This window comes from Peromyscus eremicus, chromosome 1 (genome assembly GCF_949786415.1).
Source record: "Peromyscus eremicus chromosome 1, PerEre_H2_v1, whole genome shotgun sequence".
NCBI classification, from domain to species: domain Eukaryota; kingdom Metazoa; phylum Chordata; class Mammalia; order Rodentia; family Cricetidae; genus Peromyscus; species Peromyscus eremicus.
The window spans coordinates 52,467,415-52,529,355 of record NC_081416.1 but is presented as its reverse complement, the minus strand read 5'-3'; the positions used below and the strand labels follow the sequence as shown (position 1 = coordinate 52,529,355).

The window sequence follows — 61,941 nt, the reverse complement described above, 5'->3', positions numbered from 1 at the left end:
ACAGTATAGTTAGGCTTGTCAGAGTGATGCCCGGACCCTAGTACCAATACTGTCTTAGTGACTGCTCTATTGCTATAAAGATAAACTATGACCAAAGCAACTCATAAAAATAATCATTTAAATTAGGGCTTCCTTGTAGTTGCAGAAGTTTAGTCCATTATTGACATGGTAAGATGCACAGTTGTAACTAGCATGGCAGCAGGCAAGCATGTTCCTGGAGAAAAAGCTAGCTAAGAATTACATCCTAAGCAAGGTGTCTGATCATAACTAATGGGATTCAGAAAGCCAGCTAATACACCAGGGATAGACTCCTTGCTCAACCTTGATGCAGGGGGAGGTGCTTGGTCCTGTCTCAGCTGAATGTACCAGGCTTTGCCTCCCCTACATGGGAGAACTTATCCTTTTGGAGGAGGGGATAAGGTATGGGTTGCATTGGGTTTAGGTGGGGCTGGGGTGAGCAGGAGGAAGGATGAGAGGGGGATCTGTGACTGGTATGTAAAATGAATTAAAAATTTTTAATAAAGAATTAAAAATAGGAAGAATTACATCCTATTCATAGGCTGAGAGAGAAAATGGCCTGACATAGGCTTTTGACACCTTAATTCTCACCTCTAGTGACACACTTTCTCCAACAAGACCAGCTACACCTCCTAATCCTTTCAAAGAGTTTCACTCCATGGTGACTAACATTCAAATATATGAGCTTATGGGGTCATTCTTATTCAAACCGTACACCACTGCAGGTACTCTCCAGTGCTTGAAATTTTCATGAGACTTGGAGAAAAAAAGCTAATACTGACCTGGACACCTCACCTTCATGGTTAGCTTTTATTACCACAAAGTGCTAGAAAGGCTGCTGAGAGATAAAAGATGAAGTGTTACCAGGCTATGCAAACTAAAATAACTGACCCAGCAAGATTTGCTCACTTATGGCTTTAATGTTTGGGGAGATAACCTATACCTGTCTGCTTAGGTTAAGGCTCACTCAACAAGAGGGGACCCATTGCTAGTACTGTTAATAGGACCATGAACCTGTGGCTAAAGAGGTCATAGATCATGGGGGGGAATACTGTCATTTTGAAAAACTGATACAGTATCTAACTACCTTGTAAAACTTATTCTTATACCCATAGATTGGCCCATCTCTTGACCCTCTTCAAAGGAAAAAAAGAAGATGCTTCCTTGTGCAATGGACTTAGCTTAAGATAGAGAAGCACAAATGAGCAAAGTGCTGAGAAAAAGTGACTCTGAAGAACTCATCCCCAAATGGGTCATTTATGTCCCAATCCCTTCCCACGAGACCCAGAGTTCAGAGAGGACAACTGTGAAACTGTGTCTTCTGGACATGACTGATAAACTTTCAATGCCTGTGGAGGCCTACACAAGACTTGCAGAAGACCAGTCTAGTCAATGTTACATCATAGACAGTGAGGGAACTCACAAGATCCCCTCCTAGTTGAGAAGCTTCAGGAAGTGATTGGAGTGGTATCCATTCCCATACTATAGTAGACAGCTTGACACACATGCACACATGTACATGTTGGCAACACTAATTTCACTGAGTAGGTTCTAAATACATCTACAAAGAAGTTCTGAAAACTCATTGCACTCTCATATTGGGATTAACCCAATGCAGTCTATTTAATGATCAAAGGAATTTTTTGGTGTGTGTGGGTTAACTTGTAAGACAGAATAAGGGAATTCCTTGCAGGATCTTGGATGGGTGTGGCATGGTCCAAAGTGGTTCTCTGGTGAGCTCTGACTTGTCCATACCAGCATCCTAAACCATGAGGTAGTAAAGCAAAGAGAGAGCCTTGTATGTGCATCCTAGGTCTGAAGGGTCCCGGTGGCCCCACTCCAGGGGCATGTACCTCAAGGTAATAGGCAGGTGTAACAGCTACCTGCTAACTTACTAGGGGCGGTGCTTCAGTGCATGGTTCAAATAACTACCTGCTACATCTCCCCCTTTTTTCTAAATAAGAAAGTTCTAACCTAACACAAAACTATATACTATAGGAACGATTCTTAACTATTGTCCAGGAGAAATAATGGATAATGACCTAAGCTAAATGGAACTACAACCAACAAGATCAATATCAAACAAGAGACACATACTAAAATCCAGAGATGTCCAGAACACAGGTAAATGGTATGTTAGAGAGATTATTCCAAAGCTGTCCTATCCTGAAAAATCTGAATCTAGTACTTAGTGTGTTCTAGCTAAGATATGAGAAGATTGCAACTGTAATTGTTAATCTTCAACCCCATCAAGGACCTGAGAAGGAACATAATAATACCTGAGAAAATGGGAAAATGCAAGCAAGCAACTTTCCGAAATCTTTTGAGAATAGACAGAGAAAGCTGGCAGCCTTGTTAGTCACCTAGAGTTTCTCAGCACTGTTGGGGCATCCAATTTGGCTATAGGCCTAGAATATCTGACAGACCATTTTCAGAAGCAGGAATTTTGAAAGACTATCTTGTCTTGTCTTGGCAGAGTTCAGTAGTCACTTTTCCTTGCGTCTTGCTCTTCCAGAAAGGACAGCATCTGTACTGTCAGCAGTTGAGGTAAGGGCAGTTCTTTGCCCAGCAAGCCATTATGTGCCAGGAAGAAGACAAACTTCCAAATGGAGTGTCTTAAAAGGCCAGCATTCTCTCGGGATCAGATCAATGCTGCCAGGAGCAATTGTGTCTCACATCAACAGAATTCTAACTTATTTAAATGCCATATTCTCTAGGTCTAGGAAGTGTTTGAAGATTACCTATCCATGTGACCTATGTGTCTGTAAATCTGAACAACCTAATTAACATAACTGTAGAGATGACAAACATAGATGACTATAAATCTGTAAGTCTTATCTACCTAAATAACCTAAAGACTAAGGCTTCATATAAAAATGGTAAACAGTCTGTAAAAAATGCACAGTAAAAGGATCATGACCTCAAAATTGTGACAATACACAAATTACCTTAAACAGAGCTAATGTATAGTGCAATATGCAATATGACAACAATCTTAAATATGTATCAATATATAAAATACCCTAAACAGAGGTTGAACACACATAGAGTATGACAAATGCGATTTTATATTTATATCAATATAAAAATATTTCAAATAGAAGTAAAAATATATGTACATTACAACAAATATATTTCTGTATTATATCAATATAAAAATTATCTTAAATACAAATATAAAAACAATTTACATTTGTATCAATATATAAGAATCCATAACAATGTAAATTATCTAAGGCTGATATTTTACTAAATTAGTTTACTAGTATATACAACAATTTGCCTTAATATCCTCTATCTATCCTATCTATCCATTCCCCTTTTTCTTTTCTTAAGAATACTGAGCTGAAGTGGGTAAGTGCTGGGTCCCTTTTTGTCTAAATAAATAGCCATGTCTGACTTGACCTTCAGTTCAATGCACTGAGGTTGAGCCACCTGGGCTTTTTCCTCAGGCTAACATGGGAGAAAGTTAGGACTGAAGTACTCAGCCGGCTGATCCGAGCTGGAAGAGAGAAAGCTGTGGGGCAGCAGGGAGCAGAGGGGAGCAGACTCTGCCAGCAGGGGAGGTATTTTAAAGTGTGGAAAGTGTGCCACAGTAGCCACAGAGGCTGGGGACAGAGGCCACCAGGCCGTTGGAGTTTGCTCCACATTGACTCCCACATATTTAGATTAACCCACAGAGTCTATTTAATGATCAAAGAAATTTATTTGGGGGTTAACTCACAGGACAGAATAAGGGAATTTCTCACAGGATCCTGGAAGTGGCCCCATGTGGTTTTCTGGTGAGCTCTGCCCTTGTCCACACCAGCATCCAAAACCACCTGGTATCAAAGTGAAGAGGGAGCCATGTATGTACATCCTAGGACTTGAGGGTCCCTGGTTGCCATGCCCCAGGGACATGTACCTGCAGGTCACAGGCAGGTGTAACAGCTACCTGCTATGTTACTAGGGGCTGTGCTTCAAGGCATGGCTCAAACAATCACTCACTACACTCTTGCTTGTTGCAGTTGAGACCTTGGGTCTCTTCTTGGACTAAGGACCTTTCTAACATTGATTTGAAAGAAATTTCATTCTGAGCTGAAAAAATAAACAGTTTTTGGATAATATCACCTTCTTGAGCTTAAAAACTACTTTTCCCATAATGCATTTCCCTTATACCAGCATGCTAGTATGAGCTACCTTTCAGACTCCATTTCCCATATTCCCTTTCAGGTCTGGGAGTCAACTTCCGGTTTCCTTTACTGGGTTTTCATGGTTTCGCTTTTACAAAGGGAGATTTGATCCAAGTGTTTTGAGTTTTCAGCTATGGAAGAAGAGGAGATTTCTCTTCTCCCTGAACTGGCCTTAATAGATATTTCTCTTTCATTCAATCATTTGCCTCAGCCAGACAGTGAAGAAATTAAAGCATTTAAAACAGTATTTTCCCACAGCTCCTTCAGAGAGACTCTCTCTCCCAGACAGACATCTCTCTCTGCTTTTTATTTAGGGAGGTGTTTGTTCCCCCTAAGCTCAAATTAGGACAGGTGCACTTCCCTAATCAGGGCTTCGCCTGGTCCAGTCCCCCAGCAGGCTGCATTCATTTGTCCCTGCACTCTCAGACAGAGCTTATTTCCAGAGGCAACAACCCCATAGGGCTTCACACCCTCTCCTCACCAGGAGTCAGAAAGCTTTCCCAGAAAGTTGTTTTCTCTGATAGAAAATAGCTTTACTCCTGGACAGTTCTCTGTTCTGCCCTGGCTGGGCTCCTTCCCCAGACTCAGCAGTGCAGCTGCAGACATAGCTTGGCTTTATTGCTTTCCCAAACAGCTTCTCCCCTCAGGGAAGAATCTGTCTCAGCTCCATGCTTGAGGAAGCTGTTGACAACTGCAGGAACCCTAGTGTCCCCCAAATGCACTCAAACTCTGAGGTGCAGGCTAGTGGCTTCTCAGTGACTGGTTAGAAGTGAGGATATAATGGTAACAAAAAGTGTTTGCTTCACTTTAGAGGAACTTTGTGCTAAGTGATTATGAGCAAATGCCCACCCAGAAACAAATCCTGATGCCTCAGATGCAGCTGAAAGGCTTAGGTTTTATTGCCTCCTTCTGAGCCAGTAGTCTCCAGCCCTACTTGTCTCTCTGTGGCCCTTCATCCACACTCTCCCAAGTGTTTCCTCGGGTCTCTCACCACTGCCTTTTATTTGCTTGGAGAGAGAGAGCTTAGAAGGGGAATTTTGGGAACTCAAGCCCTGCCTCCCTCATTGTAGGGAGGATTTTTAAAGCTTAGAGAGGTTGTGCTCTGTTCTAAGAGGTTTGTTGTTTTCCCTTAGAGCTAATCACAGTTGATTTTCCTATTGAGGTTCAGGTGAATCTAATTTTTGTACTTACAGAAAGAGAAACTCAGAGAGAAAGTTCTGAAAGGCTTTTTTGGTTTTTTAGAGAGAAATTAAGGTTTTTAGAGAGCTTTTAGTTTGAGAGAGAAAGATTCAGACTTTTTAGTATTTTTAGAGAGATTTTACTAAGTTTTCTCAAGCATTGCTGATGGAACAGAGGATTTTTGTTTCTGTCCACATCTGCCACAGGGGAAATCTCTTTCCTCTGGTGTTAGAACTTAGCATTTTACCTATCCCAAAGCCAAAAGCTTACATATGAATCCTTATTCTGCCCAATAAGCTCAAAGAAGATGGATGTTTTTCCCAGTTTGCATTCATAGCCCCCACAGTTACAATATTGAAGACTTAGTTTTTCTGTCTAGTTGCCTAACTTAAGTTTTCTTTATGCTATTTTTCTAAATTTTTCCTACTTCCTACTTTTATCACTACTGCATACCTTCCTAATTTTTTATAGATAGAAATTGAGAGACAGACAGACACATAGAAATAGAGCACCATGGAACATCCTTCCAGTCTGTTTTTTCTTTTCTCTCCAGGATAAAAGCTACTTCCTATTTAACATTTTTTTTCCACTATAACACTGGACTAATCCCACTTCAACTGCCTGGTTCGCTTATACTTTGGCCAAGCACTCTGAATATTATAAAAATATATTAATTTTTTCTGTTTGTCTTTGTCTGTGTTCATGGCGCCATCTGTGGAGGGGCTACACACCACCACCACATTTCCCCAGAATGCTCTTGAGTAGAAGAAGCAGGAAATATTAGTTAGAAGGATAGAGAGGGGAGAAACAGGTAAAAAATACAGGATAGCATCGAGGGTAACTGGATCCTAATCCATCAGGCCTCAACTGTCTCTGCCCTAGGGTACTTATAGAAATGCCAAGGGGTGGAGCAAAGGACCTCCCCCCAGAACAGCTAAGTGCAGACCATCTCAGGCACCGGCACTCAGGCCCCTGGTCCAATCATCCTCTCCATGCAGACCTGGTGGATAAAGCTACTAGGAAACCTGAAAATGGACTCCCACAGAATCCTATGTCAGTCTGAGTAATATTAAATACACTAGTATTGTTTCTTCTTCTTTTTAACCTTTTTTATTGTTTACTTTTAGCTGAACATTTTTTTAAAGATTTAATTTGTTAATTATACAGTGTTCTGTGTGTATGCCTGCACACCATAAGAGGGCATCAGATCTCATTATAGATGGTTGTAAGTCACCATGTGTTTGCTGGGTTTGAACTTAGGACCTCTGGAAGAGCAGCCAGTCCTCTTAACCTCTGAGTCATTTCTCCAACCCCTGCCAAGTGTCGTTTTATTCTTCAAAATTATACAGCTTAAACAGAAATCATAGCCTGATATACACAACAATATGTATGCCAAAAGGTATAGAACACACTACCAAAGGACTGTGGAAGGGAATCCCACAGCTACTCTTACTAGGGAGGCATTTCAGTGGTACCTGAGGAAGTTACAGATAGAAAAGAGCTGGTTTCCACAGCCAGTGACCCTACAGCTATGCCAGGTGGGTCTCCCCATCAGGGAGTCATACAGCTGTTGGGTGACTTGTCAAACACTGGTTGTCACCTGATGTACACTTCCATGGCCCTCAGCTCCAGGAAGTGAATGAGTGTGAAGAGAAAGTCAGTTTTCTTTGGGGTGGTAACACAAGTGTGTTTCCCATACTACAGTGGATAGTCTGACACACATGTACATGTGGACGACACTGATTCCACTCAGTAGGGTCTGAATACATCTACAAAAGAAGATCTGAAAACTCATTGCACTTTTGCTTGTTTGGAAAAGAGACCTTGAGTCTCTTCCAGGTCTAAGGACCTTTATTCACAGCTAGTTTTTTGCTTGTTTGTTTGTTTTGTTTTGTTTTGGGTTTTGTTGTTGTTGTTTATTCTAGACAGGCTTTCTCTGTGTACCTTTGTGCCTTTCCTGGAACTCACTCTGTAGCCCAGTCTAGCCTCGAACTCACAGTGGTCAGCCTGCCTCTGCCTCCCTAGTACTGATATTGAAGCATGTGCCACCGCTGCCCAGCTCACAGCTAGTTTTTAAGGATTCTGCCCATAAATGTTTAACCCAACTGTGACCTCTAGATCTCTTTAGATGTTCTTTAAAAAAAAAAATCCTTTGACGATTCAGAATGCTCACAGCCACAAATGTTAGCAAAGGAACTGCAAAACTGGACCCTCAACCATAGTACCAAATTTCCTTCCCCTTCCTCAGAATGTGGGTACCAGCCCCAGGACAAAAGCAAAAGAATCTAGCAGGAAATTAAAGGTGCCTGTCTCAGTGGAGAGGGATCCAAACATTACTGCCAGTGCAAAGAGACCAAATAGCAAAGTGGGAAAGATTTTTCTGGATTGAAAAAACCCACAAAGAATCTCTGATCTTAACAGAGTTGGAGATGGATAAAGAAGTGTGTCATTCACCTGCACTTGAACTTCTGCCTTAGCACATGTGAGAATACTCTGAGAATGCTAGAATAGGGATAAAATTGGAGAGTTGATTCAGGCCTAAAACTTATACACTCCTTCAATGCTGATAATGCTATGCACCAGGAGTGAAACTATTTGACATTAAACTGCAGAATAATAAAAAAAAAAGAATAAAAATTAGACCTGAAATCAGAGATGGATGAGGGCAGGCACTCAAGAAGACTTGGACAGGGAAGTAAGAGGTGGATTATATATATATGTATATATATATATATATATATATATATATATATATATATATATATGAAAAAGTGTAATATTAAAAGACAAACTAATGGAAAAATCTCCCATTACACATTTTTTAAGTTACCTCTAAATTTCAAATTTTAGCTATGTATCTTTTAGGGCAAATTTTGATAAATTCAAACTACTCTCTTTGTGCAAACCATATATGCACAAATTTCACTTACTATGTATTATAAGATGAAATATGCCCCCATCAATGGCATTTCTATGTTAAAATCTTGCTCCTGTTACTGACAAAATGAGACTTTATTTGTAAGTAGAGGTTTATGCCTATAATTTGGTCAAAATGAGATCATTACTGTAGAATGTAATCCATTAGAATGGCATCATGTGAGATAATTTAGAAGGAGATGCATCACAAAAAAGGACTCTGTGAGGACAAAGGTAAAGGACACCATGGACAATCAAGGAAGGAGGCCTGGAAAGGAATGCTTTCAGTAAGAGTGAAGCAAGGCTACGTGATGATTCCCGATTTTTACCCCACAAAACTATGAGAAAGCAGATTTCTGTCATTTAACCTAAGAGAAACAGAGACAGAAAAACAATTTTCTCCATGGTTTATGGAGAAAATAACTTAACTCCTTTTTGCATAGTTTTTGTCCATATTTTTTAACACAGTGTATGGGAAAAATAAAAATGCCTATGACCTAGCTTAAAACATATTTTAATTTTATCAAAAGATTATTAATAATCCTTAAAGTCTGTTTTCTTTTGTGGTGCTGAAAAGAAAATGTACAAGATGATAAATGGAACACACACACACACACACACACACACACACACACACATATATGACATTGGCAACTCTTATAAAAAGAAAGCATTTAATTGGGGCTTGCTTACAGTTTCATAGGTTTAATCAATTATGCTGATGGTGGGAAGCATGGTGGCACCTAGTGAGACATAGTATCTGAAAGTAATACATTCATATCCATAGGCAGCAGGTAGAGCAAAAAGCCTCTGCACCTGGCTAGGGATTTTGAAACATCAAAGCCTGCCCCCAGAGAAATATTTCCTTCAATAAGGCCATACCTACTCCAACAAGGATACATGTCTTAATCTTGTCAAGTAGTGCTACTCCCTATGATAATATTGGGACCATTTTCATTCAAACTATCATGAGTGTGTGTGTGTGTGTGTGTGTGTGTGTGTGTGTGTGTGTGTGTGTTTCATACAAATGAAATCTATATATTTTAAAATGTTTAACTTTTTTTTTTTTTTTTTTTTTTTGGTTTTTGAGACAGGGTTTCCCTGTGTAGCTTTGCGCCTTTCCTGGAACCACTTGGTAGCCCAGGCTGGCCTTGAACTCACGGAGATCCACCTGGCTCTGCCTCCCGAGTGCTGGGATTAAAGGCGTGCGCCACCACTATAAAAGGCGCCGCCCGGCTATGTTTAACATTTTTAAAGGACTCAGCCCAGGCCTCTTTCATCCATTGCATTGTACTCAAGTAGTGCATCGTGGTGGACAGGTTGGGGTATAGCTAAGTTGCTAACTTCTCAATGGTCATTAATTAAGAAAAAAGAAATGTGATTTCTAGTAATTTCTTAAAGACTACAGCATCAGGCATCTAACACCCTGGAAATCAGAGAAGACACTAACTACACTTTGTGGAATAAAAATCAAAACAAAAATCTAGTGAAACTGGAAAGTTGTAAGGAATAAGAAGGTCTGGCAGAAGGGGTAGGAAGTAAGAGAGGACACAGAGGTAGAATAACTAGAATACATTATGTCAAAAAATGAAATCTATTACTAGAAGTTTAAATGGGTTCAAGTAGAGGATGAAATATATGCATTTGAAAGTCAAAAACTTAAAGAATTATTTAATTTAGTACATTTCAAATCCACTTGAAATTTGAACTCTTGAGACTACAACTTATTTGAAAAACTCTACTGTGAATGAAATTAAAACTGGATGCTAATATATCACTATTGACCAGCATAGGCTGTCTTTGTAGGAGATGGCGCATAACTGCACTGGCTAATTTTATGTCAACTTGACCCAGTCTAGGGTCATCAGAGAATGGGGAGCCTCAATAGAGAAAAATGCCTCTATAAGATCTGGCTGTAAGCAAGCCTATTAAACATTTTCTTGTTTTTTTCACTCATTTTACATACCAACCACAAATTCTCCTCTCATCCCTCCTGCTAAAACATTTCCTTAATTAGTGTTTGGTGTGGGAGGGACCATCCCTAAGCTGGTGCTCCTGGTATCTATAAGAAAGCAGTCTAGGCAAGCCATGGTTGAGCAGACCGGTGAGCAGTACATCTCCATGGCCTCTGCATCAGATCCTAACTGCAGGTTCCTGCTCTGCTTGAATTCTTGCTCTTGCCACTTTTGAGGAGGAACTGTTACATGGAACTGTGAATGAAATGAAAGACTTCCTCCTCAAGTTACTTTTGGTCATGCTGTTTCATCACAGCAGTAGTAAGCCTAACTAGGACAATAACCTTCTACTGAATAGTAAATATGACCTCCAACAACAACATACATTTATTTCTTCCAGAAAATGTCATTAACCAAAGAGTACATGAGCAAAAGCACCCTTTTCAATCCTATTTTACATTATAAGGAGGAGATTAAATGATCACCCAGAGAAAATGTACTACTTCTTGTGGTAATATTTTATCTGTGTACCCCAATAAAGCTTATCTGAGGATCAAAGGAAAAAGCCAGCCACTACAGTAAATGTAGAATTCAGGATATGGTAGCACATGCCTTTAATCCTACCATTCAGGAGGCAGAGACCCATCTGGATCTCTGTGAGTTCAAGGCCACACTGGGAATAGAGGCAGGCATGGTGGCACATACCTTTAAACCCAGCACTAACCATAGAGGTCTGGAGGTCTGTACAAACAGACAGGGAGTGATGTAGCTGGGTGGAGAGAGGCAGTGAGATGGCAGAACAGAAAGGCATATAAGTTTGGTTAAACAGGAAGTAGGTCTCTTTGGAGCCTAAAGAATCAGCAAGATGAGGTTGCCTGTGGCTTGTCCTATTCTTCTGATCTCTCAGTTTTAACCCCAATATATGGCTCTGAGTTTTTTTTCTTAATTAATAAGACCATTTAGCAATTTGTCATACAGTTTCTAAATACTTATTCTACCTAACTCCTCTTTGCATAATTTTTCAAGCTAAATGCCATGTTTTAATAAATTCTATGTTACCCTTGAACCTGTAGGCCATCAGAAACTCTCAAGGCCGAGTGAAGATGCTTCCTGATATATTCAATACTTGAAGAGTAACTTTCAAGATAGGTCACTCATCACTTGGCAGCCAGCAACCATTCCTGGTGGTATGTTACAATAAACCATAACTGTTCATCTCATGGTAGCCTCTCTGGGGTGTAGGTGGGTGGGTGTGATCCCAAACAGCAAGTGGGACTAACAGGTAATAAGCATAACTTTTCTTTTCTTTCTTTTTTTTTCAGGATTTCTTTTTTTTAATTTTATACTTTAATTTAATTTTACATATCAGCCACGGATTCCCTTGTTCTCCCCCTTCCTTCCCCCCAGCCCACCCCACATTCCCATCTCCTCCAGGGCAAAGACTCCCCTGGGGATTGAGTTCAACCTGGTAGATTCAGTCCAGGCAGGTGCAGTCCCCTCCTCCCAGGCTGAGCCAAGTGTCCCTGTATAAGACCCAGGTTCCAAACAGCCAGCTCATGCACTCAGGACAGGTCCCAGTCCCAGTGCCTGGATGCCTCCCAAACAGTTCAAGCTAATCAACTGTCTCACTTATCCAGAGGACCTGATCCAGTTGGGGGCTCCTCAGTTATTGGTTCATAGTTCATGTGTTTCTATTTGTTTGGCTATTTGTCCCTGTGCTTTTTCCAATCTTGGTCTCAACAATTCTCGCTCATACAAACCCTCCTCTTTCTCACCAAATGGACTCCTTGAGCGCCACCTGGGAAGTGGCCGTGGATCTCTGCATCTGGTTCCCTCAGTCATTGGTTGAGGTTTCTAGCATGACAATTAGGGTGTTTGGCCATCCTATCACCAGAATAGGTCAGTTCGGGCTTTCTCTCAACCATTGCCAGTAGTCTATTGTGGAGGTATCTTTGTGGATTTTGTGGACCTCTCTAGCACTTTGCTTCTTCCTAATCTCATGTGGTCTTCATTTATCATGCTCTCTACTTCCTTGCTCTAGCCAGAACCTGGAAACAACCTAGATGCCCTTCAACAGAAGAATAGATAAATAAAATGTAGTACAGATACACAATGGTATACTACTCAGCAGAGAAAAACAATGATATCATGAGATATGCAGGCAAATGGATGGAACTAGAAAAAATCATCCTGAGTGAGGTAACCCAGACTCAGAAAGACAAACATGGTATGTATTCACTCATAGGAGGATACTAGATGTAAAACAAAGATGACTAGACTGCTACTCACAACTCCAGGGAGGCTAGCTAGTAAAGAGGACCCCAAGAAAGACACAGGGATCGCCCAATGACAGAGAAATGGATGAGATCTACATGAACAACCTGGATGTGAGTGGGGGTAATGAAGGGCAAGGTTCAAGGGAAAGCGAGCTTAGGGGAGTGGGAGATCCCAGCTGGATCAAGCATAGCTTTTCTATGACCTAGTATTCTGGCTAGTTTTGTGTCAACTTGGCACAATCTAATTCATCTGAGAGGAAGGAACCTCGATTGAAAAAAATTACTCCATAATATCAGTGTGCAGGCAGGGAAGTCTGTAGGACATTTCCATAACTAGTGATTGATGGGGGAGGGCCCTGCCCACTGTGACTGAGGATACCCCTGGGCTGGTGGTCCTGGGTTCCATAAGAAAGCAGGCTGAGCAAGCTACAAGGAGCAAGCCAGCAAGCAGCACTCATCCACAGCCTGATGCATTGGCTTCTGCCTCCAGGTGTCCATCCAGTTGTCAGATCTTGCTTTGGGTTTCCTCAGTGGACTGTCATTCATGTAAGCCAAATAAACCTTTTACCCCCAAAGTTGCTCTGGTCATGGTGTTTCATCACAGCAATGATAACTTTATCTGACACATCTACTGTCAGAGACCAACATGTCATCACTGGCTTATTCCACTCACCAAAATTTAGACATTCTGTCTTCATCCAAATACATGGACATGAGTCTGTGTCTTGGTACAAAGAATGATAACTTGTGGACATATTTTCTACCCAGCACAAAATCAATCCCCTCTTGCCAATATCTAAGTTATAAATTTCTGCTACATGTGAATTCCACTTATCTTCCTCAAAATAACCAAATTTTTACACTATTATACCAGCAGGTGAAAGCACACAATGTAGCCATGTGTATCTGATCAAGGTACTAGTCACATAGTCACCAGGGTTTGGTATGCTTTCATCCTAGGTACCCTACAGCTTATATTTTGAATACTTTGCCCCCAGTTGGTTGCTCAATACTCAAAGGTTGGGCCAAAACTGTCAAAAACAGATAAAAAAAGCAGGCCTTTGTAGGGCATAGTCCATCTCTTTGCTCCATTCTGTGTTTTCTGAAATGACAGATTTTTTTTATCAGTTTCTTCAAGGCTCCTCTCACTCATGTTAAACTTCATCAACCTACTCCTGAATGACCAGTTAAAAAGCTACTGTCACATTTATAAGAGTTTAATATAATGGCATCTGACTGCAGGGACCAAAGTCTATATTACTCATTCACTGGCACCAAAGAAACCACTTGAAACCTAGTCAACTTTAAACAACAATCTCTCATCGCAAAGAGTTTCTGGACCTTTGGCTTGTGTTCTTGCATGTGGTAGGACTCAAAATGTCAGCAGTAAATAGAGAGGTGAAAAGACTTGACCAGGGATATAATTTATCTTCAAGATAATGAAGTGCTGGCAGAGGACTTGGTTTATCATGGGAATCTGCAGAAAGTTACATTTACTCTATGGCATACTCACTTTGAGTGACCTCAGACAGAAATGCCAAAACAGCAGCCATATTGTCCGTTTGTTACTTGAGGTCTAAATCATAAGTCATCGCTTCTAGGGGATGGGAGTTGTTAGTTAAAGTGTGCCTATATGAATGGCAAATAGAAAAGATAGGAAAATCATTCTCTAATTCTTAAAGACATGATTATCAGAGAACTTAGGGGAACTTTTTCACTGAACAAAAATTACATCACAATTAAACTTTCTTCTCTTAATAATACTGAGGCACATTTGTGTTTCTAAATGTTGGTTCTATATACACCTCCTATCAAATCTCTGCACACAAGATCCACCTTAAACCCTCTTTACCATTTGTGGGAGCACAGTCAAAGAATGGATTCATGTGAGATTCTGGGTGCTTATGAGAAAACTCCAAGAAACCAAGACAAGATTCTTGTGATCTCAGTTTCTTCAAAAATACAGAATTGTCCTTGGAATGTGTTGTTGTATCCTTCCCAGGAGTAGTGAATAGGAGCAAGTTATCTCAGATTATTGAATGCAACTGGCTATTGTCACTTGTTTCTGTGCCTCTAAGGAAAAAATGTGGTGTTGCCCAGTACAGCTTGTCTGCCATGTGTGGCTCACTGACGCGTGTGGCTTGCCCTTGTGACCATACTCTTTACTCATTTCAATGGTCTTAACCCTCAGAGTATAAACTGAATACTATATTTAGTACTCTGAATAAAGTTGGCTGTTGCATGAGACTTTAGTCTGCCTCATTTATCAATGAAATTCCCTCAGGTCTCACTGCCTCCAGAGTGGTAAACATCACAAATGTTTCCTGGAGTGGGCTGGTAAACATCTGGAATCACAAATGTTACCTGCAGTGGGCTAGGAGATAAGAGTGGAGACGCTCACAGAAGGAGGTGAGTGAGAATGGTGGGGAGGAAACCAGGGAAGCTTTGCCTTGTATCGACCTTGTGCACCATTTCTTTAAGTAAGGAGGAGCACAGGGATTAAAACCACAACTATCAGATTGCTTGCAAGTTGTTTATGATTATTACCCCTGGTTTTCAGAAAAAAGGAACTATGGAACTTGGAATGAAAAGTACTGGAGAGAGACTGAAAGAGTGTTGAAAAGTTAATCATAAGTAAGAGACGGCTAATTTCTTGACTGAATATAAACTTGATCTAATCTTAAAACTGGGAAAAGAGCCGAGCAGTAGTGGCACATGTCTTTAATCCCAACACTCAGGAGGCAGAGCAAAGCAGATCTCTGTGAGTTTGAGGCCAGCCTGGTCTACAGGGTGAGATCCAGGACAGGCACCAAAACTACACAGAGAAACCCTGTCTCAAAAAATAAAATAAAATAAACAAACCTGATAAAGGAGGCAAAAAGAAGATTTTTCCCAGTCAGGCAAAATCAAAAGTATAAATAGTGCATTAGTGACATGCTGCTGGTAACAGCTCCCTCAGTCCTTTATTAGAGCCTCCTTCACATAAGTAACCTCCCTGCCCGGAAATGACCCTGAAGCATGGGCTGAGAATTTGATAATCAGTCTAAACTCAAATTCTCTCCACTTTGATGAGGACTAAGGAGAGCCTGTAAAAACCCTAGCTTTTCAACCTAGGAAAGCTAGAGCAGGGTAGGGAAAAGAGATTCATTTCCTAATTCCTCCCAAGATTCATGAGCCATGCTTGGTTTTCCAGTATAATTTCAGAAAATTCTTAATGCTTAATACCCAATTATGCACTAACCAATCTATTGAAAATTCTGGTGGGAAAGATGGCGTTGGACAGTCCCTGAGTATTATCTCGAGAGGCAAGGGAGGAACTACAGCTAATGAATCCAGAATAAGAAGTATTTGTGGATCCTGTGGATCCTTCACAGCCTTTAAACTTACTTATTGTCCCTACTAAATTGTCACCTACAGGAATTATATATAGCACAAGAGGATAAACCTTAGGAATGGATTTATTTATGCAATAAGGGTCATAAGATACTGTTTAACTTGTTCTTCTTTCGCAATTAGTATAACAGGGGAGGACCCAGTGTCAACAATTACATGGAATCGATCCTTGCTGTATTATTTTACCCTTAACCAACAATCAGTTTTTAAATGTGATGCAAAACTCTATGGATTTTCAAATTCATTTGAAGAAAGATTTCTATAGAAGGATAGGAAGTCATTATCCAGCTGGCAAGCTACGGGATTTTCTCTCACAAACTGAATTTATGATTACAAAGATTGTCCGACTATCTCCCATGCCACAGGAAGATACTTATTTTATTGATGATTCTTCTAAGTGTTTAGGAGGGATACATGATCCAAATATTCATCAATCTACTAAATATATTTACCTCATCCCAAAAGGTAGAACTGACAGCTTTGATTCATCTATAACAGTTAATTCATAAACCATTAAATATCATTTCAGATTCTGCTTGTGTTGTAGGATTATTTCCAGGGATAGACTATATTAGTGCACACTCAAACCTCCCTGTGTTTGCAGTAGGAAATTAGTAAGTTGATACATTAACTTTCCCTATTTTTACTTTTCCTGAGGGAGAAGTGTGCACCTGTCTTTGTAGAAGTAACCACTGAAACAATATGGATTCGACCTTGGCTTCCTTGGTCCCCGGTATTCAAGGACAACAGTGGATGGCAAGGACATAGTGGAAGTCACTAAAAAGGTGGAAAACCTCAGCCAATGGCGCCAGAAGCCACAGGACCAATCAGCACCAACTAAGCTAACTTCTGGGCCCTGATTCAGGGTTTTGAGTCAGTCTACCCCATTATCTACCACCGTTTATGAGTGCTAGTAGTATGAGAGAAGCTGGTCCTGAAGAGCCAGAGTTACAGGATCACCGTGATTCTGGCAACAGCAGAATATCTGAGATGAATCTTGGTGGTGATCCAATGTTGATGGTGTGTCAGAAACTAGAAAGCTTGAACCAGACCAATGACTCATTAAATGACACAGTTTGCCGAGGAAAGAAATCATGAAGGGAGAGTTCCACTGTGTCTCAGTTAGGAAGAAATCAAGAACAATATTGCAGCCTTTTTGGAGAAAACAAGATTGTAGATGAAAATGAAACTGAAGCTGCCAGAATGGTCCCTGTGGAGAAGGAGAAAAGCACTTTTTGGAAATGCATTGCTAAGGTGACTGTAGAAGAGTCAAAGGGGTTGGCTTTACAGTTTCCAAGGCCACTACCAGGAATGAATATTCAATGGAGAGGTAGGAAAAATAGAGGAACGGAGCAGTGAGTGAGCAGTGGAGAGAGGCAGAACTAGAGACACAATGTCATTGACTGGTGTGAGAGAAGTCTATGGTGGACAAGGTAGCATCTCCTTGTCGACTAGATCCTACAGGGTGGTATGCAGCACCCTGTAGCTAGCAAGCCAACTGAGCACTCAAACACACTGCCCAGATACATGATCACCCTGGTTCTGAGCAGCAACAGCATTTCCAAGATGAAGAACAGTTCATTTTCAGGATTGGACCTCCTCTAAAGACCTCTATTGTCTGTCATGTCCCTGGAGACCACTTTGGTATCCATGACCCACTGCCTCAGGCTGTGTTGAAGCCCAAGATTCATATGGATATCATGTTGATGTTCCTGGCCTGAGTTACTATCAAGGTCCATACAGATGTCCTCTGTCTGTCTGCTGCCTGAGGCTATGATGATGTTGGCTATATATCCACTAGGGGGCATGCTAATGTGAGTTGCCTGTGCAGTCCCCTGAGGCCACCTTGACATCTGTGGTCATGTTGCCATGAGGGCTATTACTTGGTCATGATCCTGCTGCAGCCAGGGGCTGCCCTAAGCCCTGTGGCTGGTATTGCCACTGAGAGGCATGTAGATGTCTGTGGTATGTACTGCCACCTAAACCCACGTTGATATTTGTGTCCTGTGTTACCACCATGGGTCATGCAGATGTCTGTGAAATTCCTTCCACCTGAAGCCATGTTGATTCCCTGGGCTATGCTGCTGCTGGGGCCATTTGTTTCTGATTGACTGCACTGCCACCTGAGGCCATGTTGATGTCCTTGTCCTCCATGGCTAACAGAGGCTATGATGGTGTCCATGGCATGTGTAGCAGCATAGGGATGTGTTGGTGTCTATGGTCTGTACTACCACCAGAGACCATGCTGAGGTTCATGACACCTACTGCTGCTGGAGACCATGTAGATGTCCATGGTCTGCACTATCTCCAGAAACTGTGTAAGTCCATGATCTCCTGCTGACTCTATAGAACAAGAAAGCTACTTTTGTCAGGATATTGATGACTTCAAACTCACAGTGAGGAAGAGGGACATAGAAGGCTTCTGTGACAACTCCTATCCATATCCTACCACACCCCCTGAAAAGAAGGAACAGTTTAGATAGAAAGTCACCAAACAGAACTCTTAAAATTGTGATAAGGATGCTGACTGCAGCTGTCCACAACTGATGGCTTCTGGTGAAGGTACAGGTCGGGAAGGACTCAGTTTTATCTAAGGGCCTACATCCAGGTGTTTGAACATGGACAGTGAGAATATGTGTAATACAATGGGTCTTGTTTTTGTTTGTTTGTTTGCTTGCTTTTTTTTTCTTTTTACTCTTTTTTGTTGTAAATATATTGTGGGAATAAAGAATGCAGAATCATATTACAAGACTTTATTCACATTAGTTCATAAGTTCCTCAGACTTTAAAAGCACTATTTGGCCAGTTCCTGTGTTTATAACAGGATTCAACATGGACCTACATTTAATGTCTGGGCCAATAAAGTCAGAACTCTTAAACTAATGGGGGAAAGCCAAAGGAATAATGATGGACTAATGACCACATCTGGTCAAGATAGCATAGCAAAGATAAGATTGCATTTCTGATCAATATGACAGGATATCCCACATTTAACTGGACTACAATACTCCAAGACAAGAGTTTATGTCTTTATTCAATTCATTAGAATCTTTCATGAAAAAAGGAAGGAATGGACTATTAAGTACACAGTAAACTCGGGTTTACTAAATCTCCCAATAGTTTTTTGTTTTTGTTTCTGTTTTTGTGTTTTTTTATTTTATAATTTTTTATTTAAAAAGAAAATTTCTTTCCTTTTACACACTAACCCCTGTTCATGCTCCCTCCTCTTCTCCTGCTTGCCCACACAATCCCCCATCCTACTCCCATCCCCTCCTCATAGAGGGGAAGGCATCCCTAGGGTCCCTGTAGTCAATACAGGCTGGCATACCTAGTTCTGGCCAGACCAAATCCTTCCCTCCTGCATCAGGGCTGAGTAAGGCATTACACCATAAGGAATAGGCCCTAAAAAGCCACTTTGTGTACCCAGGATAAGTCCTGTTCTCATTGCCAGGGGACCCACAAACACATTAAGCCAAGCAACTTTCACCCACATTCAGAGGGCCTAGTTCAGTCCCATGCAGGCTCGCCAGCACTCAGTCCAGAGCACATGAGCTCCCATTAGCTTGGGTCAGCTATTTCTGTGGTTTTCCCCATTAGCAGCGTTATTCATAATAAGCAGAACCTGGAAACAACCTAGATGCCCTTCAACAGAAGAATGGATAAAGATAATGTGGTACATATACACAATGGAGTATTACACAGCAGTAAAAAACAATGTCATCATGAAATATGTAGGCAAATGGATGGAACTAGAAAAAATCATCCTGAGTGAGGTAACCCAGACCCAGAAAGACAAACACGATACGTACTCACTCATCAGTGAATATTAGATGCAAGAAAAGGATAACCAGACTACAATCCGCAACCTCAGAGCAGCTAGGTAAAGAGGAGGACACTAAGAGGGACACATGGATTGCCCCAGGAAGGGGAAAGGGTTAAGATCTCCTGAGTAAACTGGGAGGGGGTAAGAGAGGGAAAGGGATAGGAGGGAATGTGAGGTGGGAAAGTGGAGGATAGACGGGGAGGGAGAGCATTGAAAGAGATATCTTGACAGAGTGTTTCATTTTGGGGATGGAGAGAAATCTGCAACTAGGGAAAGCCCCAGGAACTCACAAGACTGTCCCCAGCTAAGACTCATCGCAATGGTGGAGAGGGTGTTTGAACTAGCCTTCCCGGCACTCAGATTAGTGTCTCCTATTTGTCATCATAGAACCTACATCCAGTGACTGATGGATGCAGAGGCAGAGACCCACAGCCAAGCACTTGGTCAAGATCCTGGAGTTGAATTAAAGAGAAGAAGGAAGGGTATTAAGAGCAAATGGGGTCAGAATCAAGATGGGAAAAACACAGAAACAGCTGTTTTTTGTGATTTCAGACAAAGTCACCAGTGTGCAGGCCTGGCTAACCTAGAACTTGTTGTATAAACATGGCTGGTCTTGAACTCCTAGATATTTACCTGCATCTACCTGCCAAGTACTAGGATTGATTGAAGATATTGCATCACTGTGCCCAGAATTTCCCAAGGATTATTTTTAATTTAAATATACTGTTTAGAATTGATACAGGAGTATTGAATGTACAAAATTTCTAACCCCCCTTCTCACAAACAATTCCTCCCATGTCTCCAACTTCCTCTCAAATGCGTGATCTCTCCTTTATTTATTGTTGTTGCACACACACACATGCACATATGTGAAACCTATTGAGTCCATTTAGTGTTACTCATAGTCCATTCATTTAGGACTGAACCCTTGGGATTACAGAATCTATTGGGGCTCACAAACCTGAGCACTACTAACTGATTAAGCAGCAAAGAAAGGAAATAAGTCACATGCTCCTGATACTAAATATTTATTTTCAGTAAGTGGAACCAACACAAGACAAACTGGAGGGGTTCGCAGTGGGGGCAGGGTTTGCTTTTCTATAATATATTTATTTATTTTACATCCCGACTTCAGCCTCCTCTCCTCCCCTCCTCCCACTCCCTCCCCCTCTGCTCAATCCATCTCTCTTCCATATTCACTCAGAAAGGGGCAGGTCTCCCATGGGCATTAGCAAAGCATGGCATATCAAGCTGAGGGAGAGGGTTTGTCTCATTTTCTTTTGTTTTGGCTTTGTGTTTTGTTGATGTTGTTCTTGTTGTTTTGGTTCTATTGCATTTTTCTTTGTTTTGATTACCAAATGGTTTTTTGAAAGATTTTTATTTTATGTGTACATTTTGTCTGCATCATTACTGTGTACAACTTGTACATCTGGTTCCCATGAAGGACAGAAAACAGCATCAGGCTCCCCTGGAACAGCTGTTAGACAGATGTAAGCCACCATGTAGGTTCAGGGAATCAAATCAGGGCCTTGGAAGAGCAACCAGTGATCTTAACAACTTTAGCATCTCTCCAGCCCCCATTAGGGATTTTTTACACTTTTGATTTTTGTATGCTTGGTTTGTTTTATTTTTGAGAGAGAAAAATCATGAAGTTGTGTGGGTTAGAAGGGGAGCAGGATCTTGAAGGTTTTAAGGGGATGAGGAAAAAGCATAATCAAAATATATTAGGTGAAAAAAAAATAAAAAGAAAGCAGGCTTATAGAAGATATCAGTAGGGTTAAGTTCACAGTTAAAAGGGGATAAAGAATCCCCAATAAGTGACATCAAGAGAAAAGAATATTAAGTCAATGTATATACTGTGTGTTAAAGCTCATGTATGCGTCAATGCAAAAGCACAACACTAATGAAAGCAGACAAAGAAACACACTGGACCCAAATACGAATGACCAGAGCTCAGGACTACAGAGTGTGCTTATGCCAAATCCCATGTTCCTATCTGGTAACAGTTTCCTGCAGTTTATATTTATGAATCAGGACATTTTACATCAGATAAGCAGGTCACAGAAAAGGGGGAAAGTCTCATCTATGGGCCTTGGGTGCTATGAGATGACACTTATAGCCTTTTGGTTGTTAGAAAATGAGGATTAGTTTGTAGATTCCCAGAATTTGTCTAATAGTCATAATGTCATTTGCTTAAAAATAGTGAGGACAATAAATAGTTATTAGGAGGGTGAGAGATGGCCCAGAGTAATTCAGTTCTGCACCTGCAACATTCCACCCTCTCCACACCATTGAAGTTCTAATCATGGAATACCCTTTATAGTAACAGCTTCTTTCCAGGAAATTTCATTCACATGTGTATATATGTATGCCTAGGTAGGTAAGTGTGTATATTATACACATAGAGATTAATTTAAAATAGCAGCATATACATCATTGAGTGCCTCCCTAGTATTCAGAGAACTGTAAGATCTCCAACATTTATCTTTCGCTTGCTGCATTTCTGGTATTAGAACACAAGTGATCCTCACATTTACTATCTGAATCATCAAACTTCTATGTGAGCTTTGCACTGGAGCACTTTAAGGCCCTGTCTTTGTCCAGCCTCTCACAACTATGAATATGTATACAATGGGAATGAATTGATCTAAATCATGTCAGACAGCAAAGGTGGAGAATTGTACCATAATTCTTTTGCATTAACTTCCAGATTCTTTTCATTAACCGTGTTAAACAGATTCAAGATGAAGCAAATTACTCCCAAGGAACAGAAAATGAAAAATGCTTCATTAGAGTTCCTGGAAATTTGTATGATCTACCAATGGCTTCATGCCATGGAACAGATTAACTCTGGTTTATTTTCAAGGAGTTACAGGTCATTTTCCAGAGTTCACCATGGGGGTTGGTGCTCAAAGTTTCTAATAAAGTAAATGTTTAACAGACTGGATTACAGGAAAAAAAATATTAGAATTTTTCGGTTACTTGGTAGAAAACAGGTCCCTCTCTGATTCCAACAACACAACAAATCACAGTTCTATGACTGGTGTGACTTGAAGATGGACGCATTAAGAAAAGCTCAAAACAACCCTATGTAGTGTGTTTCTGTGAAACAGAACTTTATTTCAATATTTATACTGCCCTGGGTGTAAGCATTTCTGCTTCCCATTGGAGACAGTCATTCAGCCTCAATGGCCTTTCAGGATTTCTTGAATCAAGTTGGAAGCATGGGGAGATACCAGATCCTTCAGATGGCTTTCCTTCTGATTTGCAATGTCATAGTGTCTCCTCATATATTTTTGGAGAACTTTACTGCAGCCATCCCTGGTCATCGCTGCTGGGTCCACATCCTTGACAATGACACTGTCTCTGACAGCGACAGTGGAACCCTGAGCCAAGATGACCTCCTGAGGATCTCCATCCCACTGGACTCCAACCTGAGACCAGACAAGTGCCGTCGCTTTGTCCAACCACAGTGGCATCTGCTTCATCTGAATGGCACCTTCTCCAATGTGACAGAGCCAGACACAGAGCCCTGTGTGGATGGCTGGGTATATGACCAAAGCACCTTCCTCTCCACCACTGTGACTGAGGTAAGTGTCTTCAATAATATCACCCCCTCAGTGAATTCATTACTACAGTTCAGCAACAGCACAAATAGTGTATGTTATTGGGGTTTACTTACTGCCTGGTTAAATGCAAGAGTCTTATTCAATAATTTTAATGACTCAAACATAAATAAAGATGTATGTTTCTGATCCTTTTGTTCAAGTAATGAGCTCATGTTAAGAAGTAATACTTGGAAGGAAATTAGACAACAGGACCATTTAGCAAAATAACAACAGTAGCTTCTTCCTCAGGACTGATCTCCTTCTATGTCATGGGATTCTAAGTGACTTTACATTTTCAGGCATGACTTTCTTCCTCTGTAGAAGGTCAAATCCAATCAGAAATGGTTGTTTCATATAACAGTTATGTCACTATTGCACCAAAGACCACGCTGTCATGTAGGTTGGTATTGCAATGTGTAGGGTAAAGTACTAGATAAGGCCATTGAAATCCCTTTTCTACCTACAGTCTACATAGCAACATCTGCAACTATGAAAGGCAGCCAACAAGGAGAAAGTGTCCAGTTTGGTTTGACAGTGTTCTCCAAGTCATGCAAAAAAAAAAAATGTGTATATTGTCTTCAGAAATAGGGTCTTACCATTTAGTTACTGTAGGTAACCATGAGCAATAGTAACAACCTGTGTAGTTTTGGAGAACTGTGGGACCTCTCTGACCAGTAAGAAGTATAACATTATTCCGTATGCCTGGCACTGGGACTACTGCTTAACATCACAGGTCTTTTTCGAGCATCATTGTCCAACCAAGTATTGTACTTCCTTTCAAATTCCTCATTTTAAATTATATTTTGAAATTAGCTTACTCAACAGGGAATTTCCATAAACTTTTACAGACACCCTTCAGAGAGATGCTGGAGGGAGGTGTTGGAGGGAAGAATGAGAAGAATGGAAGTAATGTGATTATATTTCAGTTTAAAATTTTTAAGATGAAGAAACATCCTTATACATGAACTCACAGAAATAGTGGTTACTTGCACAAGACCAGCACAAGGTCAAGCCAATCAAAATGCCAGCATAGATTGGAACAGAACTCAGAAGGCCCCACTCCTAGCTGAAGATCTATTAGGAGTTAATGGTTGCTAGGGGAAGGACTATTACCCTGCTTTAGGGGGATGGCCAGTACTAGGTTACCTATGCTCCAGTGCACATACAGGCAACATTAAGCAAATAGTAAACTATAGAAAAAAAGATAAAGGACATGAGGTTTGGAAAGGAATGTTTTCAGAAATTTTGGAGGTAGTTGTAGGGGATATAAAGGTTGGATATAAGCATTCAAGGCTACCATGCAGCATAAAGGTAGTATGTGGTTATCATATAAAGATTGTCTTTGTATATCAGCATAATTGCCCTACCCGAGAAGTTGATCTTAGGAAATTTCCATACTCTAGCATTACTTCATTGCTCAATGGTCTTAGCTTCATCCTTCCACCAGGTCCTCCATTGTAACTGGGACCAGTTTCTAAGACAGCTGTAACCAAATCTTTCCAGTCTTAAGGGATAATTCTATTACAAGTTGTCCATGAGTTTAACATCTGCTTCAGATATGTGAATGTATACCATATGAGACAATTGTTTCTTTGAATCTCCTCAAATCTAACATTTGCACATGAGTCTGATCAGTTCATGCACACTTGGCAGTTCCTGTAAGGTTACTGAATGAATTAAGATTGGCTATTTGAAATAATTAGGCTGTTTCTCCGTAATGTTATAATAAAATGTTGAGATTGGTTCTCCTTTAAATTTCTTTTTCTGGGTCTGAATATCTCTATAATCTGTTTTAATAAATTTTTCTAAGCTTTATAAAAAAATCAATAAAGGTTGGATATTATCATAGAGCTTTGTATACATGCATGAAATTTCAAAGAATAAATTAAATAATAATCAGAAAATATATGTAAAAGACATAATTATTGTGTGTCTAATTAGTTTAAGTGCCCAAGTGTTGTGACAAGCAAGCACTATTCAGATTTGATTTAAATTTAAAACATATAGGAGGTTGTACAAAGCCACAGTTGTGGCTAAATATGAAGGTCCATGACAGAATGCATCTGAAGCACTTGTAAGGATCAACATTCAGTACTGACCACTGCAAAAAAATCCCAGTAGTTCACATTTTCTTATAGACCAGAATGTGGGTAATTGCTAGGACACTGCACCCATTCAATGACCCTGAGCTCCATCCTCTGTATTGCCAAAAGTTGACAAGTAAATAAGTAAAACAAAAACAATGATCAGGCTCTAGCTGTGCTGTACTCTGAGAGGAGTCATGGAAGAGGCTGTGCACTGAAGAATAGGATCTGGTAAGAAAAAAAATTAAGGTTCATTAATCATTGCATTCTAGAATCACTGTAGACAAATTTCTAAGAGGTCTTATTACATAAAGAACATGGAGCCAAATATAGGGGTGAACACTAAAAGATCAGAGAAACAGCACAAGCCATATCCAACCTCACCTTGCCAATTCCTCAGCTGATTTTGTTTGCTCAGACTGAAAGCCTCTGAGTCCTCATCCAAATAGATCTCACATGAACTTCTGCTAAAAGCTAAAAGCTAAAAAGGCTCTATTTCCTGGTCCTTGTGCCTTATATACCTTTCTGCTCCATGCCATCACTTCCTGGGATTAAAGGCGTGTGTCACCATGCCTGGCTGTTTCCAGTGTGGCTTTGAACTCACAGAGATCCATTTGGAACTCTGCTTCTGGAATGCTAGGATTAAAGGCAAGTGCCACCACTGCCTAAACCTATGTTTCATATTATGGCTATTCTGTCTCAGACCCCCAGATAGTGTGCACAATATATCAACCACAGGCCACATTTGAGAACTTCTTAGCACAGGTTACAAGTTACTGCTATAACCTATACAATTACAGAAAGACTACTGGGAACAGATTATATATATATATATATATATATATATATATATATATATATATATATATATATATATATCCAGCTATAACTGGATAGTTGAAATCATGTAATAATGAAAAGGGAAGCTAGAGAGGAAGATGGGTTCAGTGGAATGGGAAGCTCATGTTGAATAATTTTGAACAAATTACAATGGCAGGCTGTCATGCTGATTTCCTTCTCTTCCAGTGGGACCTGGTGTGTGGATCTCAGGTACTGGGTTCAGTGGCTAAATTGGTACTCATGATTGGAATTTTGGTAGGAAGTTTCCTAGGTGGCCATTTATCAGACAGGTGAGTGTCTGTGCTTTGCAGTTCTCTCTACATATGAGTATTTTCATCATCTACAACTCATTCACTCTAGAAAACAGTTGTTGCAGATTATGTTCCTCTGGGTGTAACTTTGACCCTAGAGATCACGAAACACAAACACACATTTGAGTTGGTGTTTAAAAGTCTGTGTGTTGTGTTGACACAGAACTAACATCCTGTTAAACATGGAAGAGGTCAAAAAAGATTAAGAGACAAAGAAAAACATTGTTTAGAGAAAAGTTAACCACAAGGATTACACAAAATGCTTCCTGTCTCTTCTTTTTAACAACTGCATTATTTCGCTGAAGGAGTCTTTGTCTTTTCCTCAGGTTTGGGAGGAGATTAGTCTTCACATGTGCTTTACTTGTAATGGCCATCGCTGGGACCTGTGCAGCTTTGGCTCCCACCTTCTTCATCTACTGCTTACTTCACTTCCTGACAGGGGTTTGTTTCGTACCCATATACATGAATAGTGTTTTGCTCAGTAAGTCAAAGCTTTGGATGGACATTGTTCAAGCTTTTGTTTGATGTGGATATCCTTCCCACCATTAGTAGAAATCAAGATTCATTTTTCTTTCCTTTCAGTGATAGAATGGACAAGCCCTAAATTCAAAGCCTTGGTGACAACATTGACAATGTGTGCTTCCAGTTTTGGAAGAATAGTAATGACAGGCCTGGCATTTGCATTTCGAAACTGGCACCACCTCCAGCTGGTAATGTCTGTGCCAATATTTTTCTTCCTTATACCCACAAGGTATGAGCTTTCTTCCCTCCTCTATGTTTTGCACTCCTGAGATGACCATGTCCACTAAATTGGGACATAAGAAATGCATTTGTCACTGTCTCTGTGAGCTCATATATGTGTCAGTCCTGCTGTGTCTGGAAGACAACGTTTCATTGTATCATTGCTTCTCTGGGTGATATAATTAGGGGAAATTATTCTTGGGTTCTTAATTTAGGGGACAGACATATGATGAATAAATATTCCCGACAGCCTAACAAAAATTTGGAAATTATCTGGAGAAACATCCTTCACATTCTAGTTCTATGACCTCCATTAAAACCTGTTTCCAAGTGAAGGGGACATATCAATGTGACTCAAGGTCTTCATTCTAGGAGTGCAGATGCACTGCATGGCTGAATCATTTCCTGTTTTCCTAGGCAATGTACCCCATGATATAAGATTATACATTTTGTTATAACTGAATAACTGATAGGTATTCGATTTTAACACAACTATTCAAGAATAAATTTAGTACAGTAAATGACTTCTTGAGAATTTATGAACAATATCTTGTTGAGTAGGTGGCTGTCAGAGTCAGCTAGGTGGCTGATTGTGAACAACAAACCCCAGAAGGGCTTACAGGAACTTAGAAAAGTTGCATGCAAGAATGGAGTGAAGAATTCTGGAGATGCCCTAACCATGGAGGTGAGCATAATGCAAGCTTGTTATGGTATAAAGGAAACACAAGCTTGATATGTGTGTGAGCTAGTGTCCAGGAAACAATGTGCCATTATTAAATCATTGAATACAGTTCTTTCATTCAAAGAGGACTTTGTAAAAAAAAAAAAAGAAAATCCTTCCTTGATGATTTCTTTCACTTTTAAACTTTTTATTAGGATATATAAGTTATACATAATGCATTAAGTCTGAAATTTTATACATGCATATAATGCCTTGATTTACTTATTCTCTCTCATTTTTACCAAACCTAATGATTCTCACATACTTCTAACTAGTCCTATTTCTACCTTCTAATATCCTATCAACCTTTTTGTATCTTCTTTTTTGTGATCTAATTTGTCTAGTTTAGGTCACTTAAAGAAACATGTTGAGGATTTACTACAGGAACATGGGCAACTTAGATGTGGGTACATGACTGAAGAAATGTCTATTTATCTCTCAGCAACCATTAGCTGCCAATATATCCTCAGGAGGGAGTATGGGTTTATGAGCCCCTATGCACTAACAATGACTAACTACATACAGGTTGTGAAATGGAGATGGGACTCATGAGCTCTTCACTCAATAATGTTAGCATTCAGATATGCCCCTTGGGGCCCACCCAGGATCCTGACAACATCATCTTATGTAAAGTCCTCTTTAAGAGAAAACCCCTCCACCTTCTCTCTCTCTCCCTTCCTTTCTCCAGTCAGAAAAGGCACACACACACACTTCTATCTCTCTCTTTGTGTCTGTCTCTGTCTCTTGATCATCTCTTCTCTCTCCATCCCTCCCTCTCACTCTCTTTCTCTACCCTCTCTTTCAGTCTCTCTCTCTTTTCTTCTCTTTCCCTCCATTCCCTTCTCCCTTTCCCCCAATAAAACATTCCATGTTGGTGCTGTGTCTGCATGGTGTGAGTGACTTTCTGCAGTGCCCCCTTGGCTGCTGCCAGCCATGTCTGCATGGCGTTTCTCCTTCACCTGCCATGGAGCACATTGGCTAAACCCACCAAGGCCTCTCTCCTGCCATTTTACCAAAAATATACCATCTACCCCCACAGACGGTATATTGACTGGAATAACTTTGGCAAGTCTTATGCAGGTAACCACAGTTGATGAAAGTTCATAGTTCAGTGCATGTCTATAAGATGGAACCACACATTTTCCACCACTTCTTCTAGACCTTTTCTCCCCCTTTTCCATGGTGTTTCTGTAACTGGAAGGGGGTGATAGAGACATTTCCTTAGAGATAAACACTGAATAGTCACTTACTTTGACAATTGTGAGTCTTCAATGACTTCTACTCACTAAGTACAAAATCTTTATTAAGGCTGACAGGAGGTCTAACCTATGGCCATGAACAAAGATATTTAAAGACTACTTAATTTTTTAGTGCTTAGAAGATTCCATTATGAGCCCCAGATGCCAGACATGGACCTTCAGTATTAAATGTTTTCATTTCTGAGGTTCAGTCCTGCATAGGTACAGTCATTTGTTCTTATATCCCCACACTTCTCTTTTGAAATAGGGACATTTATTCTGTTCCCTTGAATATTAAAAGTAAATTATCTAGTTTATTATGTAAAAGTTTGAATTATGAAGGGAAAAGCATTGTTGACATATTTTATTGATTTTCAAAATAAAAAAGTATTTCACAGGGCACTGAGAAAAAAAGAGACTCCCTTGAGTCTCAGATGAACCTTGGACTTTGGACATTTAAATGATTTTATTTCTCCATAGACTAATTCCTATCAGAACATGGAGATAAGAGTTAGAAAGTTATTGCTCAAAGGTGATGTGTTCTGATGTGAAGTTGACAAAAAGTAGAGCTGTGATGCCTAATTTTGATTGTCAGCTCAACAAGATCATCTAGAAGAAAACCTCCAGGCACATCTGTGAGGGATGACTTAGTTTAGTTCACCTCTGGCCACGCCTCTGTGGGATTATCCTGATTATGTTAACTGAGGAGGGAACATCCACTCTAAAGGACAGAAGACCAGCCCTGAACTTGCATCTCTGAGTATATGAACAGAAACCTAGCTCAGCATTGGCACTCATGACCCCCTCTTCTTCACCATGTCACAACCAAATGCTGTGCAGTCTTGAATTTCCTCTGTAAATAAATTAGTGCACTGCTTTGACTTCGGCCTCACTCACACTTTCAGAACATGGTCAGAATACTGCCAGAATGTGTTGTCGTTTTTGTTGTTCCTCAAAAGGGAAAGATGAATGTCCTCCTCCCAAATTCTCAATGATGTGCCCTTTCCCATCTGAAATCTCAAGGAGAAGGGCTTTACTGTTAAGATTTGTATCAGCATTTCAGTATAGTGAATTTCCAAAGAAACATTCTTTCTACCCTGCCTCTGAAAACTCTCCCAAAATCCACCACCAAACCACAACACATGGTCTACACCATGGCCAGATTTTTTTAAATTTTATTTTATAATTTAACTTAATTTTACATATCAGCCATGGATTCCCCTATCCTCCCTCCTCCCTCCCCCCGCCCCCACATTCCCCCCAGCCCACTCCCATTCCCATCCCCTCCAGGGCAAGGACTCCCCTGGGGATTCAGCTCAGCCTGGTTGATTCAATTGAGGCAGGTCCAGTCCCCTCCTCCCTTCACCCAGGCTGAGTAAAGTGTCCCTGCATAGGCCCCAGGTTCCAAACAGCCAGCTCATGCACTCAGGACAGGTCCTGGTCCCACTGCCTGAGGGCCTCCCAAATAGTTCAAGCTAATCAGGTGTCTCACTTATCCAGAGGGCCTGATCCAGTTGGGGGCTCCTCGGCTACTAAGAATAACAACTGCACATATGGCACCAAATTATTTTGTTGGCAACATTTGCTTTGCTATGACCAAGGTCAATGTGACCAAGCCTATAAACAGAAACAACAAAATGGAATAAAAAGGGTCTGGGCTCACGGCTCACAACATTCAGTTAATCGTAGTGAACAGGCATGGCAATACTGAGACAGGACTTCGTGGCAAATGCTCATCACATCATGGTGGTGCCTAACCAAAGGCAGCTACCACCTTCAAAGGCCCCCCCATGAGGTTAAGATTTACCTCCTGAGAGCTCCTCAGCCTCTGAACACACAACCAGCCAGAGACCCAGCATCTCAATATCACACTATGTATTCTTCAAGGAAATATCAGAACTTCAAAATGGACATAAAGACCTTGAAAGGAATTTCATTTTTCTGTGTTTTTTTTTCCATCAGTGATGGGAATGACTAAACATGGGATGCTCATTAAAGAAGAATGAGACAAAAAGAAATAAAGCAAAGAAAACCTGCAGACATGTGCACAAACACATGAATGCACAAATCAGAGAACCATACTAAGTTGCTATATCATTCAATCTTTATGATATGAATGTAGATTTGGACCAGAATATAAATAACTCTTTACTTGCTGTGAACATACTGTAGACAACTACTGTTTAAATGGTCCTCTCTAGATATAACAAAAGTTCCTTTAACTCCTTGGCTCTCATTTCTTAACATTTTTATTATGCTTGCCATAAGTCTCTTGATGTCTGTGTTTTTCAATAGACAGAAGTAGTTGTAATAGAATATTTTAAGGTGTGTTACTTCTGTTTATGTTGCATTTGTTTCACTCTATGAAGCTGTGTTAACATGCCCGTGTAAAACACCTGATGGTTTACTAAAAAAAAACTGGCCAGTAGCAACGCAAGAGAAGGGATAGATGGGGCTGGTAAGCAGAGAGTATATATAGAAAAAGAAAACTGGAAGAAGAGATGGAAGATCGAGCAGCCAGAGGAGGAGGACTCCAAGGGCCAGACACCAAGCTCCACAGCAAGCAATGGAGTAAGAGTAACATTCACAGAAGTTAGAGAAAAAGAAAGGCCCAGAGGTAATAGGTAGTCGGGTTATTTTAAGTTTAGAAAGCTGGCCAGAAATGAAGCCAAGCTAAGGCCAGGCATTGATAATTAAGAATAGGCCTCCGTGTGGAGTTTATTTGGGAGCTGGGTGGCGGGCCTCCCAAGAAAAGAGTAAAAACAACAATATCTAGTAGATTCTGACCTGGTATTCTGTGAGTGCCCAATATGTTCCAAAATGGTCATCATGTTGTGAAAACTAAACAGTTCTTGATGCTCTTCCTGAAGGTTGTGAGAACCACCATGAGGGGAGAGCTGGAGGCAACACAAACAAAACCTACTCTACGTGACTTATTCCGCACCCCCAACTTGCGAAAGCGTATGTTTCTCCTGTGCCTTTCGAGGTACGCTTCATAGAGTGACTCTTAAAACAGTAGAGAGATGAATTTTCCCAATAACAGAGTTGAAGATGAAAATGAGGGATTTCTGTATGTGGTGGTATTCTGGAGGTTTGGAATATAGAAGCACAGAACTAATTATAGAGTGAGGGGTATGTTTTTTTACAGCACCCTGGCAAGGTTGTCCATGCAGACTCATGATGAATCTTCAATTATGTTCCAGACTTCTCTGCATTTGCCATTTGTTATTCTCCATTTCAAAGGAAATAAGATGTCTAATGTAAATTAAATATGTATATACATTTCAATAATATATACAAATGTAAAGTGATAATATCCTCACTTGGGAAAAGCCCTGTTAAGGACCCAGTCCACTTGCAAATGAAAAATTAGTTTTCTCCAATGGAGTCTCACTAGGGAAACAAACCACTCTTAAGGGTAGGCCCTGTTCCCAACAGTACATGGCCAGCACAAAAAAACCACAATGGTATCTTTGGAGGGTTTTTTGTTTCACATTGTTGTGTCAGGGCATTTTTCTAATCTTACAGATCATTTCTGTATACATTATGGCTTCCTGTGTTTGTATAAAATCCTCTGTGTGTGAACATGTGTATCTCTGTATCTATATGTGTTTCTTATGCTTTACTCTTTTTCTCTTTTGTTCTATCTGTTCCTTTTTCCCATTCAGACCTGTTTTTGTTTTATCTCAGCTTAGTTTATTATGATTCCTTAGATGCCTGTGTGCTTTCTAAAAAGAGACAGAAAGGATGTGGACTCACATGGAAGGGAAAGTGAGGAAGAACTGGGAAGAGTTTGGGGGGGATTTAATCAGAATATGTTATATTAAAATATACCTATTTTAATGAAAAGAAGCCATGAAGCTGGGAGTGGTCAGGATGTGCAAGTGGGCTAGGGAGAAATTGTGAGGAAGAATTAGGGAAGAACATCATCAAAATACATTGTATACATTTGTCAAAGAATTAAGAAAATATTATTAAAATTAAAAAAACTTTATAATCTTCACTAAGATCAAGTTAGATAAAAAAAACTCTTAAAAGCTGATTGGATCTATCATGCATTTCACAAATACTCTGCCTCTCCTTAAAATTCCAACAATAATATGTCCTGTCAGGATACAATGATTGTATGATGATTATTACATCTTTGCTCAAGTAAATACAAATAGGTCAAAATACAGATAGGCCATCATACTTTAACAACTAACACTATCCTCTTGGGATGATCATATTCTTGGCTTTGGACGTCAACTCTAAGTAGTATGATGTGACTCTCCTCTTTGTTTCTTACAGATTTACAATAGCAATTCCTATATTTGGCTTCAGCATCCATCTCCAACACCTGAAAAGTAATGTCTTCCTAATGCAATGTCTCTCTGCTGCATTGTCCATCCCAGCCTGTGTTGCTGCAATGTTTTTACTGAACCACATTGGCCGTAGAATAAGTCAACTCTTTCTCAGTTCCCTGTTTGGAATCACCATCCTGGCTATAGTGTTTGTTCCTGAAGGTGAATATAGAGCTTATAGTAAGAGGGGAAAAACATATAGTCCCTTTCATCAGTGTTTTTCAGGTCCTACTTATCAGAAAAAAAAAATACATCCAGAGATTTTTCGAAAGCAGACATTTAAGAACTTTCCTCCATTCAAACATTGAGAGAAAAGCCAAAATCAGTAAGTGGTTTAATTATAAAAAGTCTAATACATTCAAGAAGTATCTGGGACATTGGAGCCATTTATTCCCAAGTTTCTACAGGTCAGTAATAAATCATTTATGCATTGTTCAAGTATATTTTTGATTAAAATGTAATTACATCATTTTCTGCTTTATTGCCCTCTCTCCAATCCCTCGGAAGGATCTGCCCCTCCCTCATTCATTCTTAATGACATTTTCATAGCAGTCATGTAGGTTTCAGCTCTTATAATTCTGATCCAAAATGATCTAAATGTACCGTCACATCCTCTGTCCCACTGAATCTTGTTGCTTCAACTTCAGTGACAAGGTGTTTCCCAAACTGTATGAATGTAGTCATGACTCTCAGGACACTGCAAGTACAAACCTAATTTGGAGATTTGTATCAAGATAATAAGCATTGCTTGTGTTGAAGTACAAACCAATTGTAAGGAAGTAAGAGTGGTCTAGGTAGCAGGACTGCCAGGCTGAACCTGGTGGTGTTATGTGGACGTGGGCAAGGAGCACAGTTCCCAGGCAGTCCTGAAGTTTTGCTGAAGCTCGGGACTGTGGTATGTTTTAAAACTCTGCACAACTCTTGAATGTCAGCAGCAATTCCCTTATTCTTGAATCTTGAAACACCATTTCAAATCGAACTGATTCCCAGCTTGCCCACATCTCTCCTTCCATGACACTCTTCTACCATATTGAAATAGAAAATGAATAAATATCTCATGTGCATATTTGGAGTCAACCAAAATGCAAGTGCCATGAGATATACAACTTCTATTCTTCTAATTTTTATTATGTTTTTATAACATTTCCTTTGGTTTCTGACATTCATGCAGGTGTAGATAGAATGTACTATGGTCAGGTTCATCCTCCATCATTCTTATCCATGGCATACTCCTGAATATTCAAATGCCTACACAGTCCTCTGTAATTTCCCCATGACAGCCCTATATTCTGTTGGAAGGACAGTGAGATGCTGGGTAGAAAACAGGAAAGTCGATGAGTATCTCCTTAATTCAGAAGCTCTCTACTTCTGAAATGTGTCAGAGAATCCAGGTGTAAGAATACAGTGAACCACAGTGTTGATTCTCCATCAACCAGTACATGCAGCTGGGTCACCTTCCTTAAATTATTACCCACTGAGGACTTTTCCTCTTGCAGTTTCTCCACTCTGTATTCCCCACTTAGAAGTGGAAAGTGAATTCCTTCACCTCAGAATGACCACTGTCCCTGATTTTCCTCTCCACAGAAATGCGGACCCTGCATGCAGTTTTGATAACACTGGCAGGAGCAAATTATTTTGTGATTGGTAACAGTAATATTCTACATTCGAATGAGCTACTCCCCACCGTGATCAGGTACATGACTTGGTGTAAACACCTGGGTAGTTATCAACAGCAATCAATAGTAGTGATTACAGGAATGACCAAAGTTTCTAAGAAGTTTGCTTTTTGCAAGATAAATTAGTTCAGATGTCATCCAGCTGTATCAACTAATAAAGATCTCATGGGGATATTTGGAGCTACCCAAAACATAAGTGTTATGAGAAATAAGACCTCTGTCCCTTTCGTTTATAATTAGGTTTTTATGACATTTATTTTGTTTTAGCAGTTTCATGCAGATATAGACCATATTGTGGTTGCGTTCACCCTCTATCACTCTTACCTGCATGCCATTCATGCTGAATTCCTCCTTCTCAGCTGGTGCCACATCTACCGTTGTATCTTTGTGTTCCTGTGGGGGGGGGGTGCATGCTCACACATGTACACATGTACTCGAGCACCCCTGCATGTGCTCATGTACATGCCTTAAAGTGGGTGTGAGCAATGGATCTGGTCATCACATTTTCAAATACTTTTTTATCCCTTTGTTCCGTCTTCTGCAAGCCGTTCTTCCTGCCAGTAGAACCCCTTGTCCTCGTCATTTCAGATCAATGCCAACTTCTCAGCTGATGCTGTTTCCTCACACTGAAAGCCTCTCAGTCCTCATCCAAATGGATCTCAGCTGAACAGTTGCTAAAAGCTAAAAGCTTAAAAAGACTCTAGTTCCTGGTCCTCACACCTTAGATACCTTTCTGCTTCCTGCCATTACTTCCTGGGATTAAAGGCATGTGTCTTCCCCAAGCAAGACATGAGATCTCAAGTCCTGGGATTAAAGGTGTGTGCCACCATGCCTGGCTTCTATATCTGTCTAGTGGCTGTTCTGTTCTCTGACCCCAGATAAGTTTATTGGGGTGCACAATATATCAACCACAAACGTACTTTCCTTTCTGAGCTGTGTGATTTCATACATCTAAGTCCATCCATTTTCCTACAAATGTTGTAATTTCATTTTTCTGGAGAGCAGAGTAGTATTCCACTTTTATATGTATTTATACAGCACATTTTCATTAACCATTCAACTGTTCCACAACAACTACTTTCATTCCAGTTCTTTCCTATCATAAATATGTCAGCAATATACATGAGGGTGCAGATATTTCTGTAACAGAATCTGGAGGTCTAAGGGTTTATGTCCAAAAGTGCAATTACTGGGTCCTTTGGTAGTTATAGTCTTAACTTTTTGAGAAATCTCCAAACTAATTTCCTCAATGGTTGTATTAATTTGCACCATACCAACAGTGAATTAGTGGTGCTTTCTCAGCACATTTTCTCAAGTATTTGTTGTCAGATTTCTTGATGACAGTTATTCTGATCAAGGTGAGGTGATATCTCAAAGTAGTTTAAAGTTGTCTTTCCTATACTACTAGGGATAATGAACATCTTTTAAAATACTCTTGGCCATTTATGTTTCTTTCTTTCTTTTTAAAAGCTATCTATTCAGTATATTTGCCCAGTTTTATTTATTTGATGTTTAATTTCTGCACTTTATAAATTCTGGATATTTCATCGTTTTCTGAAGTGTAGCTGGTAAAGCTTTTCTTCAAAGCTGCAGGCTGTCTCTTTACTCTGCTAATCATTTCTTTTGCTGTGCAGAAATTTTATTTTCACTTAGTCTCATCTGTTGGTAACAGGATTCGATTTCTGTGCCATTGGTGTTCTATTGGTGTTTGGAAAGTTGGCTTGCCTCAGTATCTTAAACGGTCTCCCTTATGTTTGTTCTAGACATTTCAGATTTTAGGTTTAAAGTTAGAGGTGTTTATTCAATTTTGAAATGATTTTTGCACAAAGTGAAAGAATCAAGTGTTATTCTTCTGCTGATACTTGGCCAGCACCATTGGTTGAACAGGTTATCCTTTTTCCAGTGTTAATTTCTTCCTTCCTTGTCAAAACTCACTTTGTTTTTGCATACTTTTGTCATTTTATTTCCATATCCTCTATTCTTTTCCACTGGTCTTCTGTGTCTGCTTTTATGTGAGTCCCAGGCAGTCTTTTTCACTATAGCTCTATAGTGTAATTTGAGACTGAGTATTAGAACACCCCCAGCATTGTTCTTAATCTTAGGATTCCTTTCACTGTTCACAGCCTCTTGTGGATCCATATGAATTCTTGTATAGTGTTTTTTCTAAACATGGAAAATATAACACTTGAATTTTGATAGGTATTATATTTATTCTGTAAATTAATTTTAGTAGTATAGCCATTTCCACAATATTAATTCTGTTAACTCAGGAATGTAGAGTGACTTCCAATCACCTACCTTCTTTTATTTCCTTCATACCTTTAATTTTCATTGTAGAGGTCTTTCACCTCTTTGGTTAGATATATTCCTAAATCCTTTTTTGGGGAATTATTTTGAATGGGATATATTTCCTAGTTTCTTTCACTGAGAGTAGACTGATAGTATAAATAAAGGCTACTGACTTTTTATAATGATTTCTGTTCTGAGACATCACTGTAAGTACTTAGTAGGTCAAATAGTTTTCTGGTAGAGTCTTTTAAGATCTTTTAAAAAAAATTTAATTATTTTTATTTTTATTTTGCAATACAATTCAGTTCTACATATCAGCTATGTATTCCCTTGTTCTCCCCCCTCCCGCCCCCCTCACCTTCCCCCCAGACCACCCCTATTCCCACCTCCTCCAGGGCAAAGCCTTCCCTGCGGACTGAGATCAACCATCTTTTGTCAGGGTCTATCTGAATCCAGGGCTGACCTGTCAAAAGGCTCTTGGGGGAAGGAGAGGAGAATGAGGAAGTATTAGATAGAAGATAAGAGATGATAAGAAATACAGAGACACGGGTTAGCTTCGTGAAAGCCTGGGGTCAATACCCAGTCACTTGGAGTTTATTCCAAAGGACTTTTTACAATGGCAAGGAGCAAGGCGAAAGACCTCCCCTTCCAAGATCAAACCACAACGTACAGCCAAGTGCAGACCCTTCAGAACACCTGGTAACCATGCCTGTGGCCAAATCATTTCATTATGCAGCCATACTAGGTAAAGCAAGCTCAGATTCTCTGACCTTGAGTAAGGTCTTACTAGGAAGCCTCTGTGGGCCTCCAAATCTATTAAGTAAAGAATCATATCATATGTGAATAGGGACAATTTGACTTCTTCCTTTACTGATGTTATTATCTGTTTTATGTGTTTCTCTTGTCCTAGTTGCTATAGCTAAAACTTCAAGCACTATACAAGAGAGAACAGTATATGCATTCTTGTATCATTCTTGATTTTAGAAGTATTGCTCTCAGTTTTTCTCCTTGTAATTATTGTATGTAGCCCTTATTATTTTGAGGTATGTTCCACATATTCCTAAAGTTTCCAGAACTTTTATCATTGAACCATAGTGAACTTGTGAAGTGCCTTTCCAGCATTAACTGAAATAACTATGTGATTTCTGTCCTTCAGTTAGTTTATATGGTGTATTATGTGGGTTTTTTCCTCTTTTTTTTTTTTTTTTTTTTGGTTTTTTGGTTTTTCGAGACAGGGTTTCTCTGTGTAGCTTTGCGCCTTTCCTGGAACTCACTTGGTAGCCCAGGCTGGCCTCGAACTCACAGAGATCCGCCTGGCTCTGCCTCCCGAGTGCTGGGATTAAAGGCGTGCGCTACCACCGCCTGGCTTTAACTTTTTTTTAATTCTTTTTTTTTTTTTTTGCAATACAGTTCAGTTCTACATATCAGCCACGGATTCCCTTGTTCTTCCTCCTCTCGTCCCCCTCACCTTCCCCACAGCCCACCCCCCATTTCCACCACCTCCAGGGCAAAGCCTCCCCTGAGGACTGAGATCAACCTGGTAGACTCAGTCCAGGCAGGTCCAGTCCCCTCCTCCCAGGTCGAGCCAAGCGACCCTGCATAGGCCCCAGGTTTCAAACAGCCAACTCATGCAATGAGCACAGGACCCAGTCCCACTGCCTGGATGCCTCCCAAACAGATCAAGCCAATCAATTGTCTCACCCATTCAGAGGGCCCAGTGGAGCTCTGGGAGTCCAATTAGCGAGAAAGAGGAGGGTTTATATGAGTCAGAATTGTTGAGACCAAGGTTGGATAAAGCACAGGGACAAATAGCCAAACGAATGGAAACACATGAACTATGAACCAATGGCTGAGGGGTCCCCAATTGTATTATGTTTTTGACTTAAATATTTCGAACCAACCTTGCCTTCCTGGGATGAAATCTACTTGGTCACAATATACAATCTTCTTCATGTATTCCTGAATTCAGTTTGCAAGTATTTTGTTAAGATTTTTCATATGTTAATCAAAGAGATTGGTCTCCAGTTTTTTTTATTTTTTCTTTCTTTTATGGTGTTTTTACATGGTTGTGGTATCAGGATATTGCTGGATTTATTAAATGGATTTGATAATACTCCTTCATTTTCTATTTTATGGAACAAATTAAGAAGGGTAGGTCTGGTGTCTTCCTTGAAAGTTTGATGGAATTCAGCAGTGAATCCATCTGGTCCTAGGCTTTACTTTGAGGGAAGACTTTTAATAACAGCTCCAAACTCATTGGTTGTGATGGATATGTTTAAGTTTTCATGTCTCAGGGGCTTAAGTTTGGTAGGTGATATTCATTTAGAAGTTCCTTTGCCTCTTATGGACTGTCCAATTTTTCAGAGAATAAGTTTTTGCAATCAGTTCTAATGATGTTCTGTATTTCACTGGAATCAGTTGCAATGACACCCTTCTGAGCTCTGATCTTACTAATTGTCATCGTCTCCCCCTTTATTATTGTCAGATTAGCTAGGGGTTTGTCAAACTTATTAACTTTTTGAAAGAACAAACTCCTTGTTTGTTTGGCTTTGTAAACTGTTCTTCTAATCTCAATTGCATTAATTTATTCCTTACTCTGTATTATGTCTTGCAATCTAGTGTGTTTAGAATTGGCTGCTTGTTGTTTTGAAGACCTATGAGGTACATAATTGAGTATTTAATTGATATGTCTCAAATTTTCATATGAAAGTTTGTTGCTATAAACTATCCTCTTGGGACTGCCTTGGCAGCATCCCAGATGTTCTGATAGGATGTGTTATCATTTTCACTTGTCTCTAGGAACTTTTTTATTTCCTCTCTGATTTCTTGGGTGACCAACTGTTCATTCAAAAACGTGTTGTTTTCTCATGGACTATCGGGGTCCTGCCCCTCAATAGTCCCCTCCCAGAGTCTGGGAAGAATCTACAACCAGCTGATAATTAATCTTTGATGATAAGAAATGAATCTATGTGTGCAAAACTCCTTACACTTTATTATTCTGTGTCAGTTCTCTCTCTACACAGCTTCTAATTTGCTCTCATGCCTAGCTCCTATCTTGCCTGATTTCTTTTTATATTTATCTGCTGTCTCCTCTAAATTCTACCTTATTTCTCTCATATTAGTTCTGCCCAATTAAGTTCATCCATCTAGTTCCTTTCCATCTTAGCTCCTCTCCCATCTCTCTTTTTCTTTTTTTTGGTTGTTTTTTTTTTGTTTTTGTTTTTGTTTTGTTTTTTGGTTTTTTTTGTTTTGTTTTGTTTTTTTTTGAGACAGGGTTTCTCTGTGTAGCTTTGCGCCTTTCTGGGAACTCACTTGGTAGCCCAGGCTGGCCTCAAACTCATAGAGATCCACTTGCCTCTGCCTCCCGAGTGCTGGGATTAAAGGTGTGCACCACCACCGCCCAGCTAAACAAATGAAGGACAGTCTACTACATGGAAGAAGGGAACCGAGGTCTTTTCTTTTTCATCTTGTTCTTCCTCATCTTGTTTTTCCCCATCTGGCTCTTCCTCATCTTCCATCTTGTTCCTCTAGTACTCTCTCTAGCCCTTCAATCTAGTTCTTTCCCATCTAGTTCATTCCTCTCCAGTTCTTACCCATCTAGTTCTTCCATTTTCTTTTCTCTTCTCCATCTCATCCTCAAGTTCTCTCTCCCAAAATCCTCCTCTAAGTCTCCTTATACCTCTCCATGTCCTCATCTCTGAATTATTCAGTTATAAATCCAAGCAATGGCAATCCTCTGGCAGAGCAAGGTCACCAGGCTTGATTTCTTGCATGGTCAAAAAGGCAGATAAGAGTTTTCCCCCAGGCAGTGACCATCTGGTAAAGGAGGAGGTCAACTGAGAGCTAATGATTGGTTAGTATATCAGAAAAGGGGAATTTATGTGCTCAAAATACATCCTAGAAGTGGTTAGCTAAAAATGTTAGGAGTCTATAACGTTAGAAAGGCTGTATAAGAAAGGAGGGTCTCAGCTAAAATTGCACAAGAAATGAAGCATCTGCCTGACCTAAGAAACAGGCGTCATTTCCACAAGGGTGTTACCTTAATTCAGGAGGCCCTTTGGCCTTAGATGATTTATAGGTATTTTAGATATATACACTGTTAGGAGTTCTTGGAAGCACACATAGCATTACAAGAAAATCATTGAAGGAACAAGGAAAATATACACAAAAGTTAAAATATCACCAAGACTTCTTAAGCCATGGCTTGACCTTCAGAAAAGTCCTTGAACTTTCAAGTAGTAGCTTTTGTCATAGTAGCTGAATTCCATTACAATTTCCTGGGGCACGCAGCATTACTTAGAGTCCAAGTATGTTTTGTGGTTTCTGTAGGTTCTCTTATGGTTGATTTCTGGTTTTATTGCATTATGGTCTGATAGGAGACAAGGAATTGACTCAATTTTTCACTTCTTAGATTTGGCTTCTGTCCTATGACATGACCAGTTTTGGAGAAGGTTCCATTTACTGCTAAAAAAAAAATACATATGTCCTAAATGTTGCATGGAATATTCTGTATATATATATGTTAAGTTCATCCATAGTATACATTAGCACTAAAGTCTCTATTTATACTTTGGATGACCTAACTAAATTTGAGAATAGAGTATTAAAATCACTCACTACTATAACATCAGAACCTACAGATATTTTATGTCTTTTTAATGTTCATTTTATGGAATTAGAGGCTCCAATATTTGGTGCATAAAAGTTTACAATTGTATATTATTTTGTTTACTTGTTTGTCTTATTAATACATAGTGTCCACTTCTATCTCTTCTAAGTAGCTTTGATTTGAAGTTTGGTTTGCATGATAGCTACACCTGCTGGTTTACAATTGTTTGGCAGTTTGTTTTCCATCATTTGACAGTGAGTTTTTCAGTATTTTGCTGGATGAGATGTTTCTTGGACACAACATACAATTGGTTCTTGCTTTTTTAATTCTCTGAATTGTTCTGTGTCTTTTTAGTGGTGAGTTCAAGCTAATTACACTTAAGTTTATTATAGAAATAGTTGATATTTCCTAACAATTTGTTAGGTGATAGTCTGGATTTCTGCATTATCGATTGGCCGGAACCTGAAGAAATAAGGGTCCCAGATGTAGAGGTGTCAAGAGGGGAGGACAAAGGGTGAGAGTATAATGAAGACAGCTGGGAACAGGAGGTCTACATTAGCTGATGACTCATGACAGCAAGTTGAATGAAAAGGTACAACATCCAAAATACTGTTTGCAGGGGGAAATGGGACAGAGTCATCAGAAAGCTAACACATGATGGGATAAAGTTAACAAGAACCTAATCAAGTAATGTTGTGAAAAGAGATCACAAGATATGTCACAGACCAACTACAAAGAAGCCTTGGGACTAATAAGACCCAGCTCCAGACAGGACCCTGCCAAGTCTGCCCCTAGACAAGGACACAGAACTAGCATTCCCTTTGTTCTTTCATCAAGGCAGTTAAGAAAGGCTTGGACAGACCTGGTTCCCAACAGGTGATATTTATTTTCTTCCTCCAATACTGATTTTGAGGGTTTGCTGGGTTGCGATGGTGGACATAGTTGTTTCTTTCCCAAATGTACTTTATTCATCTGTGCTTTTGATTAAATGTCTGCATGCATGTATTCATTTGAAGAAAGCTGCCTCTCATCTTCCTCCTTGCAAATCATTAACTAAGAACTTTCTGAATTGCTCACCTGGTTGTCAGGAATCACTTTAATTTGTATTTGTCTTGAAATGCCCTCATTTCTCCATTAGTTTTGAAAGACAAATTTACTGGCTGTAGTGTTTTTGGCTCACACTTGCTTATTTTCAAAGCTTGGAATATTTCATTTGATGCTCTTCTGACTTGTATGGTTGCTGGCAACAAGTCTGGGATAATTCAGCACTGGGGCCGTTGTGTGTGAGTGGAGGCCTTTCTCTGGCTACTTTCAGGATTCCTTCTTTACTTGTATTTTGACATTCTGACTGTAATATATCATGGAGCATTTCTTCTCTTAGTTTGTCTGTTTGGAGTTCTATACACGTCTTGAATTTGGATGTCTGCCTTCTGTACATTGGGGAGTTTTCTGCTATAATTCACTTAATGGTCTGTCTATTCCATTTCCTTTTTCTTTTTCTTCTTCTATACCATGAATTCTTGGGCTTGGCCTGTTGGACATGTCCCAGATCCTATTGGGATATACTGTTCTAGTGCTTTTTCTAGGAAGGATGTCTACATGGCATTCACCTATGAGGACTGATGAAACATGATGATATTGAACGAGTTGATGAAGTTGTCATGGTTGTGTGCCCGAGGACAAAGGATGGGGCTAGACACTAAGCACCAAAGTGACCAGCTGGAATCAAATCTTGGCCTTTTAGATTCTATGAACCTGCTGGAGGCAAGATACCAAACTTAAGAAGTGAAATCTGTCTGCTATCAGAGGGATGTGGTTGACACCACAGGACAAAGTAAACTATAGGACTACAGAAATATAGACTCTTGGTCCTGAGTGACCTTTAACACTGGAAACTTCAGAACTCTGCACTAGTAATGACCTCAGAGATGACTAAAACCAAAGCTCCAGTTTCTCAAGGGATGCTGGGAACACTGGAGACAACTCTGCACTGAACTCTGAGAGCACTGGGCTGGAGACCAGGATGCAGGTTCCTCTGTGACCCTGCAATAATGGGAAGCCTGAGTGCCTTGTGCTCTCTGGTCCTGTTGTATAGCTGGAGGTCTGATCACCTGGTGATCTATTATCTCTCAGAAACTTAAGGTTGGTTACCCAGAGCTCAGACTTCCTGAAAACTGGAAACCTAGACACCTGCTCCTCTCTGGTCCTACAGAAACACCTAATCTCTTCTCTTTCAGTGATTTTTTTTCTGCCTCCTTCCTGTTGACATTCCTAGTTTCACACCCTATACCCATATCACACGCACACACACAAACACACACACTTCCATAAAAGCTAAAATGTAAGATCTGCATATAAGAGAACACATGTGGTATTTATCTTTCTGAGCATGTTATAAATGACTTTATACTTTGACCTTGACAAAATTACTATCAAATAAACAGAAATTTCCAAAGCAAGTAACAAAAATCTTAAGTTAAATTATTCTGCACATTGAATCATGGTTAATGTAATCACAAATACATTGAGTTCCAGTTTGCTAGATTTTTTTCTGAATTATGTTTTATTTTCCAGGGCAATGGCATTAGGAGTCATTGGTACTGTTAGTAATGTGGGGGCAGTCGTGGCTCCCGTTTTAATGACCCTCATGATGTATTCTGCCTCTTTACCCTGGATCATCTATGGAGTCATCTCCATCCTTGCTGGCTTTGTTCCTCTTCTCCTTCCTGAGACCAAGAATAAGCCTCTGCCTGACTCCATTCAAGATGTGGAAAATGAGTGAGTAACACCTCTACCTCCCACTTAAGGGGACTTGTATGTCAATGGTCTATGATGTGGAAAGCAAAATAGCATTCAGACCATCTCTCTTCCAATGAATCAGACATTTAGGCTTTTTCCCATGTGGTCACTGAGTTTGGCATAAGAGTCTATCCTGTATCCCTTCATAAGGTAGATGTAAATGGGCTTGGATTTCTCTAGACACAAAGGCTAACTCTACTAGGATGTACTAGGAGATTTATTGATGAATAGGCAAATTGATGTCTTCTGCCCACTATGCCTTTATGTAAAACACATAAAGCATATGTGTTAATGTGGTGCATGTGTAATGTATATATGTATACAGAGGCCAGAGAAGGGCATTAGATGCTCGACTCATACTTTTCCCATTCTGAGGATTCCATCAATAAACCAGGAGCTGGGATGGAGACTAACGAGTACCAAAATACTACAATTAGAAGCATTTGTGTCCATGCCCAGCTTTTTACACAAGTTCCTAGCATTTGAACTCAGGACCTGCTTCTTTTGCACAAAATACTCAATGCACTGAGCTTACCCATTAAACCATGAAACAGATGTTCTTGCCTTTATTTCACAAGTATGCACAAACACAAATGGCATTCCATACTTAAGAATCAGAATCATCTGTCAGCCCAGTGAGTGCTGTCAAGCTGTTTGAAACTGACAGTTTCTGGAGGCTTAGGGGTCTGCCATGATCACTGAATAACTTAGAGAAAATAGAACCAGACACGGGTGACAGTGAATTTTTGCTATGAGACTCAGATCATCTTGGTTTCATTAAGTATGAAAAGTTCACAACAGAAAGAATGACAAGGTCAATAATGAGATTAAACAAAAAAGAATGAGCAGGATTTTTAAATGTTGGTATATTTCCTGTGCTCTTTTTCCTTCAAACCCCTTGGAGAATGCTATGACCACCAAGGTAGTAAGTATCAAAGCTGACTGTTAGGGTTACTAGGGAGGAGTTGGTTTTTATTTCCCTAGATTTACTTAAAACCTTTGGTAGGAATCTTAGACTTTACAAAAGATTTTGGGTGAAGGATGAGGTTGTTCTTATGAATTCAGGATATGCTTTTATTCTCTGTGTCCTTTCAGGTTCGTTTACATATTGATGGTATTTGTTGTGTGTGTTCTAGGTGGAAAGGTTCAAGACATACAAATGAGGAAGGTGCCATCATCAAAGTGACACCGTTTTAAGGAACTTTGAGAATTGACCTCTGGTCAAATAGCAGGATAAAGAAAAAAGTCACTCAGAATGTGCTGTCCCAGGAGCATTCCTAGCTATTAGCAAATGTTTCAATAAATGCTGATGCAAATATGGATTGTATTTTATACCATTTTACTAAATTATTATACATAAAACACCTATAATTATTCACAGTAAGAAATGTGGAGATGACACACACACAAGTGCCTGCCCTCATCCCACAGATTGGGGCAGCAGATGCCACTACAATGAACAAATGTGTGATGGAGACATGGGAAAGACAGAGTATGTGGTAGAGATGGGAGAGAAAGAGAAGTACAGCAGTTCATGTGCTGTGGATAGAGGTGGAGGTTCAAAGGTTGTGAGGAACAGACAGATATGAGGAGCCTTTGCTGCCTCTTGAAGCCATGTTGATGTCCTGGGGCCCTGCTGTTACTGGGACCATAATGACTGAGTGGCCTGTGCTGCCACCTGAGGCCATGGGGATGTCTGGGCCAGGGCTGTCAACAAAGACCATGTCTGGGTCCCTGGCTCTATCACACCTGTGTTGATTTCCATGGTCCATGTTGCCACTGAGAACCACTCAGATATCTGTGGTCTGGACTGTTGCTTGATGCCATTCAGATGTCTGGGAGCCCTACTGTCACCAGGGGCCAAATTGATCTGAGTGTCCTGTGCTGCCTCCTGTGGTCATGGTGATGTCCTGGTCCAGGCTACTGCTGAGGGACACGTCTGGTTCCAAGAACTTACTGTAGCCTGAGTCTGTGTTGATGTCCATGGCCTGAGTTACCACCAAAGGTCACACAGTACTCCATGGTCTGTGCTGCCACCTGAAATCATAGTTACATCCAGAACCAGCTGCTACCGAGGGCCGTGTTTGGGTCTGTGGCCCTACAGTTGCTGGAGTCTATGTTGATAACTGAGGCCTGGGTTGCCATCAGGGATCATTTGGATGACTGTAGTCTGATCTGCCATGAGGCTGTCTGGGCCTGGGGTGTAACTGAGGGCCATGGGTCCATGGTCCTACTTTAGCCAGAGTCTGTGTTGATGTCCATGGCATGTGTTACCACCAAAGGCTGAGTGGACATGCACTAGTCCATGGTCTCTTCTGCCACCTGTAGCCATGTTGATGTCCCAGTACCATGCGTATCTGACTCCACCCTTCACTGGATGCAAGAGAGATGGTTTGACCCCTCACCAGCTGCAGTGCTCAGGAGAGCTGGCCTCACCCCTTGCCTGGGGAGTGTGGGAGAATTGGCCCTGATGGCATGAGCTTGGGAGAGCTAGCCCCAACCCCTATAGGCCCTGTGGTGACTTAGACTTGGAAGAGATGCCACCGATGACAGGTGGGAGAACTGATCTTTAGAGTGGGAAAACTGCCACCAGCCCTTGCCAGATGCAGCACTCAGGAGATCAGGCCCCACTCCTCACCTGGACACCACTGTAGAACTGGACGTTGTGGCATAGGTACCAGTGAGCCAGCTCTGAGTGTGTAAACTTGAGAGAGCTGCTCTCGCCTCTCACCTGGGCAGTGTGGGAAACTTGGCCTGAAAGGCATGAGGGCTAGGGACCTAGCCCTGCTGTTTGCAGCTGTAGTATGCCAGAGAGCAAGCCCCTGAAGCATGAATATATTTTATCTTATTAATAAAAACCAGGAGTCAAATATCAGGGTAATAACCTGAAAGATCAGAGAAGCAAAGGAGCAGCCACCAGAGACTTCTTACCCCCTCAGATCCTCTGACCAAATGGGGCCCAGATCCTGTCTCCACCCACCTTATTGTCCTGTCTCCACCTCCCAATTGAGCTGAGAATAAAAGACTGAGCCTCCCAAGTGCTGGGATAAAAGGTATGCATAACCACTACCTGCTCTATGGTTAACTAGTGGCTAGTTCCAAACTCTGATCTCCAGGCAAGCTTTGTTGTAACACAAACAAAATACCATACAACAAGCCCCACACCTTACCAGGGCAGCACAGTAGAGCTGGCCATGGGGCCATGGGCACTTGAGAGTCAGCCTGAGGGTGTGAGAGCAGGAGAGTCGCCCTGCCTCTTGCTGGCTGTGGCATTCAGGTGAGCTGGTCCTCCCTCTCACTGGGCAATGCTGGAGAGCTGGCTCTGATTATGTAGGTGAGAGAAAGATAGCCCTGATAGCATGGGAGAGCTTGTCCCATCACTTTATAGCTACCACAGGCAGGAGAGCTGGCCACACTCCTCACCTGGGCAAAACAGGAGAACTGGCCCTGGTGCTTGTGTGCAGGAGTACAGATGGACTGACCAACTCAGCTACCACCCAGGCCCGGACACAGGGCATTAAGCTGGCCCACTCTAATATTTACCCCATCTAAGAACTGCTGTGGCATATGAAGGGACCAGCCCAGGATCTCCATGACACAGGGCAACAACAGGATATCTGAGAGGAATCCTCATAAGAATACAATATTGATAGTGTAGTAGAAGCCAGAGGCTTCAAACCAGTCCAACGACTCATTGCAATGAACATTTGCAAGTAAAACAACTTGGGCAAATGGTGTATTATGTGACACCCTGAGACATACTGCAGCCTCCAGAGAGGTTTTACTTTGTTTGTCTGTCTGTCTGTTTTTTGGGAGATGCAAGAGTGGAAGGCAGATACGGAGGGATGGGGAGTTGAGTGTGATTTGGGTGCAAGATGTGAAATTCACAAAGAATCAATATAAAATTGAAAAGAAAGAATTGTGAAGAAAGTAACAATATATAAAAAAAAATCTGACAGAGTATTTTTACAGTCAGAGATAATTGCCAAGTTTCTGGATAGTATAGGGGTGGCCATCTTCCCTTAGCTCTGATGTACTACCTCAGACAGATTGTCATGGCTGACCCTTTCATTGGTTTCTAGTCCTGGTCATTTGGCTGCAGTATTTAAGGGCTTATGTGAAGTAGAATACAACAACAGAAACATTTTGAAGGAAAGCTACTTATTTCCAGTGGCCAGTAAGGTATGTGGGGAAAGGAGCATGAGGAGGGATAGCAGTATAATAAAGAAGAAGAGAAAGAGGAAGATGACAAGAATATAAAAGTGGAATGAAGCCAAGAGGCAAATACACTCTTCAAAGGTGTGGCCCAGTAAGCTTCTGCCTCCAAATACACTCCTGTGGTGGTTTGAAAGAAAATGGTCCCCAAAAGGAGTGGCTCTGTCAGGAGGTGTGGCTTTGTTGGAGCAGATGAGATATTGTTGGAAGAAGTGGGTCACTGTAGAGACCACATACTTTGAGGTCTCCAATATGCTCTAGCTACACCCAATGTCACAGACCACTTCCTGATGCCTGAAACATGTAGGACTCTCAGCTCCTTCTCCAGCACCAAGTCCCACCATGACAATAATGTACTAAAGCTCTGAGTTGTTAGTGAGCCACCCAATTAAATGTTTTCCTTTATAAGAGTTGTCATGGTCATGGTGTCTATTCACATCAATAAAAACCCTAAGACAGAATTTGATACCAGGGACTGGGGTATTGTTCTGATAGGCCTGACCATTCTTTAGTTTGGAGGAATTTGGACTTTGGTACTTTGGGTTAGGAAAGCAGTAAAATGCTTTAAGCATTCCTCAATGGCCCACACTAGTAGAAGTATGGATGACAATGGTACTGAGAATGATTTAAACTGTCAGGGGTCTGGCTCAAGATGTTTCAGAGGAGAAGAATTTTAGTTATGTTCCCTAGAAATCATTCTTGTGATAGTTTGGTAAAGAATGTGGCTGCTTTTTGCCTTTGTCTGAAGAGTCTGCCTGAGGCTAAAGTGAAGATTTTTGGATTAATTCCATTGGCAGAAGAAATCTCAAAACAGCCCAGCATAGACTTTGTTGTGAGATTATTAGTAGTAACTCTAATGAAGATTTATAATGAAAAGTGACAAGTTGAGCAAATAAAAAAATATAATGTACATATTGAGAAAAGAGGCTCAGGAACTGGAATAGAACTAAATTCTGTGTTCAAGGAGATAAATGGATTAAGAAATGGAATAAAGGAAGTGGTGACCTCAGGCCAAGATCCCCCCCAGCAGATTTTCAACTTGTGAAAAGGAATTAAAGAAAAGCTTAGAGCCAGGTGAGGTGGTGCATGTCTTTTATACCAGCACTGGGAAGGCAGAGGATGGTAGATCTCTACGTTTGAGGCCAGCCTGGTCTAGAGATCCAGATTCAGGACTGACACCCTTAGGCAGTGAAGGAGAGAAAGCTAGTAAAGATGTAATTGTATGAGAGGGGCATGTTCCAGGCACAGTAAGAAGCAGAACTTGGCAGCTTTGGCCACATGGTTTAGGCTTTAGAGTTAAGGATAGAAGAAACAGGTTATAGAATTTGCTCCTTAGATTAAGGAAAACTGCTTTGGCCAGGTATGTGTCTGGGTATCCCTGAATGGAGACTAGAGAGGCCATTTCATGAATCTGTTCAGTTGAAGCCTGGGTTGCTTTGGAGAACCCAAGGTGTTAGAGATGCCAGAGTTGTAGGATACCTGCTGAGGAGAGCTGCTAATGGGGAGTGGAGCCAGCCCAAGAGAAAGGAGTATGTTGCAGTCAACAAAGATGAAAGGAGTTGGAGAACTGAAGAACATTTTGAGTAAAATCAGACATGGAGATACAGAGCATAGTGGTTGCCCAACTGGTTTTCTGTCTTGCTTTGTTCCAATATTTCCTCACTATACTGTTTTCCCTCGATTTTGAAATGGTAATGTATATCCTTTTCCACTATAAGTTAAAAGTATGTGATCATTTTTTATTTTGATTTTACATGGGATTACAGTTAAGAGATTATATGAATCTCAGAAAAGACTTTGAACTTTAGACTTCTGAATAAGTTTGAGACTGTTATATACTATGGGGATTGTGGTAGTTTGAATGGAATTGGCCACCATAATCTCATAGGCTGTGGCACTATTAGGAGGTATGACTTTGTTGGAGTGGGGATGGCCCTATGGAAGAAGTGTGCCACTGTGTGGCAGGATTTGAGATTTACTATGTCCAGGATGCTGTCAGTGTCTCAGTCAACTTCTGGTTGCCTGTAAGATATAGGACTCTCGGCTACTCTTCCATGACCACGACAGCCTACATGCCGCCATGCTCTGCCGTGATGCTAATGGACTGATCCTCTGAAACTGAAATCAAGACACCACAATTAAATGTTTTCCTTGTAAGAGTTGCCATGGTTATGGTGTCTCTTCACAGCAATAGAAACCATAACTAAGACAACCCCCAACTTTCAAAGTTATTGGTACCCTTACAAAAGTACTAACACCAAGGAACAATTCTTCTACAGATGAAATTATGAGATCCTTATCCACACTGTAACAAAGCAATAGATTAGGTTTAAAAACATGGATCTTCCACAGTTTATAGAAGGACAAACTGGTGTATTAAGAATAATGTACAATGTTTTTCAAACACCTTGAATATAATTCAAATTTATCTGAAAATTGATAAATTTGATGCTATGTTAGTCTGGTTTTTTTGTATTAAAAAGACAATGTAAAAGAGTTAGGCTATAATAGAGCAACAATTCTCCCACTAGATACCATAAACTACCCAATAAAAAGCCCAGAACCAGAAACGGGTTCTTTCGGAATTTTGAGAATGTGAGATTCCATAGACCCCTAAACATTACAGTCTGATGCGATTACTCTTGCCAGGAAGATCCTGTTTCTGATGATACCACATGCTTGAGTCATAGTACATGGCAAAATGAAGCAAGTTGATTGGCCTGGAAGTTTCATCCCTACTGGCTAGCATTCAAAGGACTGGAAGGTGCTTTACAAGCTATCAGAAGAGAAAAGTAATCAACAATTTTACCTAGCTGTAAACCCTGCAAGGTAAAAGAAGGGCTGGCCTAGACAGACATGCCAGCTGGCACAATCATGGCAGAAACATCAGGGAAGTACTAAATACTTTGTGATTTGATTGAAGAATAGAGATGCAGAATCTGGTACCTGGAAGACAATAACTCAGTCAGTCAGTGGCACCCAGATGTGTGATCTGGTGTAGCTGATGCACAAAAGGTGCCCAAGGGCCACAAGGAGGGATAATTCTTTATCTGGCAAGATCCACCACCCAGTCAGATCCTGTGTTCCAACTTGGGAATGGGCCTGGTCCTCTTCCTTCTGGGGGTAGATGGTTTGGGGATGGAACTGTGGAAAGGCAAGGATCAAGACAGAAATGGGATCCACAGGCATTTTTGTTGCTTGTTGGACATCCTGATCGGCCCTCCGATTTCTTAGACTTCAGGTGTGGGCTGTTTGATGTCTGCTCCAATAGATGACTGTTGCGTCCTCGGGAAGCCAGGCCACTTCAAGGAGAGATAGAACTTCCTCTGTTTTTAATACTTTTTCCTTCAACAATTAATGAGCCTCTTTCCTTATAAGTCATGATGTGGACAGGAAGTGTAGCAAAGACATACATGCTGTCTGTGTGTTTATTCACTTGTCCTTTCCCCAGTGTAGAGCTTGAGTGAGAGCAATCAGTGCAGCCTTTTGGGCTGAGTGCTCTGTGGCAAGGCTAGTGCCCATTTGGTGATCCATTAGGTAGTTACTGCTGACCCTGCTCTCCTGAATCTATTGATGACCAGACTGATTCCATGGATAAAATGATCAGTCTCTAACTCACACAAGGAAGTGTTCCAGAGATCCAGGCAACTGGCCTCAGAAATGTCCAGCAAGTCCTCACAGTCATGGAGAGGAACATCAGAGTTGTCATCAGGCATCAATATCATAGGGTTGAGATTCTGTACAGCAGTAAAATTAGGATGGGGCTCAAGTAAGAGACTCTAATATTGAGTGATGTGGGCATTCCAGGCATTGGCCCCTCATAAGAGAGTTTCCACAGTATGGGAACCCATTAGAGTGATATTCTAGGCTAAGGTGAACATTTCAGCTTTCCTTACTAGTACAGTAGTTGAAGCTATGACATGCAAACAAGATGATCAACTGGAGGCCACTGGATCCAGACACTTAGACAGATATGTTATGGGTCTCTGTCAAAGTCCCAGGGTCTGAGTTAAAACACTCTATGCAATGACCAAGTTCTATGGATAAAAAGGTACAGTGATTTAGTGACATCTGGTAGGGCCAAAGTTGGGGCTGAGGATAGAGACTACTTTAGTTCTTGAAAAGCTTGTTCCTAGGTTTCAGTCTATTACAAAGGCAGGTCTCATGTAGAGGCAGAATGAAGAGGATAAGCTATTTCAACAAGCCCATGAGTACAAAGTCTGCAATATCTTGAAGCCCCCTGCCCTAAGTTACTACCAAATTCCATACAGATGTCCTCTGTCTGTCTGCTGCCTGAGGCTATGATGATGTTGGCTGTCTTCCACTAGGGGGCATGCTGATGTGAGTTGCCTGTGCAGTCCCTGAGGCCATCTTGACATCTGTGGTCATGCTGCCATAAGGCCATGTCTTGGTCATGATCCTGCTTCAGCCAGGGGCTGTCTTGAGCTCTGTGGCTGGTATTGCCACTGAGGGACATGTAGATGTCTATGGTATGTGCTGCCACCTAAACCCACTTTGATATATGTGGCCTCTGTTACCTTTGTGGGCCATACAGATGTCTGTGAAATTCCTTCCACCTGAAGCCATGTTGATGCCCTAGGCTGTGCTGCTGCTGGGGCCATTTTGATCTGACTGACCTGCACAGCCACCTGAGGCCATGTTGATGTCCTTGTCCTCTATGGCTAACAGAGGCTATGATGATGTCCATGGCATGTGTAGCAGCATATGGCTGTGTTGATGTCTATGGTCTGTACTACCACCAGAGGCCATGCTGAGTTCCATGGCACCTACTGCTGCTGGAGACCATGTAGATGTCCATGGTCTGAGGTGTCTCCAGAAACTATGTGTAATTTCATGATCTCCTGCTTATTCTAAAGGGTGAGAAAGCTAATATTTTTTGGCTTTGTTTTGTTGTTCTTCTTCTTGTTGTTTTGGTCCTATCACATTTTTTTCTTTGTTTTGATGTTCCAATGGTTTTTTAAAGATTTTTATTTTATGTATATTTTATCTGCATTATGACTGTGTACAACTTGTGTGACTGGTTCCCACGAAGGACAGAAAACAGCATCAGGCTCCCCTGGAACAGCTGTTAAACAGTTGTAAGCCACCATGTCAGTGCAGGGAATCAAATCAGGGCCTTGGAAGAGCACCCAGTGATCTTAACAACTTTAGCATCTCTCCAGCTCCCATTCAGGAATTTTTTCACCTTTGATTTTTGTATGCTTGGTTTGTTTTGTTTTTGAGAGAGAAAAATCATGAAGTTGTGTGGGCTGGAAGGGGAGCAGGAATTTGGAGGTTTTAAGGGGATGAGGAAAAAGCATAATCAAAATATATTATGTGAAAATATTAAAAAGAAAGCAGGCTTATAGAAGATATTGGTACAATTAAATTCAGAGTGAAAAGGGATAAAGAATGTCCAAGAAGTGGCATCAAGAGAAAAGAATGTTAGGTCAATGTATATATTGTGTGTTAAAGCTCATGTATGTGTCAATGCAAAAACACAACACTCTTCTGAAAGCAGACAGAGAAACACACTGGACCCAAATACAAATGACCAGAGCTCAGGACTATAGAGTTTGCTTACTCGAAATCCCATGTCCCTATCTGGTAACAGTTTCCTGCAGTTTATACTCAAAGATGGAAATTATGAACCAGGATATTTTACATCAGACATGCGGGTCACAGAAAAGGGGGAGAATCTCATCTATGGGCCTTGGGTGCTATCAGATGGTATTATAGCCTTTTGGATGTTAGAAAATTAGGATCAGTTTGTAGATTCCAAATACTTTGCCTAGGGGTCACAAATTCATTTCCTCACAAATAGTGAGGACAGTAAATAGTTATTAGGAGGGTGAGAGATGGCCCAGAGTGATTCAGCTCTGCATCTGCAACATTCCACCCTCTCCACACCATTGAAGTTCTAATCAGTTGATTAGCCATTGTAGTAACAGCTTCTTTCCAGGAAATTTCATTCACATGGGTATATATGTATGCCTGTAGGTAGGTAAGTATGTATATTATACATATAGATATTAATTTAAAATAGCAGAATATGCCTCATTGTGTCCCTCTCTATTATTCACTGAACTGTAAGGACTCCAACACTTATCTTGCACTTACTGCATTTCTGGTATTAGAACACAAGTGATCCTCACATTTACTATCTGAATCATCAAACTCCTATGTGAGCTTTGCACTGGAGCACTTTAAGGCCCTGTCTTTGTCCAGCCTCTCACAACTATGAATATGTATACAGTGGGAATGAATGGATCTAAATCATGTCAGACAGCAAGGGTGGAGAACTGCACCATAATTCTTTTTATTTTTCTATTTTATAATTTAATTTAATTTTACATATCAGCCACGGATTCTCCTGTCCTCCTGCCTCGCCCCCCCCCGCTTTACATTATCTTTCAAATTCTTGATTCTTTTCATTAACTCTGTTGAACAAATTCAAGATAAAGCAAATTACTCCCAAAGAACAGAAATGAATAATGCTTCACTGTGTTTCCTGGAAATTTGTATGATCTACCAATGACTGCATGCCATGGAACAGATGAATGTGGTGATGTTTTAATTGTACTGAAATGTGTTTTTACCTGTATGTTAATAAATAAAGTTTTCCTGGAGATTAGATGTCACCTAGCGAGGTCACATAGCAAGCCATAAACAGAAATCAGGGGGTGGTAGCACATGCCCTAAATCTGATCACATGGCAGGCAGAGTCTCTGTGTGGTCAAGGACACAGCCAAGGGTAATGACATAGGCCTTTAACCCCAGTATCAACCATAGAGACTTAGAGGTCTGTATAGACAGGCAGTGACGAGGAAGTCAAGTGGCTGGGCTTAGAGTCAATAGGAAGGCAGAACAGGAAGGCAATAAAAACACAGGTTAGGTGGGGAAAAGTTCTCTCTGGGGAAGCGACTGTGCTGAGGTGGTAAGATAAGGCTAGTCATGGCTCATTGCTAGTTCTCTGATCTATATGGCTATTACCTTTGTGTTTGGCTCTGTGCTTCTTATTTTATAAGACAGTTTAGAAATTTGTCTACATTTAGTAACCAATGTGGCAGGAATTTATTTTTAAAAAAACCAAACCATTGGTGGCCTTATAGGCCAGGGGTTACAGGCCCCAGGCCTGGCCAGAGCTAAAAGCTACACGCAGCAGGAGCTACTTACAGTCAGATCGCCAACTCATGTGGCCAGAGCTTAAAGAAGCCAGAGGTACAAGTGGCTCAGGCCTGAAATGGCTCAAGCTGGAGCATGTGGCTGGACTTCAGCTTTTAGCTTTTTTCTCTTCTCCTGTTAAGTAGTAGGCACTTTCTCTCTCTCTCTCTCTCTCTCTCTATCTATCTATCTATCTATCTATCTATCTATCTATCTGCCTCAGACTCTCACCACACTAGGTAGCTGTTTTAAAATTCCCTCGAACTTCTACTGTTCTACGCAGACTTGGTAAGTCAATTAAGATATCAGATATCTTAAATGGAGAAACCACTTAAAAGAGAAAAAGTTTTCCCACAATAAAAAATTGGAAATACCTTTACAATGGAAGGATATTGGTCTTTGTTTGATAAAACATTAGGCAGTCTGAAAATGGAACAATTAGGTGAGAGGATTAATGTTGATGGGATGTATGTAACATCAATTATACTTACTTGTTTAATTATCCTTATTTTAGTATTAAAAAGTTGGTCAATTTAAGTGCCAAAATGAAAGCTTTAGAAAAACCTGTTAAAATTAATTACAGAGAAATTCAGACTCAGACAGAAGAATTTAAGGGTGAAATTATTTAAGGACTGGATTATAAGGTTACAGTGAGACAGCCTCTTTTCAAACAATCAAACTGAATTTATCTGGTAACCATACAGCAACTACCTGATCAAGGGCATGTACAAACTAATTAGACTCCAGTTGAAATGTTAGATTTGAGAAGGTTTAAGGAAGCTATAGTATCCTATGGCATACATTCTCCATTTGTGAAACATATGTTAAACTCATGGTCAACTTGTAATAGAATTATTCCTCAAGACTTGAAAGAATTAGTAACCACTGTCCTGGAACCTGGAGCACAATTGCAGTGGCACATGTGTTACTGTGATGAGACTAAGACCATAGAAAGTCAATGGAGAGCTAGAGGTGTAGACATTTCCCAGGATCAGCTTCGTGGAGAAGACCAATATGCTGAAAGACAATGTTTATATGATAGCCAAACATTAATTCTATGCCACATGGCAGACATGAATGCATGGGACAGAATTAAGGAAGCAGGAAAGAAAATTGAGTCATTCACGAAAGTTACACAGGGCCTGAAAGAATCCTCATGGATTTCTTACAAAGGCTGTCTACAGCAATAAATAGAATGCTCCCAAATTCAGTAACTAGCCAGATAATAATCAAATCTTTGGCTTTTGAGAACGTGAATGTAGCATGCAAAAGGATAATCAGACCATTAAAGGCAAGATCTGAACCCTTGGAGAACTGGATCAGGACACAGAAAATGTTGAGTCTCATGACCATGATTATATGTGGATAGGAGAAGCAATTTCAAAAGGTTTGAGGAATGTCAGATGTTTTGGGTGTGGAAAGCAAGGTCATTTGAAAACAATGTAAACAGTGTATTTCTAGAAAGAATGTTTATTCCAGAGACAAGAGCAACAGAATGCCCCTACCTTCTGGAATATGCAGAAGATGTGATAAGGGTAAACATTGGACCAATGAATGTAGATCAACAAGGGACAGACAAGGTAATCCTTTCCTTTGTCCTCAGGAAACTCCCAGAGGGGCCTCATGAAGGCCCCCACAGCAAATCTAGTTCAGACTTTTCCTGCCATCATAGAAGAAACCCCTACTTAGCATAATTATAAAACCAAAACGCCTATTGGAATAAACCGGGCTGCTCAGGATGATAGAACAGCTGAGACAGTGAGAATAGAAAAATCAGGAGACGCCATCAGGTAAATTTTTTGACAAACGTATATAAATGAACAAAGACCAAAATTAAAAATATGAATAAATGATGTTTTATTGGATGGTTTAGTAGACCCAGGTGCAGACATGACAATATTGGAACCAGAATTTTGGCAACCCTACCACCCATTGGACCCTGTAATCTACAAGTCCCACTTCATCTCCCAAACCAACCCACTTCCTGAGATTTGGAGCTGCTCTCTGAGACACAGACTCCATCAACTCCCATTGGACCAAGAGACCTGACCATCAACACCCCCCATCGAATCCTATAATCCACAAGCCACACACAGTCCCCCAAACCTATCCATCCCCCAAGACTGCAACTACTCCCTGAAACACAGACTCTGTCAGCTACCATTGGACCAAGAGGTTAGTTGACTGTTCTCCCAGTAGGTCATCACAGTGTCTAAACCCTAGGCCCAATTGTGCCCCACTACACTCAAACAATGCAGCCCCCAGTTGCAGGCCACTATGCAAAATGCCTGTGGGAAGGCCTTCCCACCACCCCCCACCACCACAGAACCCTGTAATCTACAAGTCCCACACTGTCTCCCAAACCCACCCAACCCCCGAGACCCCAACTTCTCCCAGGGATACAAACACTGCCATTGTCCATTGGACCAAGAGTGGCTCCCTGAGACATAGACAGCATTTGTACCAATTAGAGGAGGAGATGCATGAATGCTAGTGCAAGTATACATTCAACAACATAAAGAGCAACATGGCACTACCAGAATCCAGCAGTTCTACCACAGCAAGATCTAAACATCCCAACATAGAAGAAGCAGAAGAAAACTACCCTAAAAATGACTTTAAGAAGAAGATAGAGCCCCTTAAAGAGTAAGTGAAAAACTCCATAAAAAAATTGAGGAAAAGACAAAAACAAAAAACAAAAAACAAAACAACCATTGGAAGAAATCAATAAATCCCTTAAAGAAAGTCAAGAAAACCAAGAAAAAGCAATCAAACAGGTGAAGGAAACAGTTTGAGACTTGAAAATTGAAATAGAGGCAATAAAGAAGACACAAACCGAGGGAATGCTGGAAATGAGAAGTCTGAGCAAATGAACAGGAACTACAGATGCAAGCATAACCAACAGAATACAAGAGATGGAAGAGAGAATCTCTAGCATTGAAGTTACTATAGAGGAAATAGATTTATTGGTCAAAGAACACATTAAAGCCAACAAAGTCATAACACAAAATGTCCAGGAAATCTGGGACACCAAGAAAAGACCAAACCTAAGAATAATAAGGTTAGAAGAAGAAGAAGAGTACCAGTTCAAATGCATAGAAAATATATTCAACAAAATTATAGAAGAAAACTTCCCCAACCTAAAGAAGGAAATGCCTATAAGGGTACAAGAAGCTTATATCAAATAGACAGAAACAAAAAAAAGGCCCCTCACCACATAATAATGAAACCATTAAACATAAAGAATATTAAGAGTGTCCAAGGAAAAGGCCTTCTGCATAGAGGAGAATATTGAGTAGCTTGGTCTGTTTGATGGGCCCCATGTGAGGGGGATCAGGGTCCATCCCTGGTGCATGAGCTGGATTACTGGAGCCCATTGACTATGGTGGAAGGTTTTGCTCAGCCTTGATGCAGAGAACAGGGACTTGGTTTTGCCTCAACTGAATGTACTCAACTTTGCTGACTCCCCATGGGAGCCCTTACACTTTTGGAGGAGGGCATGAGGGGTGGGTCAGGGGGGAAAGGTTGGGGGGAAGTGGATGAGGAATGAGATGGGGATCTGTTGTTGGTATGTAAAATGAATTAAAATATTCTTAAATTAAAAAAAGAGAAAAAAAATAAAAAGAAAACAAAAGAGAGAGAAAGAGAGATGGCTTCCTGACTCAGCTTAGTGGCAAAAACTGTGTGTTTTTTTTTAAAGAGCCTCAGTTACCAAATACTTAAATGGAGTTTATGAGCAGCATGTGGTACACTACTCCTTGGCAGCATGGGCACAAAAATCTCTCAGGATTGGAATGGTAAACATGGATTTCAGAGTTGGTAGTAAGCATGCCTCTACCATGAGACTAGCCTCTCAAGGAACCAAGGATTGGGGCAGAGCCAAGTGCCAAAGATGCAGCATTATTCCTAGCCATGCACGCCTAGTAATTTAAATGCTCATGTGGTCAGAAATTATAGGGATAAACAATAAGACAGATTCAAAAAAACAAAAAATAAATAAATAAAAACCTCTAAGAGGGTTACACTGTTTAAAAATAAAAGATAGAAACAGAAAGATAGACAGATAGATACAATGATACATAGAGATACAGATAGATAGATAGATAAATATAGCTAGATATGGGAAAAGGCAGGTGGGAGAGAAACTTTCACCTACACAGGCCACAGAGGTCTTTCAGCCTTACAATTCTGCCCCCAAATTACGCAAAATTCTCATGTCGTATGACCAGCTGTGTATGTCATCAAAAATATTACCCTAGTTGGGGAAATTATCTCTATAAAATATCAATAGTTGTCTTGAAGTACAGAAGATATGCACAGAAGTTCAAATGGATTATATATTACAGGTGTCAGGACTGACTTTACTAAAATAAATGGGCACATATAATGATTAGTAATACACATGTGATCAAAGACTTTTGCTGAAACCTAAGATTGTAATTTTTAACAAAACCAATGGTAGGTTCCATAACCCTTAAACATCAGCAGGAATGTCAGTTCCTTTCTGCCTTTGTTTCAGTTACTATTCTATTTCTGTGAAGAGACACCATGATCAAGGCAACTCTGACAAAAAGATGGATTTAATTGGGCACTTGCATACAATCTAAGAGGTTTGGTTCATTATCATCATGGCAAGGAGCATAGTGACAGGCAAGTGTGGCCCTGGAAAAGTAGCTAAGAGTTACATCCTGATCCATAGGCCAATAGAGCGACTGGACTTGGCATGGACTTTTATAACCTCAAAGCTCATCCCAATGACGCACTTCCTCAACAAGGCCACATCTCCTAATCTTTCTATTTTTTCAAATAGTGCCACGCTCTAGAGACTAGGCATTAAAATATGTGAGTCTACGGAGGAAATTCTTATTCAAACTGCCACATTCCATTCCCTGGACCCAATAGGCAGGCAGTCATATCACAATGCAAAAGTGTATTGAGTCCATTTCAAAAGTCCCCATAGTCTACCATAGTCTCAACATTGTTTAAAAGTCCTAAGTTCAAATTCTCTTCTGAGACCCACAGCAATCCCTTAAGAGTAAAATCAAAATTAAGAAACTGGCTGGGTCCACATCCTCTCCAGTGGCACTTTCTTAGAAAATTGGGAATCAATCTCCCCCAAGACCCAGCTATACCACTCTTGGGCATATACCCAAGGAATGCTCAATCATACCACAAAGGCACTTGCTCAGCTATGTTCAGATCAGCATTGTTTGTAATAGCCAGAACCTGGAAACAACCAAGATGCCCTTCAACTGAAGAATGGATAAATAAAATGTGGTACAGATACACAATGGAATACTACTCAGCAGAGAAAAAGAATGACATCATGAAGTTTGCAGGCAAATGGATGGACTTAGAAAAAAATCATCCTGAGTGAGGTAACCTAGATTCAGAAAGACAAACATGGTATGTACTCACTCATAGGAGGATACTAGATGTAAAACAAAGATGACTGGACTGCTACTCACAACTCCAGGGAGGCTACCTAGAAAACAGAACCCTAAGAAAGACATAGGGATGGCCCAATGACAGAGAAATGGATGAGATCTACATGCACAACCTGGACGTGAG

The 61,941-nt window shown here is 40.5% G+C and overlaps 1 protein-coding gene across 1 annotated transcript; it reads left to right on the top strand.

Annotated features, from left to right (window-relative positions):
- The first annotated feature begins 22,920 nt into the window (after window positions 1-22,920).
- On the top strand, window positions 22,921-46,188 carry LOC131897658 (solute carrier family 22 member 19-like). Its single transcript, XM_059248616.1, has 10 exons — window positions 22,921-23,322; window positions 26,451-26,554; window positions 26,902-27,056; window positions 27,158-27,326; window positions 27,878-28,001; window positions 32,146-32,261; window positions 33,566-33,780; window positions 35,203-35,311; window positions 44,767-44,970; window positions 46,128-46,188. The coding sequence occupies exons 1-10, from the start codon at window positions 22,921-22,923 to the stop codon at window positions 46,186-46,188; spliced, it is 1,659 nt and encodes a 552-aa protein (XP_059104599.1).
- Window positions 46,189-61,941: the final 15,753 nt, after the last annotated feature.

Excerpts from the sequence above, each read along its gene's own strand:
- LOC131897658 (XM_059248616.1), top strand. The coding sequence starts at position 22,921 with ATGGCCTTTCAGGATTTCTTGAATCAAGTTGGAAGCATGGGGAGATAC. Across the intron at positions 27,327-27,877 it reads TTCTTCCTTATACCCACAAG|GTGGCTGTCAGAGTCAGCTA; the intron begins GTATGAGCTTTC and ends CTTGTTGAGTAG. Across the intron at positions 33,781-35,202 it reads TATAGTGTTTGTTCCTGAAG|AAATGCGGACCCTGCATGCA; the intron begins GTGAATATAGAG and ends TCCTCTCCACAG.